General features: G+C 39.6%; 1 pseudogene; it reads right to left on the reverse strand.

Annotated features, from left to right (window-relative positions):
• Nucleotides 1–5,813: 5,813 nt before the first annotated feature.
• On the reverse strand, nucleotides 5,814–54,779 carry LOC140480279 (maternal DNA replication licensing factor mcm6-like; annotated as a pseudogene).
• Nucleotides 54,780–72,089: the final 17,310 nt, after the last annotated feature.

The raw sequence follows: 72,089 nt of genomic DNA on the forward strand, positions 1-72,089 counted from the left end.
TACTGAGCCATCATCTTCCTTTAGGCTGCTGAGCACAGACCTCTCCTTGTACACTATCTGAAAGCAGGAACATGAGCACATCTCATTCTGCTCCACGGTACAGACCCTGGACTGGAAGGTTATCTTGGAGGCCTCTTAGTCAGAGTCCCAGAATGCTCCTCAGCAAAGTCTTTCTGCTGTCTCTGATTAGAACTTCACACTTCCCAAATTGAATCATATGTGCAAGTACTTTGCGGAGCAATCACAACTTATCCCCTATTCCTTTGCAGTCTCTAACTCCTTTTAGCAACTTAATTTCTTAGCTACCTTGTTGGCAGTAAAAAAAAACTTTGATGAGGAATGTTATGAAATGTTTTTTTTGGAAATCTAAGTACGCAGAGTCCCCTTTATCCATCTTACTTTCTCAGAAAACTCAAATCAATTAAACATGACATCCCCTTCACAAAACTCTACTGGCTGTAGTTGATGTTATGATTTTTCTAAGCCTGTTATAACCTCCTTAGTAATGGATTTCCCCATGACAGATGTTCCGTCCTTTCTTGCATGTAAGGTACAATGTTCACTATTTCGCAATCGACTGGGATGATCTTAAGATCTAAAAAGAACTGTAGAAAATTATAAACAATGAGATCTGCGATCTCTAAAACAACTCCCTTTATGTTCCCCAAATGCCTGTTTTCCTGGAACCTTTCTCCTGGTGATGGTGGTTGTATTAAGTTCTGCCCTCCCATTCATCTTTTGATTCTCAAGCTTTCAGAAATAAATCAACAGACCAAACAACACTTGGTCTATTTGGTAAACTCAGCAGCACCACGACCGATTGAGTTGGCTGAGTCTTCAAGGACATTGTTGCTGCATTTGGCAAGAGAAACAATAAGAAGGAAAACCATACTTGAATCGATCCTCACTAATGTCTGCTGCAGATGTATCTGTCCATGACAGTGATGGTATGAGTGAAAACTGGAGAGTCATTGTGGAGACCTTTCCATCATATGGTCACAAGTGGGGATTAATCTCTAATGATTACCCAAAGTTCAGCATCATTTGCCACTTTGCAGATACTGTCCAAATGAGACATGCCAAAATGCAGCAAGACATGGACAATAGCTAGATAAGTGGCATTAGCACAACAGAACACTAGTGAATGACCATCTCCAACAAGAGAGACTCTAACCATCACTCTTTGATGGCATTATCATCACCAAATCACTTAATACAAGTACCCTAGGTATTGACATAGACCAGAAACTGAAACTGGGTAAAAACAATGACTGCAGATGCTGGAAACCAGATTCTGGATTAGTGGTGCTGGAAGAACACAGCAGTTCAGGCAGCATACTGCTCCTCAGATGCTGCCTGAACTGCTGTGTTCTTCCAGCACCACTAATCCAGAATCCAGAAACTGAACTGGACTAGCCACATAAACAGTGGCTACAAAAGCATGTCAGAGGATAGGAATCCTGCAGCAAGTAATTCACTACCTGATTGATCATCCACAAGTTTCTCATCAGCAATGTGAATCAAAGAATCCCTCCAGTGTGCAAGCAGGCTGATTGGCCTATCAAGTTTATCCTGACCTTCTGAAGTGTATCTTACACCCCTACCCTATACCTGTAACCATACATTTCCCATAGTTAATCCACCTAACCTGCACATCTTTGGACTGAAGGAACACGTCCCACTCTCATGAAAGAGTGCAGCTCCAACACCAATCAAGCAGCTTACTGCACTCCCCACCCATCCCCCATTTGAGTGCCTGATCAACATAAAACCTACCCAATTATCGTTAGATGGCTTCTTCTGTGGTGATTCCTGGACAGGAACCTCCTGTTATCCCATCCAACAGTCTGTAAGTTCAGCACTGTAAAAGCTCATACTTTTTTTGACAGCAGCAAGCTGTCATGCTTTGAGATTTTAATGCCAGCACTTTGAAAGGTGAAGTACAGAAGGTAAATATGAAAGGAGGGTGCCAGGTGCCAAGATGCCAGGTAGGTGACGGAATGCTGAGGGAAAGTTGGGGAAGGGTGGCGTGTTTGGTCTGATTGGCAGAAATCATCAGGCTGGTGGGAAGGGGTGCTGTGTTAGGGTAGAGGTGGGTTTTGGGGGCTGCCTGATATTTCAGGAAGTGGGCACAGCTCAATGGTATCAGGTTGTACAACGTGTCAGATGGTGTAGCTGGGACATTGAACAGTCAGTCAATTATTCAGTCAACTAATTACCCAAGAGTTTAACCTTTCCTTGTTAACAATTAGCTTAATTGAGTCAGATACCAAAAGAATGCTTAGACTTTAATGGACACTTTCAAAAAAGCACCTGTTATGGACCAGGAGCCCCTCAAAATATTTTAAGGTGGTTGCCTCGACCCTAACTTTTTATTTTAAAACTGGATGTGAAGTGTGTGTTCTACATGTGATGCAACTGGTCAAACTGCTTGGCATTAAGCAAAACACAATTAAAATTGCAGTTAAAATACAAACAAAAAGAATAATTTAGAATAACTTTACTACTGGAAAACTTAACCAAATAATAGATACAGTACCCATTACTAATTAACTGCTCCAATATAGTAACATCCCATAAACACACCCCTTGGCAAAAAGGTAAATTCAGACACTATTTCTGACATGCAATTCTCCAATCTGAGGAAACTATATCAAGAGAGATTTCAGATAAAGTAGCAATTAAGAATCAGTTACTGAAACTTCCAACTCTTCTGGAACCTGAAACAGTTTCTGACTTGTAAAGGTAAAAAAACCCCAAAGAGTCTGGTCTGAGATAACTGGCCACTCCCAATCCATTGCTCCAACTGTTTTCAAAATAACTAAAAGGCCTCCAGTTTCCAGTAGCCAATTTGTCACCTCTACCTTTACAACCTGTTCCCAAAAAAAAAATTACCTAGGACACAATAACCTTTTTAAAGTGACAGCATCGTCACACTCCAGACACACAGGAATTGGCCCTTGGCAAGATCAATTTCCTGGGCAGTTCCCAAGCAGTCTACAATATCTGGAATTCCACATGGTCCTGAGACAACTCAAGCCTATGCTGCTGTAACAATAGCCAGAATAGCTAGGCTATAAAACTATTGCATTGTTACAGACAGGCAGAGAAGGTATTTTGTTTTTTTTCTTTTGCAAAGGCTGATTAACAACTTTTCTGAAGAATGGTGGAAGTCTATAGTACCAATGCTGTTTTCCTAAAAATAGAAAAGGAAAAATTAATTTTGTAAGAGGGAAACCAAATTACAAATCCAGAGATAATGTATTAAGCCACTGTGGCAATTTGCAAGGTAAGTAGTTGAAATATTGCATGAAAAGCAAGCTAAAGATCAGCTCAACACATATCATGTGGTTGCACTCAGACAACTTATTGGAATGTGGAAACAGTTGCCTGTTTGAGGGCGTGTGGCAGAGAATGGTTCACAAAGGCATCAAAAGAATTGACATCACATCTACTGTACCTGGAAGATTAATATGAAGGAAAATAATATTTTTGAAGCATGGAGGAAAATTAACAACAAAAACATTAAAAAGAAATGTTAGGGATTTCCAAAATGAAAAAAAAACAGAAGGGTGAACATGATGCTGATACAACCATCTTTGAAAGGCTATTTTGAGAGCTCAGATATGGTTTCAAGAATGGAAATAGCTAGAATTTATTACATGGTGCTGAATACAGATATGTATGAGCAAGGGTTGGTGAAGAACAAGTACTGCATAGAACCTGCCAAGAGTGACTCAGTTGACAAATACATTCTGGACACCACCCATACCCTTCACTTCCATTCGGTTCCTCGCCACCAATACCTCATCTTCACCATGGACATCTAGCCCCTGTACACATCAATCCACCATGACAAAGGCCTACAAGCCCTCAGTTTCTTCTTCTCACACTGACCCAACCAGTACCCTTCCACTGACACACATTTGATTGGCTGAACTGGCTTCACCCTCAATTACTCCTTTGAATCCTCCCACTTCCTTCAGACAAAAGGCGTAGCTATGGGCACTTGCATGGGCCCTAGCAATGTCTGCCTCTTCATCAGGTACACAAAGAAGTCCATGTTCCACAGCTATGCCAGTACCATTCCCCGCCTTTTCCTCTGTTACATTGATGACTATGTTAGTACCACCTCATGCTCCCACAAAAAGGTTGATAGTTCAATCTCATGAACACCTTCCACCCTGACCTCAAGTTCACCTGAACCATCTCAGACACCGCCCTCCTCTTCCTGGACCTCTTTGGCAAGTGGCTCAAAATGGACCTCTACTTCAAACCTACTGACTTCCACCACCACCCACCCACCCCCCATAGAAATGCTATCCCTTCCTGCCAATTCCTCTGCCTCCACCACACCTGCTCCCAAGACAACCAATTCTGCCATCGAATATCCCAAATGGCCTCCTTCTTCAAGGACTGCAATTTCCACTCCAACGTGGTCAACGATGCCCTCCAGCTCATCTCCTTCTCCCTTGAAACCCCACCCCTACAATCACAACATGACAGAACCCTCTCATCCTCATCTTCCACCCCACCAACCTCTGGATATATCGTATTATCTTCTGCTATTTCCACTGCCACTTCCACCACCTACAAACAGACCCCCACCATAGATATTTCCCTCCTCACCCCTATTAGCATTCTGCAGAGACAATTCCCTCCGAATCCCTCAATACGTCCACACCCACCAACCTACCCTCCACTCTCAGCACCTTCATTTGCCACTGCAAGAGGTGAAAACCTGCACCCACACCTCCCCCTTCACCTCCATCCAAGGCCCCAAAGGATACTTCCACATCAGACAGATCTTCCTGCACTTCCACACATGCAATAAACAACCCGACTGCCCTGTGGCCGAATACTTCAACTCCCCTCTCCCACACTGCCAAGGACATGCAAGTCCTGGGCCTCGTCCACTGCCAAATAATAGCCACCCAACGCCTGGAGGAAGAATGCCTCATCTTCTGCCTTGGGACCCTCCAACCACATGGAATCAATGCCAATTTCACTAGTTTCCTCAACTCCCCTGCTCCAACCTTATTGCAGATCCAACCTACAAACTCAACAATATCCTCTTGCCTCTTGAAATGTCCTACCTGCCCGCCTTCCTTTCCACCTATCCACTCCACCCTCTGCCCTATCGCCATCACCACCCCCCCACCTTCATCTATCCATTGCATTGTCAGCTACCGTTTCCCCGGCCCTAACCCATTTATCTCCCAGCCCCCTTGGGTGCCCCCCAATGAAGGGTTTATGCTCAAGATGTCAACTCGCTTGCTCCTCTGATGCTGCCTGACCTGCTGTGCTTTTCCAGCACCACACTCTTTGACTTCTCTCAATTGACAAATAGTTACACTTCAGAATTGACAGGATTGAAATTAACATATTTAGTCCCATCATCACTACTGAACTGATGCAAATTTATCAAGTTTGTTTTTCTCATTTTCTCTTAGTTTAGAGCTTTAATTTTGAAAATCATAAAACAAAATGCTTTGTGAGAAAGAGACTTAGTTTAATTATCAGAAAATAAAGTACTAACATTTTATACAAACAGTTAAGGAGTACTCTGGAATAGAAATATTCATTTTATTTCTGAAGGGATATTCAGTACCAATTCAAATGTTTCCAAGTACAAAAGTGTAATAGATTAATAGCCAAGTTCTATACCCTGTTGAGTCTCAATACTAATGGATATACCACTGCAATATTAATAGGTATTTAATATAATTAGTTTCATCATATATACATTTTAATTGAAATGCACGCCTCAAGAGCTAATCATCTGGTAATGTATTTTCAAACTGCAACATGCACTAATCTTCTAGAACATAGTTTGGATTAACTACCATGAAGGGATCATCTTCTTCAGTGACATCATCCTCTGCTCCAGCCTTTAGCATCTTCAGTCCAGACTTAGTCAACTCTATCAGAATATGTTCCTAAAATATAAAAACTGCAATAACTTCAATATCCATAACAATGTTTCTCAGTATCTCTATAATCCTATTCAAAAGAATTTGAAACAAAACAGAAATTGCTGGAAAAGCTCAGGTCTGGCAGCATCTGTGGAGAGAAATCGGAGTAAACGTTTCGGGTCGAGTGACCCTTCCAGTTCTGAGGAAGGGTCACAACCTGAGATGTCAGCAGACTTCTCTCCACAGATACTGCCAGACCTGCTGAGCTTTTCTGGCAATTTCTGTTTTTGTTTCTGATTTACAGCATCCACAATTCTTTGAGATTTAAATCAAATTTTTTGTTGTTTTTGTGTTCAATGTGAAAAGAAGCATCTCTTTCTGAATATTTTCATTATATATTACAGACTTCTTTGTTAGGCAAGGATATGAAGAGATATGGAACAAAAGTGGATAGATGAAGTTTAGATACAAACCAGCCGTGATCTAATTAAAAAGTGCAATAGGTTACTGTTTCTATACTGCACAATGACTGAGGGAAACAACTGAACAACGAAAGTTGCATGGCTTTGAATCATTTTAGACTATTAATGGAAAATTCAATGAGACATTTTAATCATACAAGTATTCATGATTCCAGTTCAAAACAAGACTTGTTGCTAGGAAGCTTAACCAACATAATAAAAAGTCAAAAATGCAAAACAGAGTCAATGTGCTTACTGGAAAATTTACAATGTTTTGTCAGTGATCTATTAGGCTGAATTAAATGCCATTCATTGCAATTGGCTTTAGAAATATGTACAATTGAAAACTTAGTGTTGAGTGTACATTTGTAATTGTATAAGGAATAATCTATGGGTCAAAAGTGCTCAGTTTTGATGTCTATTAAGAGGGCCTACAATGAACACAGCAGTTAGAATACCATATCAAAGCAGACCATCATCTGACATTGTAACTAGGTTATGTTCAGCTCAGAGATGCAACCTTTAAAACTTGACAGAATAGGGCGGGGGGATGAGGCATAGACAGAAATTCAAAATGCATTAAAAACGCTTAAAAATACAGAAGGTGAATTTTGTTTGTACATTTCTTTCTAGTCACACAACTAACAGTAAAAAATAGAAATAGCTTCTGAATATAAATCAGCACACATTAGGACAGGAAGACTAAAATTGTGTCAGTTTAACACGAACGGTCTACCGTAAATATCAAGCTCTTCATCTCCCACATTTTCAAATGTATTAGAATGTAAAAAATTCTGGGAGAGGACAAAATTAAAAATAGTGCTTCTGTTGAGGAGTTTAAAATTATTCAGGCTTTGGGTGAAATTTTGAATTTGGGCAAATGCAATAGTTGGGTGATAGTTCAAATTTCCAATAAAGTCAAACTTTATCACACACTTAAACATTTTCCAGGAGCCATTGCAAATATCAGTCACTGTAGAGAATATAATTGTTTCTTCCTTTCTTTCTATAAATAAATATTCAATTCTGGTTATCTGGTGCAAATTTATTAATAGTGAAAATTGTTGCATCAAAACAAGGATTTTATTAATGGTGCATATTTTTTAAATCATTTCATTTCATGAATGGCCATCACAGGCTAGGCCAGTTATTTCCCATTCCTACTCTTTTACAAGTTATTTTTTTTTTAAATCACTAAAAATGACTTGAAATAACCATACTAAACTGTTTAACAGTTTACACTCATCAGATCTTTCGCAAAACTTAAAAAAAATCATAAAAGCATGCATATCAATCAAATTAATATTTATACAATGCTTAGAGATTCTGGTTACATTTTACCTGTGCAAGAGTGCTAAAGTGCAAAGGAATTCTTAACTGGCAAACGAGCACAAATCAAATTCAGGATGTTCAGTAAGAGCTTAGTAATGCTCTCAGTTCTCCTTATCATGTCATTTGTGTTGCTGAAAGCTCACAGGAACAAGGGATGGATGGTTTGTGGACAGCAACAGCAATGAGGAAAGCACAATCAAGATGATAGTGGATGGAATGGAAGGACTGCTGACCGTAAGAATAGTTGACGGATGCTTTTGGGCATAACTCGCACATTAACTTGCTGATACATTTAAACACTATTAGCTAAATCCATTGAAGCAAACAGAAACTCTAACCCTATCACTTTAGCACTGAAGCTCAGAGGTTCTCCACTTGTCAAAAAAAGAAACAGCAAAAATATTCACCTTAATAATTGCCTGATAAAACATAAATAAACTACATATTTACAGAAAGGAAAAAACAACAAACAGGTCAGTGTTCAAGCTTGAGGGGGGAAATTAACTACCCAATGATTTTCATTTTATCTCTAAATTTGAAATATAACTGAGTTATAAAATCCTTAAATCAAAGATGCATCATCCCTATCCTTGGATTTTGTATATAATTGCCTGGTGATACAGAAGTTGAATATTGTTGAACAAGAGAGATGTGCTATTTAATATTGTGCTCTCAGGTCAGATGCAAGAATACCAACTTACAAGAAAGAGGGCAACTACAAAAGAAACTGGATTTGAAATTGGTTTGCAAGTCAACTCCAATTAGTCAAAATATTGCTCTGGATAATGTAGCAGGGAAATCGTCTCCCATACTTCTGTTTAGCTTTTAAAATAAGTGCAGTTCTTGGATGTGTTCAGCGCATATTAAAAATAATGCTAACAGCCAAATTAAGATTACTGCAGTTGGCAATGTGGCTTACCTATATTTGCGGTAAGGTACATATATTCATGTTCCTTTTTTTTCCTGCTGATGGCAGGAATATGTCCAGCCATTGTGTCTTTTTTTCAAATTTTATAAAAAGGTGGATTCTCCATAGCAACATCATGACTAAAATCAATCAGTCTCCTGTTCTCATGCCGTACAAATTGTTGCTCTCTGCAATGTGGCATTCTTTCATCTGTCCTAATATAAAATTTCAACAGCATGGATCTTTCTCTTTGATTGTAATTATGAAACTAGACAATCATTAAATATCTACTCAAGTTTTAAAGCAGATTTACATCATGTCACAAGTGACATCATATGCACTAGAATGAATAGGATTTTTCAGTCTTAAATTACCCAAAATTCATCATGCCCAAAACTTCTCTTGGTCAGATACATTATGCATTAGGGATTGTTCTAAGTACAGGTAGACTAACCAGAAAATTACATTAGAAACTAATCAAAGAACATTACAAGTAGCAACTTGGACAGCAAAAAGTACCAAATGTTGACATCCTTTAGATTTTCACAGCAGTAGGGACTGGCAAATCTATTGAATTATTTTCAGAAAACTAGCAAACCTATAAGACACCAATCACTTCCTTTTTTTTCCATTATAGACTTATTGAATTCAGTGTGCCCATAGTGCAATCTTCAAACTGCAGATAGCCTAGTTCCCAGTCCTGGAGATGTGAAAAATTCTATAAGTTCAAAAAATGTAATTACATTTTCTTTGCTGTTTTGATTAAAATGTTGTAGAACAGTCATAAGACGACCACATATCTTTATAATCAATTGGATCTCTCCATATTCAAATGGCTGAAAACTATGACTATTAATAACCTGCTATATGAAATACTCACATTGTGAACCAATCGTTGAATAACCTTTTCAATCAGCATCTTCTTCAAAACCAATTCAGTCTGTCTTTCAATCTCACTTTCCATCTCTTTGAGGTACCAATTTATAAGATCACTTTTCCGCACACTCACATCGCCTTCGACGATAATAAAACAAATCTATTTTAGAACAGCAGTCCGGAGCATATATTTTCAGAAACTGTGATCCAATGTTTGAGTCCCTCATACTGGTGCTGAAATTCATCGAGCATATTCACCACAGCTCCAGGCACAACAACAATTACTATTACCTTCCAAAAGAAATTGAGCTCTTTGAAGATATGAAATGAAGAGAGATGCTAAATCATGCATGATTTTCACTCAAAAAAATTGATTATTTTGCAGCAAAGTTCATGATACTCATCAGCTTGCCAATAGAAATCACCAACTGCCACATATGAAGCCGGATGTTAAAAGAGCTCTCATGGCATTTCAAGTAACTGCTGCTCCAAGACAGTTCAAACAGCATATAGGCAAATACAAGACAGGCCAGACAGTTCATAATAAAGGGACGTGACCATTGGCATACTTAAATTGATAATTTTGCAATGCAATAGCAGTGAGTTAGTGAAGGTGTACCAACTGAAGCTTTCAGATCGGTTGTCAAAACCAATATTAAAAATGTCCAGAGGAAAGAAATTTGTTGTGCTTCATTTAATAAATTTATATTCAATTAAGATGCTGGTGACTGGACTGATTCAAGCAATGACTAAAGATAAATCGCACATATTGGTTTTTGAAAATCGAACAAAGTGCTGGAGGAATTCTAAACAAAAAAAGAATGCTCGGATGCTGGAAATCAAACAGAAACAGAAATTGCTGAAAAAACTCAGCAGACCTGGCAGCATCTGCGGAGAGAAAGCAAAGTTAATGTTTTGGGTCCAGTGACCTTCCTTCAGAACCTTTCTGGGGGCGGGGGGGAACGGGGCCCTGGACACGAAATGTTAACTTTGCTTTCTGTCGACAGATGCTGCCAGGCCTGCCAAGTTTCTCCAGCAAAAGGAAATTGCCTGAGAAACTTTGCAAGTCTGGCAGCATCTATATTGAAAGAAATAGAATTTATGTTTCAAATCCAATATGACTCTTGGGAACTAAACTAGACTGAAAAGGTAATGGGTTTTATATTGTTGAAAAAGGGGAAAGAGCAGCAAGTTGAACAGACTGCCTTTTGCTCTGGGACATCTTACAAAGGGAATGCTATTGTGGTTGAAAAGCGATACAGATGAATAGTAGTTATTAATGGTAGATGTTGATAACAGGAATAAAAGGTCAGCTGCACTGATAGCAAACCAGACACTTGGTCAGAGAAGAGGGTGGAAAAGAGAAGTGGGGAATTTGAGTCTTCCAACATGGAGGACAGATTCATGATCTGGAATTGTTGAAATCAATGTTGAGTCCTGAAGGATGTGAGGTGCCCAGATGGAAAATGAGGTGTTGCCCCGATGGACTTTTTGCCTGTTTGTTAGTCTGTAAACAAAACATCACAAAAACTAAACAGACAGACTATTACAAAATTTAATACACAATTTGAAAATTGACTAGGAAGAATAGCTTAGTACTTGATGGAGAGAAAGGAGATCAGACTCTAGAACCTTTCTTTAAAGGACCTGTTGACATTGATAGATAAGGTGAATTTATTAGTTTTCAATAACATTGTGGGTTTATCGAAAATATTGTTGTTTGTTTTAGAATGTTGTTGATTTTTTCAACTGCTGTGATGAAATGTCAAAAATGTGAGCAGACGCTTCAAATCAGTCTTTGAATGCAGGGTGGACCTGAAGCCTCCATGGCGAGTTTAAAACTCTTCATACAAAAATTCATTTTCTCAGCTTTGCAGTCATCAATCAGGAAAAAGCAGCCTCACATTTACGGGACAAAACAAAAAACAACTAGAAGCTGTATACACATTTTATATATTGCAGAGAGAGATATTGCTAAAGGCTTTCCATTTTACATTCATCAGGACAAATACAAGATTGTCAAAGTTCAAATGACCACAGTAATTCATATCACAATGAAGGGAATGATGATTGGTTAGCAAGTCAATTCTGATAGACAGATGTCACCATGGAGAAAGCAGTTGGGAACTACAGGCTCCCCAAACTCCCGGTACTTCAGAAAAATGCCTTAAAGCTTTAACATATTTCTATTTGCAGAGAATATGTCACTTCTAGCGAGGGGTAAAAGCCATTTTGCAAGAGAGACTGATTATTTTAAATTGGTTGTCAGTGAAGCTTGTCAAAAGTAGCTCAGCAAGTGCTTCCCAATCACGGAATCACAATAAAACATCTTGGTTTGGACTTTGCAAGCACAACCTATACTCCCATATTACAAACAACTAAAGGCATATGCTTTAGATACAATCATCAGGATATATGAGATGTGTACTTGGCATCACACCAATACTGAAGTTCATACACTGCATTGCACAATTACATGGAACACACAACACCTCTTTGGACAAATGGCAGGATTTGATAGTGGTAAATATCACTTATACAGCTAGCATGTTGTGGCAGCCTAGGACATATTCTAATGTAGTTTAATATTGCATTCATATAGTGTGATGGAGGTACGCACTCAGTACTCAACTAGTTTTGCCATGTATTATTGAAACTTAAAAGGTGATACTGAAGAATAGAGCTTATAAAAGGTTAACAGCACCAAAGGAGTGCTGGGTGGCCCAGCATCATCCAAAGGACAAATCTCTAATGTGCAGTGGAAACACATGACAGTCTCCAAAACCGGATACCGAATCTTAAAATTAAATGTCTTTATATGGCTGAAATTGTGCTAGCGATCTTGGAATGAAACAAAATAAATGTTACAAATATGAAAATTCTAAGCTTTTTATTCTTGTGGATACATTATTTGCGTGAAGATAACAACAGTACAAAGTCTCAGAATTTTGCAGCGTATTAAGCAATTACCAGTGACTCAAATTGCTAGTTATTTTGTGCATTTCCTGTTGCATTTAATTTAAAAATGAGGATGAACAGGAAATTGTAATATGTTGTAAAAATTCAAAGACAACATTATAGTCTTATGGAAATGTTTAAATTGTGATAGAAATGTATGAGAGTTATATCAATTAGATATAATTTTGTTTTACAAAACAGTTTGGATTTTAAACTACTGACATATAGAGTTTGATTTTCTTTTTGCCAAGAGATTGAAAAAATCTAGGTCAGTCTTTGTGGAACCAGGATTTTAAACCAGTATGTTCATCCTGGAGTGATAATGAAAGTCTGTTCCTACTGTGGAGGTTAACACTTGCAGAGAAAACAAATCATTCAACAGGAGGTAGGATGTGTAAGTTTTATCTAAATTTAGTTCAAAATCTTCTAGGCAGTTTGAAGGAAGCCTGCCAAGGGTTAGAATCAAGTTCAGTCTCTCCTACATAAGTGTTTAGAGTAGTAAAGAAAATGGATTAGCTACCCCTGTGTAAGAGAGAGTAGCTGCTGGAAAATTGCAGACCAGGCATATTTAGTTAAACTCTTGCAAATTATTGAAAGACCGAAGGCTGTCTAAGCTCTACATTGTGCTAGTGGTTAAGGGGAAAACGTGTATCAACTCAGGACTGGAACTGAGAAGCAGCAGTTAGGTTAAAGTTAAATTTGATGGGGAAGGAATTTCTCTGGATTGTTGAGTTACTATAACGGGACTGTGTTAGAGGGTAGATGGAATTTTGTTTTGCCCCAATTTTGAAATCTTACAAATGCGTTCTGAAGTTGGCTTAATTGGGTTTATTTTATTTTCATTTAATTTGGATAAGCGTTTGTATTATTGATAGTCCCAATTCTGCAGTTTAATGTTTCAGTGAAAGATCACTATGTTAAATGAAAATAAAAATGGTTATTTTTGGATCTGACTTGTTCAGTCATAACCTTAGTTAAGATCATAACAAAAATCAAGATTGCAGCAAAATATCCAGTTCTAAAATTTTGGACCTTAGAATCAGTGTAAACACTCTCTCCCAGACATGGACCCCACAGCCCTCATGAGCAGGAACTAACATTTAGTGCTTATATCCAGCAGTCCATCAGAGTCAAGGATCATCCCAATTCAAGCTGAATTGTGCACTCTAGATACTCTAATCACTTGCCTTGCTTGCATTTCTTGCACCTGAAAGGTGAACAGAAATATTCTAGGCAGGAGTTGGGGAAAATAGTAACTAAAGGATATATGTATTTCACATCAACAACTATTTCATATTGCTTTTATAATCAACAATCAATATTTCCATATCCTAGTTAGCAGGATAAATTCACGTTACGGACTAGTAAAACCTCAATCTAATTAGCTTCAACATTGGGAAAAGATGCAATTTTCATTTCAATTGTCTACCTAGTGTTGTATTTCAGTCCCAAAAAAAGTGAGAGAGATTTGACACCTGACCCTTTCCCATTATTCCAGATTGCAATTGGCCAGTTACATCAATTATACCAGTTACTGTCTTCCTCAGCAGATTCCATCACCTCCCCCACAGTTCAACATATACAGTGAATTCAACATGTGGGAATTGCACTGAAATGTCTCAACAGCCCCATTTCTACATGATGAAAAAAATCAAAGGACACAATGAGAGCGCAGGAAAATGGTGTTGAAGTCCCAGAATGTCCTTACGGAAGGGAATCTGTCATCTTCACCAAGTCTTGCTTATATATGATGATATTAGATATACGTGGTTCACTCTAACCTGCCCACTGAGCAATAAAGAATAGGCAATAAATGCTGGCCTATCCAGCAACCTCCACATCCCATTAACTAAAAGAAAATCAACAATTATCTCATTATTACCCTCATCAAAACACAAGCAGTGACCTAAATATTTCACAATTAAATTAGCCACTTTCTACTTGAATACAAATGTTTTAGTTTAGTTCTGTAATAGGTTATAGCTATACAGGGATGATGTGTTAGCTATGTGTTTAGCAGATTTTATTCACATGACTGTAAAATGTCTGCTCCACTTCAGAGATTAAAAGGCAGATAAAGCCAATGAAATCATACCAGTCAGTTCAATTTCTTCTTGATCAAAGTGGACATCTGGAGTCTACACCTGAATGATTGACTTGTTCAACAGTTTAAATACCTCATTAACATGTTTTGTTGGATCTGGACATAGTATAAATTAAAATTGCTACTGGGTAATTTAACTGATGGGTATTCAAAGTTATTTTTGTGGTGAGCAGTTTCAAAAGTGTGGAATGGCCTGCTCTTATTTCTTCCATTCTGACTATATTCTTAATGTATCAAGTTCATGCAACAAGAGCTACATTGTTTCATCTGGATGGAATCTGTATCCTCAGAGCCTTGAAGTAAAATGCAACTTTATGGCAAAAACTTAATGTAATGTAAATTAATTCATACTCCACTGGACCAACTTGTCAAAAATCATAAATTATGATGCACAGGTATCTTAATTAGCTGGGCTCTGTGATAGGAGTTTGAAGAAAAAAATGCCAAAGAAATTGATATAATTTGTAAAAAAAGAAGCCAAATCTCTTTGGCTTTTATGGATCATACGATGATACCATCTTGCGCAAGGACTTTCCTTCAATGTCACTAAGTCAACGTCATGCAATTTTCCACTTTGCACCAAAATACAAGTAAGGTGAACTTAGTTTAAGTTCAAACTATAAATGCAGCATTGTCACAATTGGGAATAGAAAAAGATTAACTCTGAACAGTTACGTACCTCCTTCTAACTTTTGCATATGTAGGACCAACAAATTAGAAATATTCTTGTATTCAGTAAATGACATTTTTAGGGCAAACTTGTATATGTCAGGAATGTGTTGTTCCATCTCCATATTCTCAACAGCATTTTCAGCATTATTCTCCATAATAGTGCCATACACACTACCTGCTGAAAGGAAAGAGCAGCATGTAAGGCAGTACCAGTAATGGTAGACAAGATCTGTAGAAATAATGGTTGTTGAAAATAAAACACTTGCGCCTTTAAAGTTTCATCCTCCAATATTAACAGTGACTGATGTTTTATTTTATTCTCATGATCATAGACTCTCTGCTTAAGATGTTTAATTAACTGGAATACTATTCGATGAATGACAAGTCTTTCAATTCATCAACCGAATTGCCTTTATGTTAATAACCTAAAATAATTGCTCAGTATTTACACACAAGTATTGAGCAAGTCTACAAGAATATATTCGGTGAATCTTATTTTTTACAGCACCCACCACACCAAATCCATTTTGCACAGAGACATTGAATAAGGTCTCAATTATTACCCTCAAAATACAAGCAGTGCCCTGAAGAGTTCACAATTAAATTAGCCACTTTCTGCTTTAATTTAGTTTAGTTTAGTGTGTTTAGTTTAGTTTTGTAAAAGATTACAGCTATGCAGGGATGATGCTAGCTTCAACAGGTTTTATTCACATTATTGTAAAATATCTGCTCCACTTTAGAGATTAAAAGTCAGATAAAGCCAATGAAATCATATTAGTCGGTTCAATTTCTTCTTGATCAAAGTGGACATCTGGAGTCTGCACCTGAGTGATTGACTTGTTCAACAGTCTAAATGCCTCCTTAACATGCTTTGGCTGGACCTGGACATAGTACAAATTAGAATTGCTACCGGGTAATTTAATTGATGTCTATTAAAGTTTATTTTTGTGGACATCCAACTACATGATAGAAGAATTTATAAAAATGAAAGGGTGCATCAACAAGTTTTAAAACCTGAACCAAATGCTCATCATTTCAATAAAGCTTTACTCAGTATTGTACATCCCTTCATTATCATCTGAACTCAATGCACATTATTCAAATACTTCAGGCATTGCGTTTATTAGAGTGAAATATCTTATGATATTTCATTAAATTGAATTAATAAAATCTCTAACCATATTATTAAAACAATTCCTTCTAATTCTTTTTACAATCACCAGTTAGATTGCAGGCAAGTTTTAAAATATGAAACTTACAGAAAGTACAACACAAATAAGTCATTCGTTGCAACCAATCCACATGGTGTTTATCTGGCACATAACCTTTGTACTCACCTAATTGGCATAAATACTAATTCCACTTTCATTGTTTACAACTCCCAGTCACGTAATGTTGAAAATTAAATTGCTCCAAAATTGTTCCAATGAAATGAAACCTTCCCACTTTGAGTAATAGTCTAGTAACCATTTAAAAGTATTGTCTTTTTCAACAAAACAATCAGCTCATAGTAAATGACAGTGGTTTTAAATAAAATCTAGCCATCTGGGTTTCATTAAAGTAATCATTTTCTGCTGAATGCTGCTCCTAAGGGGTTATCATCTTAAACCATGCAGTCCAAGTGTTGGAGGTACACCACAATACCATCCATGGCCTTCTCCACTGGACATAGCATCCTGACATTTCCCACCCACCTCCTAATTCTCAACATGCTTTTTGATATTGAGTGCAGAAAAAAAATGTTGTGTAGGAATCAGAGAGCATTCTCCATACTTCAAATCATGCCAAAGGATATTTCACATCAATTTGAACCATCCGTAGCTTGTGGATAAAACCTCCATTTTAACATCTTAATGAAAGAGGATATCACAGAGATATAAAACAAAATTTCATTTTAGATTACCTGCCAATTTGACACAAATTTCTTAAATTGGAGTGGATTTGGAACTAGTTTTCTGACGCTGAAGTAAGATTACTACCAAGTGGTCCTTTGCCCACACATTTTAAAGAGCAACAAACAAAGAAATGACAGTGACAGATAAAAGACAGCTTATTCATTAATTGGTTTTCAATTACATCACTACCAAAGCCATCCCAACATAGACTGTATTTCCTTGGGAGACCATCAAGGTCAGGTTTGAATAAGCACAAGTAGACATCTTAAATCTAATACGATTCAAGAATGGAATATGGCACACTGTTACAATCTCAGAAAAAGTGAGCTAATCTTTGGTAAAATTCAGCTTGTGGTAATTTGGGGTGGTGTCAGTGTTTCTTTGAGCCCTTGAGAGATTGCACATACAATTTTACGCAGCTCACATCATGTACGTACCACACCACTATGGCACTACAGCCTTGCTAGGAATAGAGGTACTCATTACTGCAGAAACCTCTCAGAATTGCCACTGCTAGCATTGTATATAAAACCCAGCTGAGGACTAGGTTAAATCACTACCAGTCAGGATCTACCACCCAGTGCTGCAGTACCAGATGGAATGACCCAAAAATAGCTGACAGAAACATGTTAGCTCTTCAAATTGTTGACAGTTACCTGGAGATCCTAACGGGCATGATGGTGAAGAGGAACACAGTGCTCATTGCTCCAGATTGTTCTCCAGAGGCAACTGTAGCACCAGACCCTGCCAACCTGGTTTGAAGTTGCCAACCAGATGATATTTATGGTCAAGAGGAATGCCCAATGTTAATGACCCTCAGTGCTTCATAAAGTGATGTGCCATCATCTTGTGGACATTTTCTGGTTGAAAGTATAAAGTTAGCATTGTCCAGGGTATGGAGTCTTGTAAATTGCATGGGCCTGTGGCAGCTACATGAACCTCTGTAGCCCACCTGATATTCCTTGTGCCTCACGGCCATCAGTAGGATTGATTTATTATATTCAATGATGTGGCCGCTTGTGACCAGGATTTTTAGCTGACACAGGAGGTGAATGCATGAGATCCACATACATAGGTGACAACAGGTGTCTTCCAACTGCTCTACAAGAATCTGTTTATTATTATTATCCTTTGAAGGGCCTCACACCACACTAAAATGGAGCCCCCTTGGAAAGGGAAAAAGTAAAACTTACTGCACACACTCCAGATGTGATCGCAGTCATTTTCAATTCAATTGTGAATCTGTGGTTTGGGAAGCAGATTGAAATCAACATAACTAGATTGTCAGAGGCTCTGCCTCAGGCTAGGTAACACACAAATATTAAATGTCCTTTCTCTCTGCATTGCCCTTGGATCTCCACCACATTCCTATCCATCACTTAGTTAACTGTTTGCTTCCCCACTTTAACCCCATCTCCAAATGTGAACAACGTAGTCATGACACAGACAGACAGACAGGAAAAGGCATGGAAGAGACACAGCAAGCTTCCAAATAGCCACAAAGTGAGTTAAGACTTAGGAAGCAACATAAGAACCAGAGACGAACTATCTCATTCTTCTTTGCCTCGTGAGAGAATAGGAAATTGCAGATAAATAAGACAAGATTTAGGTTTGGAGATGTAAATGCGTATAAATAGTCCTGTCACTGCTCATTAACCAGATTCTCATCTCACATTCGAGCGTTGGGTGGAAAACTGGACTCTTCTTGCTCTATATTGAGGATCGCATGTTTCTGATCTCATGATTATTCCCAGCTGACTCAAAAGTGCCCACTTTCAAGGTCTGGGGAAATCTAGCCCATTGTCCTTCAAATCTTTAACTATCACTGTACAGGCTGTTCACAAAGATTTGCGACTTGACCAATACCTTGCCATCCTTCCATGATCCTTATGCCCCTACTGCAGTTCTTCAGTCAGGGCACCAATTTTTTTCTTGGGATTATAAATATTTTAAACTTTTAAAATATATACGTTGCTTACTTTTCCATTACTCTTCTCTTCCCCACACCTATTCTTAATTCAGCATTGCTTTCTTCTTAATTTCACCCGGATGTGATTTGACATTGGATCTACCCATTCTAATTCAGTTTTCCTCAGTCCTTCCTAATGTTTTAAATCCTTAAATCTCACCATGTAAGAAGGTTGGCTCATTTGCCAGAAAATTCCAGCCTCAGCTTTAAATACAATTAAAACTTTGACAGTTCCTTTAATGAATTGTAATGAAATGTCCCGGGTGTTTCACACAAGCATTGTAAATCAAAGCACATGTGGTCAAAGAGCTAAGTTTAAAGGTGGAGGAAAAGAGAGGTATCTTAATTCACACAGCTCCAATGTTTCAAGAAATAAAATTTATGCAATTTGAAGGGATAAAATTTCCAATAAATTAGTGAATATTAAAGATTGCAAAAAGTTTGGAAAGGATGTGTCACTGCTTCAGACGTTTTGTTAAAAGGAAGGCAAAATACCCATTGAAATGTTAAGAGGCCAAACTTCACTTCTCTGTACAATAGCTATAATTCAGTTAATAATATTAACATTGTGCATTGCCAACAGTCAACTTTGTTTTAAAGCTAGATGCCCCCGTAATTGCACACAATATATTCTCAAACTCTGCTGTATCAACTAGAGTTAGAAACTAATAAATTTAAGCATCACAGAAAAGTCTGTTAATTTGAGGCTTATAAAATGCTGGTTGCAACTCCAACCGTTGATGGAAATTAGGAATTCATAAAAGGATACAAAGGAGGAAGGGAGAAATGAAAGCTGAAAAGATTTGGAAAATGGTTCACATCAACTTTTAGTTCATTTTCTGGGTACAGATTCTGACAGAGTACCCCTATTCCCCCCTCCACAAAGGACTGCAGTGGTTCAAGGTGACAGCTCACCACTTTCACAAAGGCAATTTAGGGAGAGGCAATTAACTACAGTGTAGCTAGTCACACTCACCATCCTATGAACAAATATTTTAAAACACACTAATTTTCAAGCTAATTCTCCTTTATTTTCTTCCCCCTTCCCAAGCAATTTGCAATTGGAGTTCCATATGTATTTACCACTCAGTGTATAAAACATTGAGTACATACATGCCTTACATACGAGCCATAGCCTCAGATAATCTGATCAGGCTGTCTAGTTGCCGAACAGTAATGCACCAAGCTGATTTCACAACTCCACAGCCATCATGCTGTCTAAGAAGTTTGTACTGCTGAACGATGAATTCTTCAGCTTCTCTTGATATCTGAAAATAAAATTTTAAAAAGTTGAAATGCATCCAGGACTTTGTTATTTAACTGGAATCTCAAAAGAAAACCAGGCAAGACTTGTGTTGGATTCTAATCTTGCAAATAATAGCGGCATTGCACAAAACTGATTGGCCTGTTTCTCATGTCAATTCCTCAGCATTTTTCCTTCAACACAAAGGTTCCATGACACAAGGAAGGTTGTAAGCAGTGAAGGCAACATTACAGACCAACTTTGAAACTAGAAGCAATTTCCCCTCTATTCAAATGGTCCTTTCAACTTCTATCAACCACCATTTAAGAGACACACGCACAGGAGGTCGTGGAGTTGCCTTAATAGAGTCCACTTCCCTTGGTGGATTGGTTAAGGTCCCCAACTGGAGTGCCAGCATAAGGAGCTCATCCATTGTCCTGAGTGAACTGCTAACCTGGAGATGGCTAATCAGGAGACTGCCTGTGGTAAGGTTCTCAGGACTGCTGTGCTATGAACAAGTGCTGGCTCAGAACCTACTTTTATGTTTAAAATCAGAGCCTCAAAGTCCACAGTAAAATTCAGCCACTAGTTTCTGCACCTGGGAGAAAAGAAATTGTGAAGATTGCACATTTATTAATTTTTCTTGCATTGGGAGAAATATTGAAATAGATAAAAGGGTTCTTATAAAAATAAACCAAGGATTGTTGAAGGAAGAGGTGCATGTTTTAAAAGCAAGCAATCTCCCACTCATTGGAAATGTTGTTTATATAACTGCTGATGAGCACATGAGCTGGAGCCATGGGGCCGTTCATTACAACCAGGAGGCTGGGAGAACACAGCAAGTCAGGCAGCATCAGGAGATGGAGAAGTCAACGTGTCGGATCTAAACCTTCTTCAGGACTGTGGGTGAGTGTTAAGGTGAGCTGAGGGTGGTGAGGTAGGGACAGATGAACACAGGCAGAGTTTACGACCTGGTTGATCAATGGGCAGAATGAATCCAGTTAGAGCTACCAATCAGAGTCATTCCTCCCATTGACCAACCAGGTCGTACCCTCTACCTGTGTTCACCTATCACTAGCTCATCGCCCTCCCGCCCCACTTTATCTGCTGCTCCCCTTACATCTACCACCAGTCCTGAAGGATTATACCCAAAACATTGACTTCTCCACTTCCTGATGCTGCCTGACTTGTGTTCTCCCAGCCTCCTGTTTGTCTACCTTGGATTCCAGCATCTGTAGTTCTTTTATCTCACGAAGTGAGTTTAGCTAGCAACACAGTTGAACAGTCCCTAGTCCATAGACCAGTTACTGATAGGACCGATTGGTTTTCAGGTTTATTAGTAGTGGTTTTTAGGTTTTAACTGCCAAGAACAATGAAAAGTTAGTGAAGTATTGCTAAAAAATATTTTGCGAAAACATTCCATCTAAAATATCTTCCAGAATTCTCTTTTTTTTGTGCCATTACTCTTACATTGAAGGAAATATTGCTCAGATATGCATCAACTCAAAAGTCGGAATTAAATATATCATTCTGGCAGATTTCTTGATTTCTCTCTCCACTAATGCAGAGTGATACTGACTCCATGCTATATGACATTGCATAGACTCAGAATTACACATAAATCTCTGAAAGGTTGTCAATGGACTTGGAAATTTAGAACTTTAAACTTGCATATGAATATTTTAATTGTTGATGTATGCATTCTTCCCAGGGTTAAACTGTAACCGATGGCAAGTGTTCTGGCTTTGATCAGATTTTGAAGTTCTTTTGTCACTGGGTAGTGGTAATAGTTGCTTTATGCACAGAACAGGGATCAGTATGAAATCAAATTATAACACCCTTAATACTGGTAGCAACGTCCAGTAAGTCTTTGAAGGGGTTTCTTTCTCAAAACCACCATCAGTTGATGATGTGGAGATGCAGAGTCCTGTAAATTAACAGGATCAACAGCACCTTTTTAATTACTGGAACCTCTTATCTATTTGACTTGAATAAAGACATAAGAGACATCTAAAGAGTAGAAATTTATATACATTATCAGCCAACATCAAAACACCAACCTCAATTACAAATTCATATGACTCTTCATCCTTTATGAGAGCTGCAGTTAAACCAGCTGCACTGATGACTTTCCCCCTGGTATGGATAGCACGAGGACTGAACTCTTCCACGTGTCTGAAACAAAAAAAAATGCTGGCACTACAAAACAAAGTTCTAACAATCATTGTTATGCAATATGTTAAACATCCAACCATTTGGCAAACAAGTCACAATCTGAAACAACACTACTAATTGAAATAATTCAAGGAAATGGCTTAAGAATAAATCATAATATGAATTGCCAATAAGTTGTATTTACTGTTACCCTCCAAGCACAGGAAACGATGTTGCTTCCCAACAGGTCATCTTAGATAATGTGTAATGATATTCAGTTGCAACCCCAACCATTTAAATCTTTTATTGATTAGGTAAATCACACTGATTTAAACAAATGCAGTGGGTGTCTATATTACCATGGCAGATTTTGGATATTTTATACAAAGCCAACTTGCCAATGTAGACTGCCTTTATCACAGTATTTCAGTGATATGCAAGGAAAAATGTTTATTTGATTAAGGAAATGTGAGGAGGGGGTTCACAAATGATTGAATTAAATATGTGTGTTTTGACAAGAGTCTTAAAAGGAACAGAGGGAGCTGGAGAGAATCAAGGAGAAAATCCAGAGCTAGAATTAGCACAAACAAAGAGCAGTTGATAAAGCAAAGGGAGAAAAGGAATGCATGAGCAAAAGTGGCCAGAATGGAGAATTTTACAGAAAGGTGTAATGTTCTCCAGCATTGCAACAAGAGGAGATAAGCAAAACCATGGAGGGTTATAAATGCAAGCATGGAAAAATTAAATAAAAGTTTGGAACAGAAGGATGATAGCCAATAAGCCCCCAGATTGCAGGAGTGTGAGACAATTTTATTTTTCTCATTTTCCTTTGAAAGGGAATCTATATAGCTGGAACTTTAGCTTTGCAAAAGTCCTGTGGATTTAAATCCAGGACCTTATTTAAATTAGTTTTGCCATCTTTACCATCAGGTTGAGGGGTGCAGGCTGATGAGAGTCGACCTGCAGAGCTAGACCTCAGCCATAGGTTACAAGAAGCATCAAAAATGGATAGAGAGATAAGAGGAGGGGGCATTGGATCCAGATCATAGGCAGGGCATTGAAGAGATGGGGTAGTGAGAGCTGATGAAAGAGTGTACTAACAGACCAGGAAGGCTAGATCTTTGCTGGAGCAGCAACATCTAAACTACAGGTCAAGGATTGGGAAACCCAGCTAGACTTGGTCAAATCTAATACCAGAAAAATTGACAGATACAAACACATTAAAATATTTAAATTCTGGACCCTCCTCGGAACAGCATATTAAATTGCTCTGCTGTTTAAAATGGGAAGTGAGCTCTTAGAGTCATAGGGTCATAGAGATGTACAGTATGGAAACAGACCTTTCGGTCCAAACTGTCCATGCTGACCAGATAACCCAACTCAATCTAGTCCCACCTGCCAGCACCCAGCCCATATCCCTCCAAATCCACCCAAATGCCTCTTAAATGTTACAATTGTACCAGCCTCCACCACATACTCTGGCAGCTCATTCCATACACGTACCACCCTCTGCGTGAAAATGTTGCCTCTTAGGTCTCTTTTATATCTTTCCCCTCTCACCCTAAACCTATGCCTTCTAGTTCTGGACTCCCTGGTCCCAGGGAAAAGACTTTATCTATTTATCCTATCCATGCCCCTCATAATTTTGTAAACCTCTATAAGATCACCTCTCAGCCTCCGACGCTCCAGGGAAGACAAGTCCAGCCTGTTCAGCCTCTCCCTATAGCTCAGATCCTCCAACCCTGGCAACATCCTTGTAAATCTTTTCTGAACCCTTTCAAGTTTCACAACATCTTTCCGATAGGAAGGTGACCAGAATTGCACTCAATATTCCAACAGTGGCCTAACCAATGTCCTGTACAGCCACAACATGACCTCCCAACTCCTGTACTCAATACTCTGACCAATAAAGGAAAGCACGCCAAACACCTTCTTCACTATCCTATCTATCTGCAACTCCACTTTCAAGGACCTATGAACCTGCACTCCAAGGTCTCTTTGTTCAGCAACACTCCCTAGGACCTTACCATTAAGTATATAAGTCCTGCTAAGATTTGCTGTCCCAAAATGCAGCACCTTGCATTTATCTGAATTAAACTCCATCTGCCACTTCTCAGCCCATTGGCCCATTTGGTCCAGATCCTGTTGTAATCTGAGGTAATCCTTTTCGCTGTCCACTACACATCCAATTTTGGTGTCATCTGCAAATTTACTAACTGTACCTCTTATGCTCACATCCAAACCATTTATGTAAATGACAAAAATTAGAGGACCCAGCACCCATCCTTGTGGCACTCCACTGGTCACAGGCCTCCAGTCTGAAAAACAACCCTCCTCCACCACCCTCTGTCTTCTACCTTTGAGCAAGTTCTGTATCCAAATGGCTAGTTCTCCCTGTATTCCATGAGATCTAACCTTGCTAACCAGTCTCCCACAGGGAACCTTGTCAAACATCTTACTGAAGTCCATATCGATCACATCTACTGCTCTGCCCTCATCAATCTTCTTTGTTACTTCTTCAAAAAACTCAATCAAGTTTGTGAGACATGATTTCCCATGCATAAAGCCATGTTGACTATCCATAATCAGTCCTTGCCTTTCAAAATACATGTACATTCTGTCCCTCAGGATTCCCTCAACAACTTGCCCACCACTGAGGTCAGGCTCGCTGGTCTATAGTTCCCTGGCTTGTCTTTACCGCCCTTCTTAAACAGTGGCACCACGTTTGCCAACCTCTAGTCTTCCGGCACCTCCCTGTGACTATTGATGATGCAAATATCTCAGTAAGAGGCCGAGCAATCACTTCTCTAGCTTCCCACAGAGTTCTCGGGTACACCTGATCAAGTCCTGGGGATTTATCCACCGTTAACTGTTTCAAGACATCCAGCACTTCTTCCTCTGTAATCTGGACATTTTGCAAAATGTCACCATCTATTTCCCTACAGTCTAAATTTTCCATATTCTTTTCCACAGTAAATACTGATGCAAAATATTCATTTAGTATCTCCCCCATTTTCTGTAGCTCCACACAAAAGCCGTCTTGCTGATCTTTGAGGAGCCCTATTCTCTCCCTAGTTGCCTTTTTGTCCTTAATATATTTGTAAAAGCTCTTTGGATTCTCCTTAATTCTATTTGCTAAAGCTATCTCATGTCCCTGTTTTGGCCTCCTGATTTCCCTCTTAAGTATACCTTGAAGCATGATGACCCTCAGGTTAAAATCTGCACCAAACATCTCTCACTAATAAGAGTATAAAGTCTTCCTTTATACTCTAAGGATTCACTCGATCTTTCCTGTCTATACCTGACTTATGCTTCCTTCTTTTTCTGAACCAAACCCTCAATTTCTTTAGTCATCCAGCATTCCCTGTACCTACCAGCTTTCCCTTTCACCCTGACAGGAATATACTTTCTCTGGATTCTTATCTCATTTCTAAAGGCTTCCCATTTTCCAGCCGTCCTTTTACCTGCGAACATCTGCCTCCAATCAGCTTCCGAAAGTTCTTGTCTAATACCGTGGACATTGTAATTATGTTTCCCATTTTAAAGAAAAAAATCCCTTCACCTGCCTGTCTGAAGATTGAAATATTTTGATTTATATAAGCATACAGACTGCTTGGCTTCCAAAGACTTGTCCCACTGAAATGCCATGTCACTCACAGATATGCAATAAACCTCTCAATCTCTTTCATTTGTTAGTTCTGTATTTTCCTTCATGCTTAGGTTTGGTCTTTTAAAAAAAAATCATAAAATTTTGCTACTACAAAATCATACAAATGTTTTGATAGTTGAATCATATCTAAAATTTTTAAATTTTACAGCCATTTCATCCATCACATTTTAGCAAACTCTCAAAAGCTATAGGTTTAATCCCTTTCTGCTCTTTGCTGCAAGTGTTGATTCACTTCCACTTTTATCAAATTAACACTTGCATTTCCAAATGTAGGCATCATGTAAACAGTAGTCACTAAAACCTCAGAATTATAGGGCTGCTCTTATTAGTGAGAGATGTTTGGTGCAGATTTTAACTTGAGGGTCATCATGCTTCAAGCAAGGGGCAGGTTCGAGGAGAAGGGACCTTCATGGTGACCACAGCTGATACAAGAATTGAACTCATTCTGCTGATATCACACTGCATCACAAACTAGCTGGGTGCTGGAAAAGGAAAGCAGGTCAAGCAGCATCCAAGGAGCAGGAGAATCGATGTTTTGGGCAAGAGCCCTTCATCTGTGGGCGGCACGGTGGCACAGTGGTTAGCACTGCTGCCTCACAGCGCCAGAGACCCGGGTTCAATTCCCACCTCAGGCGACTGACTGTGTGGAGTTTGCACGTTCTCCCTGTGTCTGTGTGGGTTTCCTCCAGGTGCTCCAGTTTCCTCCCACAGTCCAAAGATGTGCAGGTAAGGTGAATTGGCCATGCTAAATTGCCCACAGTGTTAGGTAAGGGGTAAATATAGGGGTATGGGTCAGTTGCGGACTTGGGTCGGTGTGGACTTGTTGGGCCTGTTTCCACACTGTAATGTAATCTAATCTAATCACAAACTAGCTAATTGACTTGCCCTTCATGTTACTTCACTTGCTTACTGTCAAATTATCTTTAGATTTTCTGACTACAATCAAGAAAAAGGCACGTATTCTCAACTACATTCTAATCTACACTTTCATTTCTTTACTCAGAGAGTAGTAAGGGTGTGGAATGCTTTGCCTGCAACGGTAGTAGATTCACAAAGTTTAAGTGCATTTAAGTCGTCATTGGACAGGCATATGGACATACATGGAATAGTGTAGGTGGGATGGGCTTCAGATTAGTATGACAGGGCGGCGCAACATCGAGAGCCGAAGGGCCTGTATTGCACTGTAATGTTCTATGTTCTATGTTCTGCTTTCTTTTTTATTCCAGTAGGAAAATGCTGCATGGATTTGAATAGAGGCCCCCTTCCCTCAAGTGAACCAAGCACAATGAAAGTCAGTTCAACAGTAGCAGGCTAATTGTTTTCTACTGATGCTTTTCATGTGTAGGCCTGAACGGTTTTTCTTAAAAACTGAAAGCAATTACAGTCAAGGTCACAATACCACACCAAGTCAGAGTATACAGTGTACAAATTGTTTCTGCAAACAAACACCATCTAATTAATGGCAGCAGTCAGTCAACAATCCATCCATTACAAGTCAGAATCAGGTATCATAGAATCCCTACAGTGTGGAAGTGGGCCATTCTGCCCATTTAGTCCACACTGACCCTCCAATGAGCATCCCACCTAGACCCACCCACCTATTCTATCCCTGTGACTCTGCATTTCTCATGCCTAACCCACCTAGTCTGCACATCCCTGGACACCCTGGGCAATTTAACATGGACAATCCACTAACCTGCACATCATTGGACTGTGGGAGGAAACTGGAACACACAGAGAAAACGCACGCAGACACAGTGAGAATGTGCAAACTCCACACAGACAGTTGCCTGAGGCTGGAATCAAGCCTGGATCACCGTGTAGAAAGAAATCAACAAAGGGAGATTCATTAAAAAGGACCTATGGAGCATTAATGCCTTGTAAAACATTTACAGTGGAATTAGAGACAAAACAAAATAACTATGATCACAATAAATAAGATTTATATATAATGTTGCCTTGGGATCAACTATCCAAGATGAGTTTTCAATATATATTTGAAAACATATATACATACACACACACACATATACACAAAAATCTGCTCCAACCAGTCATTTTCAACACTGGTATGACCATTTCCACTGCTGCTGAAATTCTCTGTATATATCTGTTATTTCAAGAACTAACTGCTTTAATAATTTCTGACCAGTCTACCTCATTGCATCCTCTAACAAAATATGACCATCCAACCTTCTATTGCCCATGTCTCAAATCCTACCAAATGTCATTCACACGCGTGCTCGCTGTACTACACTACCTCCCCAGTTAAACATTGCTAAATTCTTATTGCCATTTTCAAATCTCTCCATGACCCCTCAGTCGTTGGTCTCAAGACAACAATTGTTTTTTGTCCCACTTAATTTGGCCTCTTGCACAACTTCAATTTTAGAAATGTTCCTTACTGCCGGCTCGGACTTCACCTGTGTGGGATCTCAATTTTCCCGTCTACTACTCTCTCCTCGAAGTATGGCTGAGCAAAAATCGACTTTTGATCATCTGATGTCATACCTTCTATGCAACTTGGTATCATAATGCTTCAGGATGCCTGATATTTTTTCTTACGTTAAAAAGGTCCTCAAAGTTAAAATTGGTGTCAGCATTCCGATTTGAAACATGATTCGCAATGATCAATTCTGTTCATTTATTTTTCAGAAGGTGCAAGTTCTTGATTGCGTGCAGGTCCACAGTCAGTGTCTGTTATGCACTTAGTCATCAAATGCATGAGAGAGAGAGGGAGCAGGAAAGTATCAAATGAAGGGAAGAGACAAAATAGAGAGAAAAGGTTGTTTGTAGTTAAATAGATGGATGATCACCATGCCTCCAGCAAGTTTGAGATTGGAAAAGCTAGTCCTTGCAGTCACTTCAGTCAGTATGAGAATTGAATCCACCCAGTTGGCATCACTAACCAGCCATCCAGTGAACTGAAGTAATCAAAGCTCTGAGTACACAGTGAATGGCCACAGGCTGAATATAACAATATCATAATTCTATCAAGAAAGTCAGTAATGGCTGCTGAGAGTGGAGATGAACCCAGTTTTTTGTTTGAAACTGTGTTGTATATCAGCTGCAAATAATCTTGAAACAAAGTGTATCTGATGATACGGTGTGTCATGGTTAAGCCCAGTTAGTAATTTACAGTGGATGTGGAATTATTCTCATTATAAGGATCTGTAATCCAGCAAAAGAGACAATGGAGACAACCAGGAGAATAAATCAGCATCTACATTAAATGTTTTTCTAATTGTTTTGCTTCCTTTTAAAACAAGGATCACACATTCTACAAAGTAAGTAGACCAAATAAAAATTCTGCACTAATTTCTTAAATAAATCCTCAAATTTAATCCATTACTGGAAATTGTCTCAGACGGTTTTAGAACCGTAGATTTATCTGGCATGCTACTGTCCTCCAGTGGTTGAACAAAAATGCACAAGTAGAAATCTACCAGCAAATGAGAGTTTCAATTAAATCAAAGCCCAAATAAATTCTAATTCATCCTTACAAAGACTCCAGAATCTTAACAATTGATTCCAATGCAATTTCAGTCTTGCCAGAGTCAGGTGATTCTGGATTCAAATGTTACTGATTTGTGTTCAATTTCTTTTGAAATTTAGTGTATCAATAAGGGAGAGATGTCCCTTCAATAAGTGCAATGTCATTTTTTAAAATGTTTGCTTGATAACAAATGTGAGCTTGCTTTAAAGAGAGAGAGAATTCTTCTAGTGTCCTGGTCAATATGAAAAAATGATTTTTTAAAAATTTCATTTGTGATTACTTATGGCCAAATTGGCTGCCACATTTTTCTGCATGACCACTGTGTACATTTCAGAACTATTTGCCATGAAGCTGTTGAGGGAGCCTGAGCTGGTGATGCACAATCTTTTTGTTAGCTCCACACTTCACCTGCACTATTATCTGGAAATCCATTCTAATTGTTGATTAGGAAAATTCACTTTTTAATAAGGGTCCTAACTTGTTGTCCCACTTAATTTATTTTCATCAACCTGGATACAAATATAGGGTAGAAACTGGGTACTCTAAGCCATTCATTCAATCTCCTTCATTACCTGTAGAAGATCAATGCCATTTGCCTGGATAGATACAACAATTCTAAAAACTTCTACACATCCAGGAGGGTGTTCTACTCAACTGGGATCAATTGAGACCCATATTAAGCATCTCCTCCAAAAAGGTATGTGGTTGTAGCATGTGGCCCAGCAACTAAGCTGCTAGCAAAGTAGGTTCTTAGTCCTGGTGACCCAACCACCAAGGAGAGGACAATGTTAGAGATACAGCAACACTTGCTATATTGCCATTCAGTCACCCATTTTCCTGACTCAGGCATTTAGTCCTATTTCTTTGCTATTGCAGGTAACACCCAGGATTCAATTCTTATTAAGTACAGTCAAATGGTGTTTCAAAATGATTCAGACAGTTTTGAGAAGATTTGTAGCCCAGGTTGAGGTTCTGGATGTAGGTTTGCTGGCTGAGTTAGAAGGTCCATTTTTCAGATCCCTTGACATCATGGTAGCTCACAAACCCACCAACACACTAAAATAGCAGCTAACGAACTTGAAAGACCCTATACAGACAACAAGCAAAACTAAGATCATTTACAAAATACTATGCAAGAACTGTAACAAACACTACATTGCGTAAACAGGCAGAAAACTAGCCACCAGGATACATAAGCATCAACTAGCCACAAAACAACACAACCCTCTCTCACTAGTATCCTCACAGACAAATGAGGAAGGACACCACTTTGACTGGGACAACACATCCACCCTAGAACAAGCCAAACAGAGACACGCACGAGAATTCCTAGAAGCATGGCATTCCAACCGAAACTCTTTCAACAAAACACATTGACTTGGACCCCATTTATCACTCCTGAGAAAAAGAACACAAAATGACATCATCGCAGGAATTGACATCAACAACCCAAAGAAATGCAAACATAAATAGAAAGCAGGAAACATCAGCAGTGCTTCATCCAGAGGCTCACTGAAGACATTACCTAGTATTGTGACAAAATGTCTGAAAATGAACCTTCCAGCTCAGCGAACAAACATACATCCAGATTCAGACAGAATTTCACCATTGCCCTCAGACAAATTAAGGCTGACAAAGGAAAACGTGATCCTTCTACTTCACAAATATTGTTTGAGACAGTTTTCAAAACATGAAGCTGAATTAACAGTTAAAATGAGGTACCTGATTCAAAAAGCAAATGAGGAGAGTAGGCTATTTGATAAGATACGGTCTCAACTCCCCTCTCCTGCAAGCAAAAATGCAATTATATCCTCTCTTAAGTAAGGCAATCATGACTCTTTATAGTACTCTAGATGTGGTCGCAACAATGCTACACAACTGTGGCCAAACATTCTTATTTTCAAATTCCCTTCCTCTTGCAATAAATTACAACATTCCATTTCCTTTCCTAATCACTTGCTGTATTTGCAAATTACCTTTTTGGGACTTTATGAAGCAAAGCACCCAGAACCCACTATATCTCTGTGTAGCCATTGCTATTTGAATAAGCTGCTACATTATTACTTGTGCTCCCAAAGTATGCAAGTTCATGTTTTCAAAATGATTATACCTACATTAATAAATCCAAACAGGAATTGAGAAATTTTTTAACCTGCGAGTTGAGAGAATTTGGAATACATTACCACAAGGAATTGTCAAGAATAACAAAAGTATGCAAGGAAAATCTAAAATATAAGAGAGTGAAAGGAACTAAGCATAATGCTGACAAAGGTTAGATGAGGGGGAGTGGGAAGAGATTGGTGAGCAATATCAACACTAGTTTTGATCAGTTAAGCTAAATGGCCTGCTTCTGTATAGTGCATTCTCCTAAATGTTTATGTATTGTATTCATGATCAACTATACAGTTTAAATTTCAGGCTGAATATTATGAGAGTAATTTCGCCCACTTTTAACATCAATCACTGCAGAGAAAGCCAACTTTTCTTTATAGTCATTTTGTGATACTACACATTTGTGTGAAGTTTATCTGAAAGACATTTGCAGGAAATCAGTGTATTAAGCCATTCTGGAAAAACTGACAGTGTTACATTCCATCAAACAAACAATGTCTGTAACCTTATCACCGTTAGAATATCCATGACATTAAAGATGTTAACAGCAGACCCAAGAATGTAGTAAGAGGTTTCCCTTTGTGCAATTTAGGTTTCTACATGAAAGAAATTCATCTGCAATAACAGTTTAAAATTGTGACAATAAATCATATTGCTTACTTTTGAAACTGGCTCTTTGATGTGCTCGGGGCACCAACAATACAGATGTTAATACCACTACGAAGAGAATACCATCTTTTGTCGTCTTTTAACTCTTCCGAACAGCATCATTAAGATTCCCTTCTTAATTTCATCATTACCTGCAAGGGAAAGCATTGCCTTAATTATAGAAAATAGTTGGAAAACTTGAAGAGAAATCACAAACACCAAGTCAATTACTTAATGTGGTTATCCACAAACAATGAAATTATTCTCTGATGCAATTAGAAAGCCTTATTTTTAAACTTTAAAAGAATTTTTTTTTTAAATGTACTTTACATGCTTGATATGCAATTAATTCCAGACATTGAATAACCAACATGCTGCAAAAGCCATAATCCTTCCCTCTTTACAGGAATTAGAAGAAATCTCAACTCTTAAATTATGTAATAATGGACTCTCAATTATTGATCTTCACTTCAAATGGAAATAACATTATCTTAAGGAGGAGCTGAGTAGAAACTATACAGAAATTGACTAAAACAATGAAGAAATCTGAAATATTCATTTGTCATATTCTGTCAGTCTTTAAACATGTACTTTTAATGGTACAGAATTTTGCAAAATTATTTCTAGTATTGATTAATTAAATCTTTCAAAAGCTTTGTTCTGTTAATCAAGCTTTAACAAAACTTCACACAGGTACTAAAGAGCAACTCTGATTTTTTAATAGTCTGAAAGTTGTGACCACTTTTGTACAATTACATGCTTTCACTTGAAATTTGATATGATCTTTAGCTCTCTTTAGTTAACCAAGGGTTGTGGTCTTCCCCTTGGAAATTCTTTGGCTGGTGTGCATCTATTCTGTGTACTCTGATATATCCTCCTCAATACCTGCCCCAGATCTATCATTAAACTAATTTGCCAATTTATTTTAGCTAGATCTACTTTCATGCCCTCAACATTGAAAATACTAGGCTGGGACTCCTTCCTTCCAGAAAACAGAACACAAAACGTGATTCTATCTGTGATGTCCAAGGACACCATGACTGTGGAGGTCATTACTTAACCCCATCATCTTGCGCCACACCACATCTAGCATTGTCTGCACTCTGGTTAGCTCTAGCATATGATGTTAAGAAATTCTTTTCCTTCCCCTTTAATACAAAAAGCAAAAATTGCATGAGCTCATAGATGCTCCCTTTGCACATTTCTTAAATTCTATACGTAGATTAAAATCCCTTATGAAAATAGCTGTTACCTTTCTAACAAGCTCATACTAGTTCTTCCTTTGCACTCTATTCTACAATATGGTTACTGGTATCGGGGCCAACCTCACAAATGATTTCATGCCTTTCTCAGGGTAATCTGAACAACCTTATATTCTAGTCTCAAACTTGGATCAGCCCTCTTCATTGTGCTTATACCATCAACAGCTAGCAGACCTACCCCTCCACTATTTTGTAATGTTCTGTTCTTCTGAAAAGTCATATTGCCATTAGTATTTAGATCCCAATTTATGCTATTCCCATAGTCATGCTTCTGTAAAGGCCGAATTGTACTTATTCCTTTTCTACAAATTAAATATAATTTTCACTGGCGAACTTGGGTTCTGTTTCTTCGCATTGAATATACATTTGTGAGGGAGAGGGGGAGAGGGGGAGAGGGAGAGGGAGAGGGAGAACTTTGGGAAATGGCCACTCCACCTTTCATTCTTTTTGGCTGGTGTGCATTTTTTTTGTTTACTCTGACATGTCCCCTTCAATATCTGCCCCGATCGATCACTTAAACTAATTTGCCAGTTTACTTTGGCTAACTCCACTTTCACATCCTCAACATTGAGAAAACTTGAAAGCCACTTATCTGACACAGTATCTGTTAACTATAATCAAACTGGCCCTAAAACCCTTCAAACTTAGTGATTTTTCAGATTCTAATTTAACTAGGCGGTCACTTACCATGAATTGTAGGATAAAGGCTGGTGCAAATATTGTGATACAGATTTTTATCCTGACTCATTTCAAACACTTTTTCACACTCCTGCAGAGTCATCTGTTTTTTGATGCTATCTGCAGTCTGTTCCTCTCTGTACTCTGAGCCACCAAACTATGGAACATATAATGAAAAAGGTTTGAGAGAAAGTTTCTGGAGAATTCAGAAGGAGGATCGCACAACAGTGGAAATGTACAGCTGAACTACTTAAAATACTAATATAACAATGCTCTCATTTGATTGCAGCTGAAATGATCTTTACCAAAATCTCATGACTCATTAACATTATCCCAGCCCAAAAAGACCAAAGAATATCCATTTCCTGCATATATCCCATTTGGAACTGCAAATTTACAAGCTAAATATTTGCACCTATCAAAATCCCGTGTCTATTTCATGGTGAAAGTTTGCATTGTTTGTGCCTCTGGTGAGATATTTGATGCTTTTACATTAAGCAGAGACAGAGCAAGAGTGTGTAATAGCTCCCCAGCTCTTCATTCTCTTCTTTACTGCAATGCATAAGGAAACCTTCTAAAGGCAACACCTAGAGGAATGGGGGGGTAAAGGCAAAGCCATTGGGTTGGGGAGCAAGGGTTGCTGGTAGTTTAGAGTAGTTACTTCCATATGCCATGTCCATGCCGTCAATCATGATTAATATAGACAGAGAGAACCTTCACCCATATTGACAGACTGACTGCACTGTTCAGTCAAACTCTACCAAGCTATTACCTTTCCCTTCTGCTGTGTAGTGAAAATTTCTTTGTCTGCTAAAATGCAGCCCAAAGATCTGGAGTGCCTCTACCAAAGACCCTGGATGTCCAGAGATGACAGAACTGCACCAGATCATCCCAAGCACCTAATAATAGCATGAACCATTGGTCCTTTGGACACCGACAATGACTCATTGTTCAAGCCTTCAGTCAAAGTCATTCAAAGTCATCTCCACTGAGACATGATCTAATAATGAATAGCCTAATACTAACAATCTAACACAACCTCTCAACCAAGAACTATGCTATATTAATCATTATTTATTATAAAAACATTTACCATCAAAAGTCATCATTTTTTAAAGAGAAAAAGTATGCATTAAATATTCTTAAATATATTCCACTTAATCCGCATTAATGATAGCTTGAGGACTTCAAATCAATAAGTTTGTAACTGAAAGAGGAAGATGGCACTTGTTATATGCTCTCTATGGGGCCAAAATATTTATGATGTTTTGTTAATTTTACACCAGTTTGTTACAGCATACAAAAATGCAATTCTTGGGAGATTTGGCCTGACCTCCTGTGGCTGGATTCATAAACTGGTGCCAATTTAGGGCGGCACGGTGGAACAGTGGTTAGCACTGCTGCCTCACAGCACTAGAGACCTGGGTTCAATTCCCGACTCAGGCGACTGACTGTGTGGAGTTTGCACATTCTCCCTGTGTCTGCGTGGGTTTCCTCCGGGTGCTCCGGTTTCCTCCCACAGTCCAAAAATGTGCAGGTTAGGTGAATTGGCCATGCTAAATTGCCCGTAGTGTTAGGTGAAGGGGTAAATGTAGGGGAATGGGTCTGGGTGGGTTGCGGGTCGGTGTGGACTTGTTGGGCCGAAGGGCCTGTTTCCACACTGTAAGTAATCTAATCTAAAATCTAATCTAATCTAAAGTACAACACAGCAAATTCCTACTGTAAGCATTAGTCCATTGAGCCAAGTTAATTCAATGATACAAATGCAGGAGAGGGCATAAGAAAACAAGTGCGCTGCTTGGAACTAGGCAAAGTAAAAAGCCTGATCCTAAAAGTGCAAGCTTATGTTGGTCAGCTATCCTCTTGTGCTTTTGTGAAACCAGATCAAGCAAATGTCAAGCCTCAATTATGCATTTATCCCAGTGGCATATCAGGAAACCCAATATACGTTCTGACAAACATTGATTAACTATTGCACCAGAACTGTAAAATATGCATTCATAACCCTTAAAAATTTATAAAACCAAGCCAAACAAAACTATCACAGATAGAGGCCAGAGTAGTGACTATGCATACCAAGATTTCCATCAACATAGCATATTTAACTTTGGAAAATAAACAGACAATAAAGGACACCAAGCCAAAGGAAATATTAGAATAGACAAGTTCAGTCAAAAAAGTAGGTTTTGCCCAGTTCAGAATGGCTAATTGATAGTTAGATGGCTGAAGTCATGGCTAGTAATGGCAGGGTGAAGAAAAAGAATGCATGGCATGGTGAACTTACAGACCTAGGAGGGGAGATGCTATCCATGAGTTTTTAAAGCAGATGATTGAAATTCCAAATTGGAGGCATTGGGGAAGTGAGACAGGAGTCTTTTTTAGGTTAGCAATTACAGAAGTGATAGGAGAGCAGGACTTGGTTCTAGTTGTGGGATATACTAAGAGTTTTGGATGAGCTCAAGATAGAAATGTAGTAGATAGGAGGGTACTTAGCAGGGCATTGAAATAGTTAAACATTTGATGAAAAACAATATGGATGAGGCAGGGATGAAGACAGATGTTTTTATTTTCCAGATTGGCAGTCGGCGATCTGTGATGGAAACACAAGCTGAGTTGAAACTAAACTGGGGCTCAAATAAGGCATCTTTGCTTTGAATCATTTGGTACAGCCATCAGTAGTGGCCAGCGACTGTAGTGAAATCATAGGTTAGAAAAGCATAGACAGGCATTAAGTTTTTGATTACTACTACTGTTATACATTGTGGGCAGCATGGTGGCACAGTGGTTAGCACTGCTGCCTCACAGCACAGAGACACGGGATCAATCCCCGCCTCAGGCGACTGACTGTGGAGTTTGCACATTCTCCCCGTGTCTGTGTGGGTTTCCTCTGGGTGCTCTGGTTTCTTCCCACAGTCCATAAATGTGCAGGTTAGGTGAATTGACCAAGTTAAATTACCTGTAGTGTTAGTTGAAGGGGGGAATGGGTTGTGGGTCGGTGTGGACTTGTTGGGCTGAAGGGCCACACTGTAAGTAATCTAAGGTTTCAAACATTGGTTTCAATTAACATTCTAGGATTTAAAAATTGCCATCATCTTAAATCATTCAATTTGAATTAGTCTGCTGAATGTGACAACTAAATAGTTAAAGCAGCTGGAAAATAGGGAGGTAGCTGCGTCCAATAGACTGTTTTTGAGATAATGTATTTAGATTTCATTAAAGTTTAAGATATTAAAATAACTAAATACTATCCTCAGTTCCCAGACTTAATGTCAATTTTAAAAAGCTGCCTAAAAGTATATAAAAACAAACTTGAAACCTTAAAGAAATTAACAAATTTTGGCCAGCAGTCTCAACATGGCTTTTTTTTAATATTAAAATAGGAACCATGGTTTTGATTTAGCTTTGCTGTTAATAAATCAAAGTATTGGAAATCTATATGTGGCATAGGTAGACCTATATTCCACAGGGCCATTGTTTTGCATTTGACCTGGCTTGGTATTTGTGAATAACAGTACCAGTCAGTACTATGGAATATAACACTGTTCCTCTAACTCCAATGTAGATCTACAGGGAGGACATATCCCATCCTGAATATGTAAGGTGATCTCTTTGGGCCTAGAGAACCAGGGCTGGATACTTATGTCAACTTACATGACTATTCACACAGGTGAGGAGACATCACACATCTCTCAACCTTAACCAATCAAAAAAGGTTAAATAGAGTCATAGAGATGTACAGCATGGAAACAGACCCTTCGGTCCAACCAGTCTATGCCGACCAGATATTCTAAACCAATCTAGTCCCACCTGCCAGCACCCGGCCCATATCCCTCCAAACCCTTTCTATTCATATACGCATCCAAATCCCTTTTAAATATTACAATTGTACCAGCCTCCACCACTTCCTCCAGCAGCTCATTCCATACATGTACCACCCTCTGTGTGAAAACTTTGCCCCTTAGGTCTCTTTTATATCTTTCCCCTCTCACCCTAAACCTATGCCCTCTAGTTCTGGACTCCCCACCCCAGGAAAAAGATTTTGTCTATTTATCCTATCCATGCCCCTCATAATTTTGTAAACCTCTATAAGGTCACCCCTCAGCATCCAATACTCCAGGGAAACCAACCCCAGCTGGTTCAGCCTCTCCCTGTAGCTCAAATCCTCCAACACAGGCAGCATCCTTGTAAATCTTTTCTGAAACCTTTCAAGTTTCACAACATGTTTCTGATAGGAAGGAGACCAGAATTGCACACAATATTCCAACAGTGGCCTAACCAATGTCCTGTACAGCCACAACATAACCTCCCAACGCCTGTATTCAATACTCTGACTAATAAAAGAAAACATACCAAACGCCTTCTTCATGGCATGGTGACACAGTGGTTAGCACTGCTGCCTCACAGTGCCAGAGACCTGGGTTCAATTCCCACCTCAGGCAACTGTCTGTGTGGAGTTTGCACATTCTCCCCGTGTCTGCGTGGGTTTCCTCCGGGTGCTCTGGTTTCCTCCCCCAGTCCAAAAATGTGCAGGTTAGGTGAATTGGCCATGCTATTTTGCCCATAGTGTTAGGTGTAGGGGAATGTGTCTGGGTGGGTTAGTGTGGACTTGTTGGGCTGAAGGGCCTGTTTCCATACTGTAAGTAATCTAATCTACCTGCGACTCCACTTTCAAGGAGCTATGAACCTGCACTCCAAGGTCTCTTTGTTCAGCAACACTCCCTAGGACCTTACCGTTAAGTGTATAAGTCCTGCTAAAATTTGCTTCCCCAAAATGCAGCACCTCGCATTTATCTGAATTAAACTCCATCTGCCACTTCTCGGCCCATTGGCCCATCTGATCAAGATCCTGTTGTAATCTGAGGTAACCTTCTTCGCTGTCCACTACACCTCTAATTTTGGTGTCATCTGCAAACTTACTAACTGTACCTCTTATGCTCGCATGTAAATCATTTATGTAAATGACAAAAAGTAAAGGACCCAGCACCGATCCTTGTAGCACTCTATTAGTTATAGACCTCCAGTCTGAAAAACAACCCTCCACCACCATTCTCTGTCTTCTACCTTTGAGCCAATTCTGCATCCAAATGGCTTTTGTCATAATATATCTGAAACTATCAAATTAAGGATTAATGTTGAGAAGTAAAGCTTCAGTTACAGCAGTTCTCCCAATGCTTTTGTGGTGTAAATATTCTGGCACAGTTCAACATCACTTCAAAGATGAAAAGATGATAGACCACAGTTGAATTGATTTGGAGGTCCCAGCATTGGACTGAAGTCAACAAAGTTAAAAATCACAACACCAGGTTTATTTGAAAGCACCAGCTTTTGGGAGCACTGCTTCTTCATCAGATGCTTGACAACTACCTGATGAAGGAGTATTTCTCCGAAAGCTAGTGGTTCTAAGTAAACCTTTTGGACTATAACCTGGTTTTGTGAGACTTTTAACTTTGTTCACTTATGTTGTCAGTGATCAAGAGAACCTGGGTGCTTGGAGGTGGGGGGAGGGGGAAGGGGGAGGGAATAATCTTTCACACTGTCTTCTGTATATTTGATAAGTTCATCTCACATAACAAAATTATATCTAATGATGAACATTGTTTATGTGTACTTTGTTAGATCAGGCACAACTGAATCCCCATTATTGCAAAATTTTTAAAAATCCAAATCTGGAGCAGATGAAGGCCTCCTGCCCAAAACATTGATTTTCCTGCTCCTCGGATGCTGCCTGGCCTGCTGTGCTTTTCCAGCACCACTGTAATCTTGACGCTGATCACCAGCATCTGCAGTCCTCACTTTCGTCATTGTACTGGACAAGGTCAGGAAAGAGGAGTGAAGACAACCAAAGAGGCAGATGAAAGCGATTGGAAATAATGTGAAGGAAAAGGTAGTCCCCTGAGAGGTGATGTCTGAGACTGGGGACAGTGGATGAATGTAGTGGATTGTGAAGGGGTGGGGGGCTGCTGGGAGTCAAGAAAGACCATTGTGAGCCATAGCACCCAGTGAAAAAAGTAACTGCAAAAGAATGAATACACTATTTCGTCATTCGTGGCTACTGTTCATGGCAACCTCTTGCAGGCTGAGGATCCCTTTAGAGGTTTTATCAGAGAGAAAAGTTTGCTTGTAACTTACATGGGGGTGCAGCACTATTACACAGGTTCCAAAGAGGAGTCATATCAGACTCAAAACATTAACTCTCTCCCTCTCTCCACAAACGCTACCAGACTTGCTGAATTTCTCCAGCACTTTGGCTTGATGCTACAATATGCATAGGGTGCTCCATGGGTCCTAACTAGATCTTCTTCCCCAGATCATAACAGGCCCATCTCCATTCCAGGTTTAAAGCCTCAGTTTTGATTAGCCTCCACTCTTCCATCCTCAATAAACTTGACATGATCCAAAATTCTGCTTCCATAAAATAATTTCAAGTCCCATTCACTCATCACCCTGGTGCCTGAAGGCAGACAATAGCTTACGCTCAGTTAAACAACAACTTGACTTTAAATTCTCATTCTGGTTTTCTAATCTTACCATGTCCTTTCCCCCCATGTATCTGCACTCTCCTCCAGAAATACCATACCTGCTCCAATTTCAGCCTCTTGTGCAGACCCAATTTCAGATCACTTCCTCATTGGTAGCACTGTCATCAGTTTCCTACCCAAGCTCTGGGATTCCCTCCCTTAACCTCTTGTTTCTGTTTTACATATTCCTTTGAACACACCTTTGGTTACCTACCTTGAGATTCCATTACATATCTGGGTATCAAATTTTGTTCAAGAATGTTCACTACCTTAAATGCATTATATAGATTCAAATTGTTGTTTTGTTTTGATGGTTCTTCCATTTATCTTGAGGCACTGAAAGTTGTTAGATTCCCAACCTGCACACTACCTTCAGTTGCATAAAGCACAATCACATAAACTGTTCTTAAGTAGATCACCATGTACTCATGTGACTCAGCCAAGGATGTCTATCTCATATGCTACAGGCAAGGATGCCCTGAGACATGGTACATTGGCGAGACTGAGCAGAGGCTACAGCAACGGATGAATGGACAAGTTACAACAATCAACAGACAGGAGTGTTCCCTCCCAATCAGAGAACATTTCAGCGGTCCGTGACTTTCAACCTCAGACCTTCGGATGACCGTCCTCCAAGACAGATTTCGGGACAGGCAACAACGCAAAGTGGCCAAGCAGAGGCTGATAGACAAGTTCGGTATCCATGGGAATGACCTCAACTGGGACCTTGGGTTCATGTCACACTACAGGTGACCCCATTGCACTATACACACACAGATACACACACGCACAACGTTTGTGGGGTGAATTTGTACTTGCAAAATTACATTTTACTTTGCTCAAAAACTGCATGAATCCATGTAAGATTCCGTAAATCTGTTTTTTAGATTAGAAATAGTCTGACCATTGTGGCACAGATAGCCTCACAGAGGGAAGCTCACACTTCAAAACATTATCTGGGCCAACATGACACCTAGTTCACTTGAGAATGTAACTTAAAATAAAAGGTTTGCTACTTACATATGAAAGAACTGAAACCAACATGGTCATTCTAAACAATAGGAGACTTAACAAACAATCCAGGTCTTTTTCAACATAATGTTTCAGTTACATCACAATGTAAACTTTTGCTATAAATTCTGTATCTTACAATCTTATACTCCACAACCATCTGATGAAGGAGCGGCACTCCAAAAGCTAGTGCTTCCAAATAAACCTGTTGGACTATAACCTGGTGTTGTGTGATTTTTAACTTAAGTAGACCAAACGGTTCACATCTTAAAATATACTAACGTATCAGAGTTCATATTGTATATTGCATCTTGAAGATATGCCACCCTGATGCATGGATATGGTTGAAATTAATGTATCAGCTCCAAAGATGTGGAATGGATGAAGAGATGTGGAATTAGCAAGAAAGAACAAGAAACCATCAGGCTAGAGTTTGAGCAAGGGTTAACTCTAACCTTTCTCCACAGATGCTGACAGACCTGCTGCTTTTCCAGCAATTTTTGTTTTTGTTACTAAACTATTATTGACTTGATTGAGAAAGGTTTAATTGACAAACTCTCTTATATGCTGAAACCAAAAGAGAAAATACTGGAAAATCTCAACAGGTTTGGCAGCATCTGTAAGGAGAAAAAAGAGCTGATGTTTCAAGTCTAACTGACCCCTTGTCGAAGCTGCTCTTATCTCTTATATGCTGTCTTTTTCTTTAGGACCAGGGATCAAACAAGAATGTTCAGAATTGAACCCGCTGTTACAAGTCTTGTGTTTGGATGAGGGGTATTTTGAAGTGCCTGTTCAAACCCTCAGAGTAACTCTTTGCTCAGGGGCAAAAACATTCAGGCATCTCTGAGTAACAATAATGAGTTGGAACTCTACAACTGCCAACGTACCTGCACAAAGCAACACAAACTCTTACAGCTGCCAATGCACATGAACTCAGTGTTTTGGAATGGTGTTTCAGGATGTCCAATCCCAAATTCAGAATAAATAGTATGGCAAGCGTAGATATTTTTAATGATGAAAGCACAATTACATTTGAATGAAATGGGGAAAAGTTGATGATATAAAACCATTGAATGCTGCATTGGAGAAAAGATTGACAAATAATTGAGCCAAATTTTCCAATGATACTTTTGGTGAACAGAGTGACAGATAATACTAAATAGCAAGGCTACTTACTTCTGTCTGGCAGGAAAGTCTTGAAAAGCCACATAGAACTCCTTCGAAGCAGGGATGTTTCCTTGATCCCGGTCAAGGTTGCACACAGCTCTGCAAATTGTTGGATAAATTCTGGGGCAATAGAAATGGACACAAAATGGATAGGCATTAGAGCTATTGCAATGGCTCACACCTTTTAGTATCACAACACTAGGTTATAGTCCAACAGGTTTATTTGGAAGCACTAGCTTTCTGAGCACTGCTCATTCTTCAGGTGGTTGTGGAGTATAAGATCGTGAGACAATTTCATGCAAAAGTTTACAGTGTGATGTATATATTAAAAATAGTTTTCAATGTATAATTTTCAGTTACCTCACACCGTAAAGTTTTGCGAGAAATTCTGTGTCTTATGATCTTATACTCTACAACCACCTGATGAAGGAGCAGCGTTTTGAAAACTAGTGCTTCCAAATAAACCTGTTGAACTATAATCTGGGATTGCGTGATTTTTAACTTTATACACCCCAATCCAACACCGGCATCTCCAAATTATGACCTTTAAATATCAACAGCATTGGAGAACATACTTTTCTGTGGAGCTGCAATACATCTCCTGTGCATATATTCCTTTTTAAAAACTCAAGTACTTGCCTTCATCATCGTAAAGGAGTGAATCCTGACTCTCAGGGGAGCATTTGATATAAATCCTTCAAAATGACCATCCATTGCCAGCTCCCAAAGGTCAAAGGCAACATCTCATTTTTAATGGAATGTAAATTTAAATCAAAAATGGTTATTTCATGGAGTAATCATAGTATTTTAATGCAATAAATGAAACTCCTGTGCTCTTCATTCCTTAGAACCACATAGCACAAAGGAAACTTTCAACCCATTGTGACCATGTTGTTCTTGGAAGAAGTTATTCGATTAGTTTAATTACTCTTTCCTCTGAAAATACATATTCATAATCAGGAGTTCAAGTTAGGTACTGCAAAAATAAACTTAAATTCAGGACTTTTATTTGCTTCAAATGTAAAATATCCCCATTTCTCAGCATTCTGAATTTATCGATGTGATTAATCAGATCATTGGACAGATTGCATTCTTATTTTTGTGTGTTTGGTTCTTTCAGAAAAACATTAAAATATTTTTTTCTTCTTTTAGCTGCTGTATATCACATTCCACAATATAACATTCTTGATGTGAAAGAAGAAATATAAATGTCAGAGTTGATTTTTCATTTTTAACTCCATAGAAAGTGATTTTTTTCTTCTACAAAACCTGCAGAGAGTGTGCTACTGTTCTCTTTTGTGAAGTGAATCTCAGGAAATAGGTTATAAAAAAGTGTTCATGTTTTCTGTAATGGTCTCTACCACTGTAGATGGTGCAGTGATATAAAACTTTCACAAAAGCACCTCTAAAATAAACAAGTTACAAAAATGGAGAGAAACTGAAAAGAAGGAAAAGAGCTAATGGTGGGCAAAAGAGGGGAAGGCGATTGTCAAAGGCAGAGGGGAAGGCGATTGTCAAAGGCAGAGGGGAAGGCGATTGTCAAAGGCAGAGGGGAAGGCGATTGTCAAAGGCAGAGGGGAAGGCGATTGTCAAAGGCAGAGGGGAAGGCGATTGTCAAAGGCAGAGGGGAAGGCGATTGTCAAAGGCAGAGGGGAAGGCGATTGTCAAAGGCAGAGGGGAAGGCGATTGTCAAAGGCAGAGGGGAAGGCGATTGTCAAAGGCAGAGGGGAAGGCGATTGTCAAAGGCAGAGGGGAAGGCGATTGTCAAAGGCAGTTAATTTTTCAAAAACTTGTAGGTTATATAAATTTGATTTATTGGTCTGATATTATCCTCTAAAAGAGGACACCATGCTACAATACATGCAACGCAAACAAAAGCTTTTTCTCAAACCTGTAAAACTCTTCCTGAATGGTTGTTGCGAGCTGCTGATTATTGTATTCTACATCGGTGAAGTTCACACAAAGTATTCCTCTCTGGCCACATAAGGTCGTTAACATCTTTAAGGTACTTAATACCCCCATCAGCACTTTGGTATCTGAAAACACAGCATGTCTTAAGAAAATCAAACGCAGAGCAATACATAGACATTCACAGCTCATATGGCCTCCTTCTGCACTGCAACAATTCTGTGATATGGAGATAACAAATATTTTATTTATTTACTTTTATTTAGTTTTATCTGGGTAGTAAAAGCCCCAGATATCCTTTCAAATTCACAAAGCCCAATTTGTATTACAATTAACAAAGAAGTGTCAAGAAAAGAAAATATGAAGCAATGCATCCAGTAAAGTTATTTGGGTGGAACTGAGAAATAAGAAAGGGATGATCACCTTATTGGGATTGTATTACAGACACCTCCCAATAGTTAGAGGAAAATTGAGAAACAAACTTGTAAGGAGATCTCAGCTAACTGTAAGAATAATAGGGTAGTTATGGTTGGGGATTTAAACTTTCCAAACATCAACTGGAACTGCCATAGTGTTAAAGGTTTAGTTGGAGAGGCATTTCTTAAGTGTGTACAAGACAATTTTCTGATTCAGTATGTGGATGTACCTACTAGAGAAGGTGCAAAACGTGACCTACGTGGGGAATAAGGCAGGGCAGGTGACTGAGGTATCAGTGGAGGAGCACTTTGGGGCCAGCGATCATAATTCTATTCATTTTAAAATAGTGATGGAAAAGGATAGACCAGATCTAAAAGTTGAAGTTCTAAATTGGAGAAGGGCCAACTTTGACAGTATTAGGCAAGAGCTTTCGAAAGCTGATTGGAGGCGATGGTCGCAGGTAAAGGGAGACTGGAAAATGGGAAGCTTTCAGAAATGAGATAACAAGAATCCAGAGAAAGTATATTTCTGTCAGGGTGAAAGGGAAGGCTGGTAGGTATAGGGAATACTGAATGACTAAAGAAATTGAGGGTTTGGTTAAGAAAAAGAAGGAAGCATATGTCAGGTATAGACAGGATAGATTGAGTGAATCCTTCGGAGAAAGTGAGGACTGCAGATGCTGGAGATCAGAGCTGAAAATGTGTTGCTGGAAAAGTGCAGCAGATCAGGCAGCAACCAAGGAGCAGGAGAATCGACGTTTTGGGCATGAGCCCTTCTTCAGGAAGATTTACAAGGATCTTGCCAGGGTTGGAGGATTTGAGCTACAGGGACAGGCTGAAAAGGCTGGGGCTGTTTTCCCTGGAGCATCAGAGGCTGAGGTGTGACCTTAGAGGTTTACAAAATTATGAGGAGCATGGATAGGTTAAATAGACAAAGTCTTTTCCCTGGGATCAGGAAGTCCAGAACTTGAGGGCATAGGTTTAGGGTGAGAGGGGAAAGATATAAAAGAGACCTAAGGGGCAATTTTTTCATGCAGAGGGTGGTACGTGTATGGAATGAGCTGTCAGAGGATGTGGTGGAGGCTGGTGCAATTGCAACATTTAAGAGGCATTTGGATGGGTATATGAATAGGAAGGGTTTGGAAGGATATGGATGAGGTGCTGGCAGGTGGGACTAGATTGGGTTGGGATATCTGGTCGGCATGGACAGGTTGGACCGAAGGGTCTGTTTCTATGCTGTACATCTCTATGACTCTATGGTGTTTCAGCAACAACCACAATATTAACATTTATTTACACAACACTTTAACTGTAATAAAATGCTCCAAGACATTTCATGGGAGCATTGTCAAACAAAATTTGACACTGATTTACACAAAGAAATATTAAAGCAGAGCACTTTGGTTCAAGATGTAGATTTTTAGAGGAAAAAGAGAGAGTGAGATGTCTCCCCAGGAGAGGATTGGAAGAGTCAAGACTACAGGCAAGGGCCTGGTCAAGAATATGAGTTGAGGCAGGGGTGATGTTGAACAATGTTTTAGAGATGGATATAAACATCTTTGTGATGGCATGGATGTGGTTAGAAGCTCGCTTCAGAGTCAAACTTGCAAAACATTTGTACAGTCTCAACTGCCAGGGAAAGGAATAAAGCTAGAGAATGGAGACATGAATGGTCTTCCTGATACTTAAGTCAGCAGACATTTCTATTCATTGATCACTGGTTAACAGACAATTTAAAGGGAAGAGAGAGAAATATCAAAAGAGCCGTTGATGAGGTTGAACCGAGTCTTGTAAACATGTTATGACAATACACCTATTAAGGCCGTAGCATTTTGTCCTGTTTATTTTTTCACAAAGAGGCTTGAGACAGAGGTGTCAGGCAGTCTGCTTCAAACCAACAAACAGCTCGTGAGGCCTTCAGACACTGCCTGAATGGGTGGGCTTAAGTCCAACAGAACCAGGATTTTTTTTTTAAGATTTAGCCTTCAGCAGTTGCTGGTATCTTGAACCCAGATGTGGAAGCTGTTTTTCCTTTGTTACAGCTACAACTGGGCTTCTCTTCCTCTGTCTAGAACTGTATGAGAGAATCTATTTTAGTGAATTTGCGGAAGGTGTGCTTATGGAATGATACACCATTGAAACAGTTGAGTAGTTCATTATTTTGCTAAGTATTTTGATAAAATTACAGTTAAGCCAATTCCTTTGTTTAAATTTTATTCACATTTTAAGCAAAGTGTGCAGATAATGTGTGCTATAGGTCCTGGTAGTTTGATCAATGAAGTTGCAACTGGAACACCTGACACTTCACTTTTTAAAGAAAACAGCTTAGAATGTAGGCTATCTCCTTGACACGTTCTGAGGTTGTTTGGTCTCGTCCATAACAAAAAGTGGAAAACAAACATTGTTTCCAGATAAAGTCCAGGGAGAGTTTGCATGAGGAATAGGAAGGGATAAATGGTAGGTCTTTGAGCGACTAAAGAGGCAATGGTGTGACAGCTGGAAGAAAAGGTATTAACGTCAAATGTTATACAAGATAATGGTTCTGTAAAGTTCATGTTGGAGATGGCATTCAGTCACATCCACACTGATATTCTCTTTGGAATCCCAATTAAGTCAGACATGTTATGTCTGATGCCCAATGGCATTAACTAGAATTATGCCTGGCTAGCCAATTAAGACTTCATTAAGACTTGAATGATTCATTCTCTACCACTATTAATTGAACAGGTCCTTATACCCAGAACCCAGGGGACTCATGGTATAGTGGTAGTGTCCTTATCTCTGAGCCAGGTTCAAATCCCATCTGCTCCAGGGTGTGTCATAACATCTCTGAATAAGTTTATTAATACATCCAACCAGCACCCAGCAGCAGACATGGTAGGGATATTGTACCTGCCAACTGCCCCTCTTCATCATTATATCCACACTTAGGTATCTATGGAGAGGGAGCAGGTAATGTTCATGGTGCAAAGGAGGCCTTTAGAGACAATGGGCACCTGTGGTTCTGGAGTGCATCATTACCATAGGCATTGTTGTTTTGATAAATTTCCCACTAACTTTTTTTTGCTTCTGTTACAATGTCTTACTGGGGGCTGTTTAAAATTTTAAAAAATAGTGAGTAGAAAGGAGGGCTCTATTAATGCAGTAGTTTTGTACCTACTTCTGAGCCAGGAGGTTGAGGTTCAAGTACCACCTGCCCCAGACGTCTGTCATATTACATATAAACAGGTTGTTTAAAAATCACTTTCAGAAAGGAGGACGAGTGGCAGTGGATTGTACCCCAACTATAAGCTGCCAACATTGCATGTTACAGGCAATATTTTGGCATATTACAGGTAATTATCTATCCAGGATTAGATAGGCAATAGAATAAAGTGATGGCAAGTTCAGTCAACTAGATGTCAGTAGAAGCAGAACATTTCAGATCGCAGGCAAGTCAAAAAGTGTGTAATTTACCTTAGTCAGCCACATGTGACATTTGACTTTTAAGAGCACCATTTTTAAAGGTTCAGGATTAGTTTTTCTTGCCTAGTTCACAAATGGTTTTGAAATTTAAATGTTAACCACATTTTAATATGCTTTTACAATTCAGATGTTTATCATAATATCATTATAGAACAACACATGTACACTAAAAGGTTAGATAGATTGGAGAAGACCTCGAAACTAAATATAATTGCACGGGCGAGACCTAATTAAACATTTGAGGAACTTCTTTTCAGCAAGATTTATTAAACCGTAGGACAGGTTGCCGCTTGTGCATCAATTGCAGATACTCCAGTAGGAAACCAGGCCATTCAAATTAAAAGATATAAAATTTACACTCAGGCTTCCAATGTCAAGTGTAGCAAAATAACACCCCAGATTTCCAGCTGAAGCTCTGGGATGGGCACCTCTGTTGCATCCCAATTGTGACCACATCCAGCTTTTACAAGAAGGCCAAAGTAAAGCAGTAGGCAGAATATGATCCTTTGCACTCTACAGGATCTGCGAAACCTATAACTCATTGTGTGGTTCCTGCAATATTCCTGGCCTACCACTAGATGGAGGGGCAGCCAAACTTTCCTACTGGTTATTATCGAGTCAGAGTCATTCAGCACAGAAACAGACCCTTCAGTCTAACCAGTCCACGCCAAGCGTAATCTCAAACCAAACTAGTCCGATCTGCCTATTCCTGGCCCATATCCCTCTGTCATTTGCAAATTCTTCATTTGTTTCTTACCCCCAATTGCCCTTGAACCAAACCACTTGTTAAGCCATTTCAAAAGACATTTAAGAATCAACTACATTTCTGTTTATCTGGGAGCCACACGCAAGCCAGACCTGGGCCTCAGGATTATGAGTCCCGTGACATTAACACAATTAGAGTCACTCATCATTCCTAATAGTCACAAAGAACTTCACTCAAAGGGTGACATTTTAATTGAATAATTATTTAGAAATGTACTCTTATGAGGTAGACAAAAGCTAGGGAATTATTGACCAGTTAGCTTAACTTCTGTCGAGGGGAAAATGCTTGAATCTATCAAAAAAGAAATAGCAAGACATCTAGATAGAAATTTTCCCATTGGGCAGACACAGCATGGCTTTGTGAAAGGCAGGTCATGCTTAACTAATCTACTGGAATTCAATGAAGATACTATGAGCACAGTGGGCAGTGAGGACCCAGTAGATGTGGAATATCTCGATTTCCAAAAAGCATTCGACAAGGTGCCACACAAATGGCTGCTGCATAAGATAAAGATGCATGGCATTTTGGGTAATGTATTTGTTCACGAATCCATGCTAACAGGATGCAAAGAGTGAGGATAAATGAGTGTTTTTCTAGTTGGCAATCAGTAATAGTGGTGTGCCTCAGGGATCAGCATTGACACCACAATTATTCACAATTTACATAAATGATTTGGAGTTGGAGACCATCTGTAGTGTGTCAAAGTTAACAGGTGACACTAAGAGGAGTGGTATAGCAAAGTGTGCAGAGGATTGTGAAACTTTGCAGAGGGACATAAATAATTTAAGTGAGTTGGCAAAGGTCTGGCAGATGGAGTAGTGTTAATAAATGTGAAGTCATCCATTTTGGTAGGAATAACAGTAAAAAGAACTACTACATCAATGGTAAAAAAAAAGTTGCAGCATGCAGCTGTGCAGAGGGACCTGGGTGTCCTTGTGCATGAATCACAGAAGGTTGGTTGATAAATACAACAGATCATTAGAATGGCAAATGGAATCTACTTAAAAGGATTGAGTTTAAAAGCAGGGATGTTATGTTACTGTGTAGGGTGCTAGTGATGCCACACCTGGAGTACTGCATGCAGTTTTGGCCTCCTTACTTGGGAAAGAATATACTGCCCCTGGAAGGGATGCAGAGGAGGCTCACTCGGTTGATCCCAGAGTTGAGGGGGTTGACTTATGAAGATAGACTGAGTAGACTGGGATTATATTCATTGGAATTTAGAAGAATGAAGGATATCAAAGAAACGTAAAATCATGAAGAAATAGATAAGATAGAAGTAGAGAGGATGTTTTCACTAGCAGGTGATAATAGGACAAGAGGACATAGCCTCAAAATTAGGGGGAGCAGATTTAGGCCTGAACTGAGAATAAATTACTTTGTCAGAGGGTTGTGAATCTGTGGAATTCCATGCCCCTTGAAGTAGTTGAGGTTTCCGCATTGAATGATTTTAAAGCAAAGAAAGACTTTTTTTTGAACAGTACGGAAATCAAGGGGTATGATGAAAGGGTAGGTAAGTGGAGCTGAGGCCACGAGAAAAATCAGTCAAGATCTTATTGAATGGCAGAGCAGGCTTGAAGGGCCAGATGGCCGATTCTAGCTCCTGGTTCTTATGTTCTTATTTACTTAAATCCTGAATATCACCAAATTCAAAACCAGCTTTTCATTACATCCTCACTACCATGGCAGAATTCTCACCAAGGATGGAAAGATATGCATTCAAAAATCCACTGCAAAGATACAAACACATAATTCAGCTGATCGCATGTATGCTACACTTTCAGATGAGGTATTAAACCACTGGCCTCTCTGCCACCTTATCTTTTTAGAACCAGATTTATTGCATAATACAATATATCAACATCGTGCCTTCTTCCATTCAGTGCATGTCACTCCCACCCAACTGTCTGAGAATCTTAACTTTGTCGGTACTAGTTCATATTTTCTTGTACAATACCAGATCATAGTGTAATAGATCAGCTCTTCTGTACCAGTATTTCTTCAAATGAAAATGACATATTGCACAGAGCATTAAAAACATACAGGATGCCAGTGATAACAGTAATCTCTCAGCTTAATTGTAACTTGCATTCACATGATATCACACAAGGAACATATGGTGCATCTTATTTGACTTCAACCCAACAATTAGTCTGCATCCTGTCCGACATTCCAGAGTTGAATCTCCTCCTGTATTGTTAATTTCTTCATAAAACCGTCACCAATAAAATTGTATTTTAAAAGCCTTTTTACATAAAAATGAGTAGCATATTTCCAATTACATAGACAAACTCCAGTGTTCAAATTATTGGAAAAACTGCTTCTATGTAGCACTTTGACCACAGTTGTTAAGTTACTTTTTGAAAAAAAAACATTTTCTATACATATAACTCATCTGTGTAATACTTCCCCGATCAATTCAAAAAGATTGTAGAGCTCTGTTTTTCTTTCACGCTCTTCCTATTTCAAATTTAATGTCCTCTTTTATTCATATTTAATTACACCCATTCTTCTCTCGCTTTTTAAGTTCAATGTCTTTCAAAATTGTTAAACAAAGTGAATTGCTGAGATTATCTTTACACTAATTTCTAATATTACTTCATTTGTTCTAGCTTTCTGGAACAGGTTTGAAATTGTAACATGGAACAGGTCATTCAGCTCAACCAAACTACATTAGCACTTTGACCTAATCCCGTGTTCCTAACCCATTCCTAGATCTCTTTATCCTCCTTTCCAACCCAGTGAATATTAACATAGTTGTTGTTTCAATCACCAGTTATAGTACTGGACCTCAGCCTTCTGCATGAAAACATTTCACAAAGCTTGTATCCAAAAGCTCATGCATTTAATTTTGTATCCGTGTCTCTTTATTCCAGGCCCTTGGATCACTGGGGTCAATTTCTTTACATTCTGTCTTATCCTTTTTCAATGTTAAAAGGTTTTCACTAAATCACCTATTTTAAACCCTTCTTGAACATCCAGGATTAAAGAGGTGAAACTAAGTTGGAAAGAGAATAGAGAAAGACAAACTAAAGAAACATAAGCACAACTATTAAGTACAAGTAAGACATTTGGCTCTTCAAGGCACTTCAATTATTTTGGCTTATCTTACACCCCAGTTCCAACTTCCCAAACACTTTGACCCAAACTGGCTCAAGAGAACCAAAGTGACAATAGAGTTGAACGGCCCATTCGTAGCTTTTAATACCTTTTGTTTTTGATAGGCACAAAATAAGAACTTGTATTTGGCAGCATCTATACTGGACACTATGATTCATTAAATGAGAATTTAAGTCTATTCCATTGCAGCCCCCTTGATTGGCACTACATCCATGAGCACCCATTCCCTCTACCACCAACGCTCTGTACACACTGCTGCTATTATCTACAAGATGCACTGCAGTAATTCACCAAAGACTCTCAGACAGTACCTTCCAAACACATAATTATTTCTATTTAGAAGGACAAGGGCAGCACGTATATGGGAACACCATCATCTTCAAGTTTCCCTCCAAGCCACTCACCATCCTGACTTGGAAATACACTGTCGTTTCTTCACTGTTGCTGGATCAAAATCCTGGAATTCACTCCCTAATGGCATTGGTGGATCCATCCACAGCAGGTGAACTACACTGGTTTAAGAAGTCAACTCACCACCACCATCTGAAGGGCAACCAAGTATAGGCAATAAATGCTGGCCAGCCAGCAATGCACACATCCCATAAAATGAATAAATAAAACTACAAGACAGCAAAATAATTAGGAAATCAAAGTACACTGGACAATTTTCGTCTTGTTAAGACTATCAAATAGCATCTGAATAATTGAATTTATGTCCCTAAACGAAACATCATCAGGGAATAATCAAATGGCATTAAACTGAAAACTATAATTAAAAGCTTCAAAACAGAGTCAATGGCCTCAAAATGTTAGCTCTATTCTTCTCTCTCCACAGGTACAGCTGATGAGTTTCTCCAGCACTTTGTACTTTATTAAACATAAAGTAAATGTTTGACAGGATAGAATAGAGCAAAGTAAAGAATAGAAGCAATAAAAGCACATAATTTCTGCAAAATTCTGTTTTAGGTGATTCACTAACTTTGGGTTAATAATGCAATGAAAAAATTACTGAAAAAATCTGTATTATTGCTCACTGGGCAAGTGTTTCAATGTCATTGTACAAGATGCTGGAAACACATCAAAACTCATGCTTCTCAATTTTCTGCTGGCCTACAACTTAATGACCTTTAATTTTGCTAATAAGTTACACACTTACAGCCACCACTAGTAAAACAAGATTCCAAAACAAACATTTTATACACAAGTGACCACTTTTTAAAAACTTAAAATGTTACACTGACCTTTAATTATTTATACTGTATCACACTGAACATTTTTAAAAAAATACATTCTTTGAACAGGTACATTCTATTATTGTCTTCTACATATATTGTCTTCTACATATATCTAAATCCCAACTGAGATTTTAACCAAAGTGAGATTACATTCACCCATCTCCTTATGTTTAAAAGGGCAATACTTGTGAGATGCTCTGAAATGGATTTCTGTACAAGATAGGTACATTGAAGAATCGGGAAAACTGAATATAAATGATTGGTCCCATTTACTCAAGCTAACTGCAGCTTCAAGCCATCAGTCAGGTTACAAAGTATGATTCGTTTATCGAAACTAGTGAAGGTAAAAATCGCCTTTAAAAGTTACTGCCTTAGTAATGCCAATAAACTTCACAGAATTACAGCATTACACTGTGAAAACATATCCACTCATGGGGGTGGTTGGTTATTTAATAATACATCAATATAATCAACAGTGTACACCACAGGACCAGCATGTTGTTGTTCTATTCCACCGTGAGATATCAAGTGGCCGTATATCATAACCATGATTGTTATTGTATATGCAAGTTAAGCAAACAAAGTATAGCTGACCGTACAGTTATCCCCAGGTCGAGACAATTATTTATGCATTTGCAAAATTTCACAGGATTGAAAGATTAAAAACACATTGAATCTTAATCGGCCTCTATCAAGTTCACTCCCTTACTCAGCACTTACACTGCTAAAAATTCTGAGCAAAGTTTCTGGTATTTTTCAGCCAGCTCATCTTTAACTTGCTGCTTCGTAACATTATCTACCAGAACCTGACCCAAATCCATTGCTCCTTAGAGACAGTTCACTCTGAACTCCGCACTGACTGATTGACTGACAACAGCAGCAGCAGCAGTTCAAACCTCCCTCTTTGGTTCAGCTAAAACCTGGAGAGACCTCAATGGACACAGCTGCAAACCCCATTGTGACCTTTGAAATATGCAGGGCCACTGACCAATGGCGATGGACTCTCTGCTCTTTGGGTTAAGCATTAAATTGATTCAGTCATTAATTGGAAGCACAAACCTTTTCACTTAAAAAGACACAAACATGGGTTTTACAAATAAAACAAAAGTTCTCAAATTATAGGTTTTTTTTGCTGTAATCATTGGTTAAAAACTGAAAGAACTGCAGATGCTGTAAATCTGAAACAAAAACAGAAATTGCTGGAAAAGCTCAGCAGGTCAGGCAGCATCTGTGGAGAGGAATCAAAGTTAACACCTGAGTAAGGGTCACTTGACCCGAAACGTTAGTTGTGATTTTGTTATAATCACTGGTTACTTTAATATGTGAGCAGCCCTATCATCCAGTCCAACCAAAGTGACTTTATCTTTTAATTTACTGGTTACTTTTACTCCTTTACTTCCCAGCGACCACCACATGTGGAAAACCTCAAATAAACATCACATACTCCCTCTCCAGAGACCCAGGTTCCAAAATAACCAGCAAAAAAGAGGCAGGCAGCCAGAACAATTGTCCACGACAGTCAAACCTGCACTTAGTAATTGCTGAATTGTGCCAGATGCAAGTGGAATTCTCCCAAGTTGGCTGCTTCACCAACCCCATACAAGCACCCCAAACTTCTGCAGTGGGGACGGAAATTAAACAGATAGTTCAGATAAGATGGTGTCATCTGACTGTGCTCAACTACACATATGTGCTCATTCCACTGCACCCCACACCCCCATCCCAATGTCTCTCCCTCCTTCATCTTGGTTTCTCCCTCATCTCGATTTCTCCCTCTTTCCTGATCTTGATTTCTCTACCTCTCCCAGTCAGAATCTCTCACACAGAATCCTCTACCACAGCCTGATCCCTCCCTCCCATGGGCCACATCCCTTGACATCTGCACTCACGTGATGTAAAGTGTAGACATTGTATGCATGAGCTGGTGTCAGCAAGCACAGCTTTGAAATAAATGCCTGTCACCTGTCATCAATGATAAAACAAAGATGATTTGTGGGGACCTAAGAGAAAGCTAAACTTAAAAAAACTTGGCAAGTCAGTGGTTAGTTTTTCCCCTCCCTCTCAGTATGCACCGAGCACCAAGCCAAAGAAATGTTGAGACACATAGCACCTAGCAAGCAGGTAACCAGTCAATGAGATTGAAGAATTCACACACAACAAAAATGAAGTTAAAGACATTTAATATCCTTTTGATTCAATTTGAATATTGTTTACGAAATTATTGTTTTTGACTACATTAAGAGAAAATGTAAAATAAAGATAAATTTCTCAAAGAAAAATCTGCTTTTAGAATACAATGCATTTTTTTTTCATTAGAGAGAATTTGGATCGTTTTCCAGTATAAAATTTGATTCTCAGAGCAAGCCAGGCTATTCATATAATTCTGAATTTCGAATGCCATCACAAACCCAGTAACATCTCAGGCAATAAATTGTCACTTTTTCAAGGGCTATTACAGTGAAACTAAGACTATAGAAATGGCATTTTTCATGAAATCATGGTTATAATGAAGGTTGAAGTCTGGAGATCTTTACAGCACAGCCTATTGTTATGATCCTACTTATGAAAATACAGAAAAATGATATTTACAATTGGGCTTGATAAACCATTTAAAATAGACCATGTGGGAGAACCAAAAATGAGCAAGTGAAATGCAGGATTCCAAGATTGAATTTAAATGCAAAAATAATCTATTATTCATACTTGAACAGGACAAACATAAGCAATAATGAATAACAAAGATCAAAGAAAATGTATAGCCCAGGAACAGGCCCTTCGGCCCGCGAAGCCTGAGACGATCCAAATGTACTGTCTAAACCTGTTGGTCAATTCCTAAGCATATGTATCCCTCTGCTCCCCACCTACTCATGCATTGTCCAGACGCATCTTAAATGAATCTACCATACCTGCCTCTACCAGCTCTGCTGGCAATGCGTTCCAAACGCCCATCACCCACTGTGTGAAGTATTTGCCGCATGCATCCCCCTTAAACTTTCCACCTCTCACCTTGAAAGCATGACCTCTCGTTATTGAATCCTTCACCCCTGGAAAAAGCTTGTCTCTATCCACCCTGTCTATACCCTTCATGATTTTGTGAACCTCAATCAGGTCCCCTCTCAATCTCCTTTTTTCTAGTAAAAACAAGCCTAACCTACTCAACCTCTCTTCATAGGTAGCACCTTCCATACCAGGCAACATACCAGGTAACAAGTAAACTGAGCAGGTAAGATATTTATTTTAAACCATATATGTCACATATATGAGGAGAAAGTGAGGACTGCAGATGCTGGAGATCAGAGCTTAAAAATGTGTTGCTGGAAAAGCGCAGCAGGTCAGGCAGCATCAAAGGAACAGGAGAATCGATGTTTCAGGCATAAGCCCTTCTTCAGGAATTCTTTTTTAGTTTTGTTTTAGTTTTCTTGGTTTTCTGACTTTCCACACATGAAGAGAAAGGAGCATCTGAAGGTTCTCAGTTCATAGGCTCTGCTGCCCTCAGACATACAACTTTTAATACTGCAGTTCAACCAGAGACTGTCGTCAGGCTGACTTTTCTTAATTCGAAAGGTTGTCGATGCCACTGTGTCTTGAATTCTTCCTTACAGCGCTACGAAAACTTGCATTGTATTGCACAGCTCACAGTAACAGGCACTTGATTTTCAATGTGCAAGAGTATCCTAGTTTTTCACTTGTACAGTATCCACATCAATTACAGTTTATAGTCCCAAAACAGAAAATTGGTGTGGTCTCTAATTGCAATTTAACATTTAGCATTAAGAATGTGAGTAACAGATAAACTATGGTTGGACACCCCAGAAGTCATACCATAAATGTTTAATGAGGTCAAGACAAACCAACCCAAACTTCAGTAACACTGTGAACTATAAAATCTCATTAGTATTTTCTTCTTTATAAAACAACATTAATTTTAACTTCAGAAGTGCCAGACTCAGAACACTTTGAAAGCCTTTGCGATTTGGACTGCCTCAAATGACTGGTCATGTATTGGTAGTTCAACCTGTTCTTTTGAGACCAAATTCCACCTGATGTCTTGAGACTTCCCAGAAGGGTCCAATTACCAGCCCAATATCCGATTTTCCCTGAGATTACTTACAGTGTGGAAACAGGCCCTTTTGCCCAACAAGTCCACACCGACCCGCTGAAGCGAACCCACCCAGGCCCATTCCCTTACATTTACCCCTTCACCTAACACTATGGGCAATTCACCTGCACATCTTTGGGTTGTGGGAGGAAACCTGAGCACCCGGAGGAAACCCACGCAGACACAGGGAGAGAACGTGCAAACTCCACACAGTCAGTCACCTGAGGCGGGAACTGAACCCAGGTCTCTGGCACTGTGAACCAGCAGTGCTAACCACTGTACCACCGTGCCACCCCATGCTGAGATCCAACCTTTCTCAGCTACTTCAAACCAAAAGTGTTTCTGAACATTCTCACCCCACTCCTAGTTGTACTGAACTAACAATGGCTCTCAGGTTGTCTTACTAGAACTAATCCTTTTCCCATAGCAGCAAGTCACTACCCTTGGAAGCCCTTACTGCCTGCATTCTGCTAACAACAGCAATTGTGCTTCTTGAAGCCACTTCTTCTGTTTTTGCCCTGCTCCAAACAGCATATAATTTCTGTGCTAAAACACACAAATAATTGAACTTTCCAAAACTCCATCCACCTCCATCGTGATGTAGCCTGCTCTGAGCAGTCATTAAACTAGAATTAGAATTAACATTATTGTCATGTGTACTCGCATGATGACTACAAAAAGTTTACAAGTCACCACTTACGGTGCCATCTTAGGTACACGGTACCTAGGTACAGATTTTTAAGTACAATTGCTTGGGAAAAATGTCTAAAAATAAAGAAATAAAAAGTCCAGCATTACAGATTTCTGTGCTATCATAGATACAAAAGTACCAAATCTTAGGAATAAATTAGAAAAATAAAGATATATGAAGTTTAGAACAACAGTCCTTCCAATCCAGTCCATGCTGGCCCTAGCCTTCAGACTGTTCTGGACTTCACCTCAAGGCTTTCGAGGCTGGGAGTGTGCTCTGGATTGACCTCGAGGCCAGGAGTCCAAGAGTCCCTCATTTACAAAGACAGTTACAAAAACAAGGATAAAGGTAATGGGAAACACAAGCAATCTCTCTGGATTTTCATTTCTGTAAGCAGCACAGGCACCTTGCCTGCAGCTCAGCATGAATGACTGTTGTCTCTGATGCTATCTTTCAAACATTGAAAGCAATCTAAATGTGACACTGCAACATGAGTGACCGTAGATTGGTAACGAGAGGTGCAATGAGACCTAGGTGTCTTTGCAGTCGCTAAAAGTAGGCATGCAGATGCAGCCGGTAGTGAAGAAGGTGCTATAAAGTGGAGGTCAACCCCCCCCCCCCCCCCCCCACTCCCACTCAGAGAACTAAAAACGAGAACACCCAACGAGGAGCAACTCGCCCAATAATCTGTATGTGTAACCTGCTTTTCAGCAACTTCTAGTGGTTAAATAAAATAAATCCCTGATGCTCTCTTTAAAATCAACAAGTAACAATCCATTTATCTAACTCTAACAGTGAACAAATTAATGAAACTATTAATAAGCTCAATAAATTCCTCTAACTGCTAACTAATCCTGAATAAAACAAGATTCTAATGTTATGCTGTTCCAATAAATATAAGTCCCACTTATATAACAAAAAATAAAATTTAGTCTCTCCAAGTTACAGCCAGCCCATGTGTCTTCTGGAATGTTCTGTGATTTCTCCAGGAACAGCTTCTCCATCGGTTCTTCTATTGCGATTTAGATGGTTCCTTCTCTAAGACATAAATGACTGTGACAGCCAGCAATTCTCTCTTGAGAGAGAGAGAGAGAGCTGATGGCTGTTAGCTTTGTCCGACTGCTCCCTTTCTTTTATACCCGTGATGAGATACCAATATTTCTTACAATAGGATTGGCCCTATGTTATCAAAACCATCAGATTTAAATTTAATGGTTTTTTTATGGCTAAATTTAAAAGATTGTTGTCTTGGTAAAAGCTGCTGCTTGGCCAACCAAACTGTATGACCTTTCATTACAAATATTTCAATTCAAGTGCCCTCCATGCACTTGCAAACCCCCAAGCTGTTGCTCACAAACATATATCTTAAATCATTAAACACCTAAATTGTACCACACAATGGATTTCCTCCCCCCTAGCACTTTACAAACAGCAACTGACCAACAAAGGCAAACTGAGAGAATTCAAGTACAGGAGCACAGATGTCTTACTGCAATTGTACAAGGCCTTGGCGAGACCATACCTGGTGGATTGTGTACAGTTTTAGTTTCCTTACCTAAGGAAGGTTGTTCTAGCTGTGGAGGAAGTGCAACAAAGGTTTAGCAGACTGACCCTGAGATGCCAGGACTGATGTATGGACAGAGAGCTGGATTGGTTAGGGTGGAGTGGTGGCTCAGCAATTAGCACTGATGCCTCAGAGTGCTGGGGACCTGTGCTTCATTCCAGCTTTGAGTGACTGTCTGTGTGGAGTTTGCACATTCTCCCTATGACTGTGTGGATTTACTCCAGGTGCTCTGGTCTCTTCTGACAGTTCAGATGTGCAGGTTAGCCAGATTGGCCACAGTAATTACAGGGTTACAGTGATGGGGTAGGGGGCAGGATCTGGGTAGGGTGCTCTTTGGAGGATTGGTGTAGACCTGATGGGCTGAATGGCCTGTTTGCCTATATGGATTTTATGCTTATATGTAGTTTAGGAAAAAGAAGGGGCACCCCATAGAAACATATGAAATGCTAAGAAGACTAAATGGGGTAAACACAGGAAGAATGTTCCCAATGATCTGTGAATCCAGATGTAGGGTCATAGCCTGAGGATATGGGATAGGCCATTTAGGCCTGAAATCAGGAGAAATTTTATCCTTCAAGGAGTGGCGAGCCTGTGGAATTGTCTGCTGCAGAAAGAGGTTGAGGCCAAAACATTGAATCTTTTCAAGAAATTGTTAAATATAGTCCTTAAGGGTAAAAGGATCAAGGGGTATGGGCCGAAAGCAGGAACAAGATATTGATTTAGACGATCATCCATTGAGTGGCATAGGAGACACAAACAGACTACTGTCTGCTGGAATTTTAAGTGTCTTTATCATGGAATGAAACAGCTTAATACAAAATGGACTGCAGCCTCCCACAGTGATTTAAACATGAGCCTGCAACTGTTCAGTGTTTTCAGTTTAAAGGCAGCCTGGAGGCAAATTGTTCCTTCAAACATTGTCAATATGGATTACCCAAACATTTACAGATCTGTTTCTGACACACTGTATCTCACAGTCTGTTTCTCATACTCAGGGTCCCATCCTCTGTTTCTCATCTTCTGTTTAAGACTCGCTATTTCTGACACTCTGTTTGTGACATGCTGTTATCCATTTCCTGATTCTGACACTGTTTCTGATCCTCTGCTTCTCATGCTCTGTTCCTCATGCTCTGTTTCTCATGCTCTGTTTCTCATGCTCTGTTTTTCACACTCTGTTTCAGCCACTCTCTTTCTGCCATTCTGTTTCAGACACTCTGTTTCTGAAACTCTTTTTTTGGCAATTTGTTGCTCATAGGTTGTTTCTCGTCTTCTGTTTTTGCCACTCTGTTTATGATACTGTTTCTAACACTCTTTATTAACACTCAGTTTCTCGTCTTCTGTTTCTGATACACTGTTTCTCATCCTTTGTTTCTTATCCTCTGTGTCTAATCCTCTGTTTTTGACGGTGTATTTCTGACAGTGTGTTTCTGACTGTGTGTTTCTGACAGTGCGTTTCTGATACTGTGTTTTTGACATGTGTTTTGGACAGTGTGTTTCTGACAGTGTGTTTCTGACTGTGTATTTCTGACAGTGTATTTCTAACTGTATTTCTGACAGTGTGTTTTTAACTGTATTTCTGACAGTGTATTTCTGACAGTGTGTTTCTGACAGTGTTTTTCTGACAGTGTGTGTCTGACTGTGTGTTTCTGACTGTGTGTTTCCGACAGTGTATTTCTGACAGTGTGTTTCTGATGTGTGTTTCTGACAGTGCGTTTCTGACAGTGCGTTTCTGACAGTGTGTTTCTGACAGTGCGTTTCTGACAGTGCGTTTCTGACAGTGCGTTTCTGACAGTACATTTCTGACAGTGCGTTTCTGACTGTGTTTCTGACAGTTCGTTTCTGACACTCTGTTTCTCATTCTGTGTTTCTCATCCTCTCTTCCTCATCCTATGTTACTGCCATTCTATTTCTTGCACTCTGTATCTGACACTGTTTCTGATACTCTTTTTCGACCACTCTGTTCCCCATTCTCTGTTCCTCATCCTCTGTTTCTACTCTGTTTCTCCTCCTCTGTTTCTGACAGTGTGTTTCCGACAGTGTGTTTCTGACAGTGTGTTTCCGACAGTGTGTTTTGGACAGTGTGTTTCCGACAGTGTGTTTTGGACAGCGGGTTTCCGACAGTGTGTTTCTGACAGTGTGTTTTGGACAGTGTGTTTCTGACAGTGTGTTTCTGACATGTGTTTTGGACAGTGTGTTTTGGACAGTGTGTTTCTGACAGTGCGTTTCTGACAGTGTGTTTTGGACAGTGTGTTTTGGACAGTGTGTCTCTGACAGTGTGTTTTGGACAGTGTGTTTCTGACAGTGTGTTTTGGACAGTGTGTTTTGGACAGTGTGTTTTGGACAGTGTGTTTCTGACAGTGTGTTTCTGACAGTGTATTTCTGACAGTGTGTTTCCGACAGTGTGTTTCTGACAGTGTGTTTCTGACAGTGTGTTTTGGACAGTGTGTTTTGGACAGTGTGTTTCCGACAGTGTGTTTCTGACAGTGTGTTTCTGACAGTGCGTTTCTGACAGTGTGTTTCCGACAGTGTGTTTCCGACAGTGTGTTTCTGACAGTGTGTTTCTGACAGTGTGTTTTGGACAGTGTGTTTTGGACAGTGTGTCTCTGACAGTGTGTTTTGGACAGTGTGTTTCTGACAGTGTGTTTTGGACAGTGTGTTTTGGACAGTGTGTTTTGGACAGTGTGTTTCTGACAGTGCGTTTATGACAGTGTATTTCTGACAGTGTGTTTCCGACAGTGTGTTTCCGACAGTGTGTTTCTGACAGTGTGTTTCGGACAGTGTTTTGGACAGTGTGTTTCTGACAGTGTGTTTCTGACAGTGTGTTTTGGACAGTGTGTTTCTGACAGTGTGTTTCCGACAGTGTGTTTTGGACAGTGTGTTTCCGACAGTGTGTTTTGGACAGCGGGTTTCCGACAGTGTGTTTCTGACAGTGTGTTTCTGACAGTGTGTTTTGGACAGTGTGTTTCTGACAGTGTGTTTCTGACATGTGTTTTGGACAGTGTGTTTCTGACAGTGCGTTTCTGACTGTGTTTCTGACAGTTCGTTTCTGACAGTTCGTTTCTGACACTCTGTTTCTCATTCTGTGTTTCTCATCCTCTCTTCCTCATCCTATGTTTCTGCCATTCTATTTCTTGCACTCTGTATCTGACACTGTTTCTGATACTCTTTTTCGACCACTCTGTTCCCCATTCTCTGTTCCTCATCCTCTGTTTCTACTCTGTTTCTCCTCTGTTTCTCCTCCTCTGTTTCTGACAGTGTTTTTCTGACAGTGTATTTCTGACAGTGTATTTCTGACAATGTATTTCTAACAGTGTATTTCTAACAGTGTGTTTCTGACAGTGTGTTTCTGACAGTGTGTTTCTGGCACTATGTTTCTCATTCTCTGTTCCTCATCTTCTATTCCGATGATTCTGCCATTCTGTTTCTTACATCTGTATTCTGAGACTTTTTCTGTCACTCCGTTCCTCATTCTCTGTTCCTCAACCTCTGTTTCTGACTCAGTTTCTCCTCCTCTGTTTCTGACAGTGTGTTTCTGACAGTGTTAAAAATCACACTTTCTGATTCTGGTTCTCCTCTTCTGTTTCAGACAGTGTATTTCTGACAGTTTACTTCTGACAGTGAATGTTTGATAGTGTATTTCCGACAGTGTATGTCTGACCATCATTTACCAGACCATACACAACCCCATCACCTCAGGAGATCTCCCACCCACAGCTTCCAGCCTCATAGTCCGGGAACCCTGCACCGTCCGATTCTACCTCCTTCCCAAGATCCACAAGCCTGACCACCCCAGCCGACTTCTGTTTGCCTGGCCCCCAATGCCTCATCTGCACCATGGACATCCAATTCCTCTACACCTCCATCCGCCATGACCAGCGCCTCCAAGCCCTCTGTTTCTTCCTCTCCCAATGTCCCCAACAGTACCCTTTCACTGATACTGTCATTCATTTAGCTGAATTGGTCCTTACCCTTAACAATTTCTCCTTCAAATCCTCCCACTTCCTCCAAACAAAAGGGGTAGCCATGGGCACCCGCATGGCCCCCAGCTATGCCTGTCTCTTCGTCAGCTACATAGAACAGTCCATCTTCTGTAGTTACACTGGTACCACTCGCCACCTCTTCCTCTGCTACATTGATGACTGCATCGGCGCCACCTCCTGCTCCCACAAGGAGGTTGAGCAGTTCATCAACTTCACCAACACATGCCATCCCTACCTTAAATTCACCTGGACCATCTCTGACACCTTCCTCCCTTTCCTGGACCTCTACATCTCCATCTCCGTCAATGACTACCGACTTGACACTGACATTCTTTACAAACCTAACGACTCCCACAGCTATCTGTATTACACCTCTGCCCACCCTACTTCCTGTAAAGATGCTATCCCGTATTCCCAATTCCTATGCCTCATCCACATCCCGCACCTCTGCCCTCAATCTCCATCCCTCTAACCGTATAAAGAACAGAACCCCCCTTGTCCTCACGTTCAACCCTACCAATCTTCGCATAAACCGCATCATCCACCAACATTTCCGCCACCTCCAAACGGACCACACCACCAGGGATATATTTCCCTCCCCACCCCTTTCCACTTTCTGCAAAGACCGTTCCCTCCGTGACTACCTTTTCAGATCCACGCCCCCCCCAACAACCCCACCTCCCCTCCTGGCACCTACCCCAGCCACTGCAGGAATTGCAAAACCTGCACCCATAATCCCCCCCTCACCTCCATCCAAGGCCCCAAAGAGGCCTTCCACATCCATCAAAGTTTCACCTGCACATCCACCAGTTATTTATTGTATCTGTCGCTCCCGATGCAGTCTTCTTTACATTGACAATAGACAATAGGTGCAGGAGTAGGCCGTTCTGCCCTTCGAGCCAGCACCACCATTCATTATGATCATGGCTGATCATCCTCAATCAGTGTCCTGTTCCTGCCTTATCCCCATAACCCTTGATTCCACTATCCTTAAGAGCTCTATCCAACTCTTTCTTGAAAGTATCCAGAGACTTGGCCTCCACAGCCTTCTGGGGCAGAGCATTCCATACACCGATCACTCTCTGGGTGAAGAAGTTTTTCCTCAACTCTGTTCTAAGTGGCCTACCCCTTATTTTTAAACTGTGTCCTCTGGTTTGGGACTCACCCATCAACGGAAACATGCTTCCTGCCTCCAGAGTGTCCAATCCTTTAATAATCTTATACGCCTCAATCAGATCCCCTCTCAGCCTTCTAAAGTCAAGAGTATACAAGCCCAGTTGCTCCAATCTTTCAGCGTAAGATAGTCCTGCCATTCCCGGAATTGACCTCGTGAACCTACGCTGCACTCCCTCAATAGCCAGAATGTTTTTCCTCAAATTTGGAGACCAAAAATGCGCACAATATTCCACGTGCAGTCTCACCAGGGCCCTGTACAACTGCAGAAGAACCTCTTTGTTTCTATACTCAATTCCTCTTGTTATGAAGGCCAGCATGCTATTAGCTTTCTTCACTACCTGCTGTACCTGCATGCTTGCTTTCATTGACTGATGTACAAGAGCACCTAAATCTCGTTGTACTGCCCTTTTACCTAACTTGACTCCATTTAGGTAGTAATCTGCCTTCCTGTTCTTGCCACCAAAGTGAATAACCACACATTTATCCACATTAAACTGCATTTGCTGTGCATCTATCCACTCACCTAGCCTGTCCAGGTCACCCTGTATTCTCCTAACATCCTCCTCACATTTCACCCTGCCACCCAGCTTTGTGTCATCAGCAAATTTGCTAATATTACTTTTAATACCTTCATCTATATCATTAATGTACATTGTAAAAAGCTGCGGTCCCAGCACTGATCCCTGCAGCACACCACTTGTCACCGCCTGCCATTCTGAAAGGGAGCTGTTTATACTACTCTTTTTACATGTCAACCAACCAATTTTCAATCCATGTCAGTATTTTGCCCCTAATATCATGTGCCCTAATTTTGCTCACTAACCTCCTATGTGGGACTTTATCAAAGGCTTTCTGAAAGTCCAGGTATAGTACATTCACTGGATCTCCCTTGTCCATCTTCAGAGTTACATTCTCAAAAAATTCCAGAAGATTAGTCAAGCATGATTTCCCCTTCATAAATCCATGCTGACTCTGACCTATCCTGTTACTGCTATCCAGGTGTGTCATAATTTCATCCTTTATAATTGACTCCAGCATTTTTCCTACCACTGAGGTCAGAGTAACTGGTCTATAATTCTCTGTTTTCTCTCTCCCTCCTTTCTTAAAAAGTGGCACAGCATTAGCCACCCTCAAATCTGCAGGAACTGATCCTGAATCTGTAGAATATTGAAAAATGATCACCAATGCATCCACGATTTCTGGAGCCACCTCCTTCAGTACCCTGGGATGCAGACCACCAAGTCCAGGGGACTTATCAGCCTTCAGATCTAACAGTCTCTCCAACACCATTTCCTGCCTAATATAAATTCCCTTCAGTTCAGGTCCTTCAGCCACTATTACATCTGGGCGATTGCTCGTGTCTTCCCCAGTGAAGACAGATCTAAAGTACCAATTCAACTCTTCTGCCATTTCTTTGTTCCCCGTAATAAATTCACCCGTTTCTGTCCTTAAGGGCCCAATTTTAGTCTTAACCATTTTTTTTTTCACATACCAAAAAAAGCCTTTACTATCCTCCTTTATATTTTTGGCCAGTTTACCTTCATACCTTCTTTTTTTCTTTGCATATTTCCTTTTTAGTTATCCTCTGTTGTTCTTTTAAAGCTTCCCAGTCCTCCGATTTCCCACTCATCTTTGCTATGTTATACTTTTTCCCTTTTGTCTTTATATGGTCCTTAACTTCCCTTGTCAGCGACGGCTATCCCTGCCTCCCCTTAGGATCTTTCTTCCTTTTTGAGAATGAACTGATCCTGCATCTTCTGCATTATACCCAGAAATACCTGCCATTGTTGTTCCACTGTCATCCCTGCTAAGGTATTGCACCATTGAACTTTGGCCAGCTCCTCCCTCATAGCTCCATAGTTCCCCTTATTCAACTGAAATATTGTCACTTCCAATTCTACCCTCTCCCTTTCAAACTACAGATTGAAGCTTATTGTATTGTGGTCACTACCTCCTCATGGCTTTACTTCGAGGTCCCTGGTCAAATCCGGTTCGTTGCACAACACCAGATCCAGAATTGCCTTCTCCCTGGTAGGCTCCAGCACCCGCTGTTCTAAGAATCCATCTTGGAGGCACTCCACAAACTCCCTTTCTTGGGGTCCAGTACCATCCTGATTCTCCCAGTCTACCTGCATGTTAAAATCCCACATAACAACTGTAGTAATATCTTTGCAACAGGCCAATTTCAGTTCCTTATTCAACTTACATGCTACATACCATTTGGGGGCATCTACATAACTCCCATTAGGGTCTTTCTACCCTTAGAATTTCTCAGCTCTATCCATACTTACTCTACATCCCCTGGTTCTAGGTCCCCCAGCGCAAGGGACTGAATATCATTCCTTACCAACAGGGCCACTCCACCCCCTCTGCCAGTCAGTCTGCCCTTACAATAGCACATTTAGCCTTGAATATTCATTTCCCAGGCCCTGTCCACTTGAAGCCACGTCTCAGTTATCCCCACAACTTCGTAACTTCCAATTTCCAAATGAGCCTCAAGCTCATCCATCTTATTTCTAATGCTTCATACACTCATATATAATATTTTAAATTTGTTACTCCCCTCACCCTTCCTATCAATCCCTATTTCACTTGACCTTATGGCATGATTCTTTTTTGAGTTTTCTGCTCCATTGATTCTGTTGTCTTTCTTGACTTCTCTTGTTCTAACTTTCCCTTTAACTTGCTTCTTAAACTACCAGTTTTTCCCCTCCCCCCCCACCCCCGGTATTTAGTTTAAATGCAGCCGTGTTGCAGTGGCAAACCTGCCAGCCAGAATGCTGGTCCCCTACCTATTAAGGTGCAACACGTCCCTTTTGTATAATTTATCCTTACTGCTAAACATACCCCAGTGATCCAAGAATCTAAATCCTTGCTTCCTGCACCAGTTCCCCAGCCACACATTCAAGTCCATTGGGGAGACTGGACGCCATCTCGCAGAGCGCTTTAGGGAACATCTCTGGGACACCCACACCAATCGACCCCACCGCCCCGTGGCCGAACATTTCAACTCCTCCTCCCACTCTGCCAAGGACATGTAGGTCCTGGGCTTCCTCCACCGCCACTCCCTCACCACCTGAGGCCTGGAGGTAGAATGCCTCATCTTCCGCCTCAGAACACTTCACCCCCAGGGCATCAATATGGACTTCATCAGTTTCCTCATTTCCCCTCTCCCCACCTTACCCCAGTTCCAACCTTCCAGCTCAGCACCATTCTCATGACCTGTCTTCCCAATCTTCCTTCAAACCTACCCACTCCATCCTCCTCTCTGACCTATCACCTCCACCACACTTCCATCCACCTATTGTACTCTTGGTTACTCTCTCCCCTGCCCCACCCCCTCCCATTTATCTCTCCACCCCGGAGGCTCCCTGCCTTCATTCCAGATGAAGGGCTTTTGCCCGAAAAATCGATTTTCCTGCTCCTTGGATGCTGCCTGAACTGCTGTGCTTTTCCAGCACCACTCTAATCTTGATTCTGACAGTGTATCTCTGACAGTGTGTGTCTGACAGTGTGTTTCCGACAGTGTGTTTCAGACAGTGTGTTTCTGACACTATGTTTCTCATTCTCTGTTCCTCATCCTCTGTTCCTCATCCTATGTTTCTGCTATTCTGATTGTTACATTCTGTGTTTGACATTGTTTCTGACACTTTTTTTCTGCCACTCTGTTTCTCATTCTCTGTTTCTGACACTGTTTATCTCACCCCCTGTTTCATGTCCTGGCGTTGAGAAACTTATCAGCCATGATTAAACGTCAGAGCAGACTCGATGAGCCCTAATGGCCTAATATCTGCTCCTAAGTCTTATGGTCTTGTGCTCTTAAATTCTCAAGAGTGGGAATTGAAAGAAACAGTTTGCTTAAATATTTGGATGTGACCAAGAAGCAAATTCTCTCTGCTATTTGAATACAGTAAAATGATGGTGATGGAATAGATGGGACTGGTTTACTAATGTGCATTTCAAAATCTTTCAAATTATATTAGATGCAAAAAGCTTGGTTTATTTTATATCACCTTCATTTTTCTGGCCAATTACAATTCTATTCTTGTTGAAACCAAATCTGCAAATTACATGCATTTATTTCAGTGAAAGACCAACTCATTAAATTAAGAGAAAAAAAAACAAAATATGATCTATCAGGCTAGATATCAGACTGTAATCTGACTTGTCCTGCAATAACGTTAGTTGGGATTATAACAATGTTGTCAGAAGTTTTAAGATAGTAAAAGGGAGAGAGAGCAGGGCCAAAAAGGAGCAGGGCATTGATTATGTGGAGGCCAAGGGAGATTAAATGACATAACAGCCAAAAAGTGTGAAATGGGTATAATAAAGAACAAAGTTTTGTTCAAATGAAATGTGAATTGTTACATAGGAAACATCTAAATGCAACATAAAGTGATAAAGTAAGTACCTGAGATGTTCCACTAGATTAAACATGCAGTATTATTATAAATGATTATTCCATTATGAGAACACATAGATTGTTGAACTGTCATAATTTTAATCCATAGGCCACTCATATCATTAGCAAGATATCACTTGTTATCTTAGAATCTTTGTAGTTGTTGAGACTTCCACATATGCACATTTTTGAGAAAACCTGTGATTTCTAACTAATGCCCTGTTTCTCTGTTGAAGAAACATTGTGTTTTAATATAATTGAATGAAAACCATTTTGAGAAGCTGCTCTTCATTATTCATCAATAAATAGTAAATGCTCTTCTTAATCTTGATTTTAAAATTATTTATGTACTGTCATTTCTCTGACAGCTGGCACTATCAGATAAAACACATTCCCACCCCCACTCCACCCAAGTGAACCAATTTGGTTTTGAGTAGAAAATTTTCTGGAAGCTTAAGAACTAAATGTATTATCAAGAATGCATAATAGAACCAATTATATCAGATTGGATGCATCGTTATTGATCCTACATTAAACTCAGAAGGAAATTATATTCAAGACTTAATATGTCTCAAGTCACAAAGACCCACAAAATGTGCACAACATGCATGGGGAATTGTTACGACATGGGGTAAACTCTCCTGCTTAATTTAAAACTAGCCACACAGAAAAGATTTATCCCGTGCAGCAATATGTAAAAATTCGATACACCAAGAACTAGTTAAAGTAAAAATTAACAACTATATTTCTTAAAGTATAACAGAGAATAATTAACTAACAACTATTTACAATTCCTCCCTCTAACCTATCTTTTACCTTCCCTTCTATAATACTATTGCAATAAAACTCCCAATTAAGATTTACAGAAAAATCCAAATTTTAAAACTAACCAGCGGTCAAATCTTCTCTTTACCTTCATCGGTAGATTGGCTCTCCAGGTCAACACTAAGGATTTTCTTAGTGCAAACTCCTTCTCTAGACAGATACTTCTTAGAGAGTTCTGACTAGGAGTCTACATCGGTTGATAAGAAGGTGGTTCTCCTCCCAACTGTTCAATTTTCTCCAGTCTTATACCCCAAAGCACTAGGTTATGTCATTGGTTTTTAAGATTGTCAATATACTCAATTCAAACTTGATTGCAATTTGATATTTTTTGAGATATAATTTAAACTGATTGGCCTAATTCAAATGTGTTTTGTTATTTCCAGGCAACCAGCTACCTCCGTAGCTGGAGCACATGCTACATTGTGTCTTATTGAGAACATTTGGTGCTGTTACTGTTAGCTTTTCCTCTGTTAAAGGTGTAGTACACCCACATCTTAAAACAGGAATAAATATTACATGAAAACCTAAAATAACAGCTAGGTTTAAAAGGATTTACACCTGAAATCATCCAATAAAAAATCATCAAGAAGACTTTTCTGAGGTTTCTAAACTTATTAAGTTCTGACTTTGTGAATATCCCTGATTTTCCTTTTCCCAGCAAAATGAAATTGGAATTACCTCCCTGTATCTGTCTATTATTCAAACACTCTCTTTTTTAAAGCACTTCTTAAAATCTTTCTCTATGATCAAGATTTTGACACAGCTCCTACCATCTCATGTTTCATAGTGTCAGCTTTTATTTGACAATGCTTCGGTGAAGTCCAGTGGACTTTAAAGTTGTTCTATGAATGTAACAAACTGAGAGGCCAGGTTAGCTTCAAAATGTATCTGAAAACATTATCATTAGTCATGAATTCTAAGACTAACATTATTTACATGTACCTATTCTGATTAAATCCCAACAGATTTTGTATAACTTAGCGGCATAGTTATACAGCATGAAAACAGACCCTTCGGTGCAATTGATCCATGCCGACCTAAATAAATCTAGTCCAATTTGTCAGCATTTAGCCTATATCCCTTTAAACCCAACCTATTCATATATCAATCCAGATGCCTTTTAAATTTTGTAATTGTACCAGCCTCCATCACTTCCTCTGGCAGCTCATTCCATTTACGCACCATCTTCCGTGTGAAAAAGGTGTGCCTCAGATATAGTTTTGGACTCTCACCCCAGAGAAAAGACCTCAACTATTTACCCAATCCCTTCCTGCATTGATTTTATAAACTTCTATAAGGTCACCTCTCAGCCTCCAGTGCTCCAGGGAAAATAGCTCCAGCCTATTCAGCCTCTTCCTATAGCTCAAACTCTCTAATCCTGTCAACATCCTTGT

Source organism: Chiloscyllium punctatum, chromosome 8 (genome assembly GCF_047496795.1).
Source record: "Chiloscyllium punctatum isolate Juve2018m chromosome 8, sChiPun1.3, whole genome shotgun sequence".
Taxonomy (NCBI): Eukaryota; Metazoa; Chordata; class Chondrichthyes; order Orectolobiformes; family Hemiscylliidae; genus Chiloscyllium; species Chiloscyllium punctatum.